Raw genomic sequence first — 55,740 nt, forward strand, 5'->3', positions numbered from 1 at the left:
CCTGTATATTAATATCCTCACCTGTATATTAATATCCTCACCTGTATATTAATATCCTCCCCTGTATATTAATATCCTCACCTGTATATTAATATCCTCACCTGTATATTAATATCCTCACCTGTATATTAATATCCTCCCCTGTATATTAATATCCTCACCTGTATATTAATATCCTCCCCTGTATATTAATATCCTCCCCTGTATATTAATATCCTCCCCTGTATATTAATATCCTCCCCTGTATATTAATATCCTCACCTGTATATTAATATCCTCCCCTGTATATTAATATCCTCCCCTGTATATTAATATCCTCACCTGTATATTAATATCCTCTCCTGTATATTAATATCCTCCCCTGTATATTAATATCCTCACCTGTATATTAATATCCTCCCCTGTATATTAATATCCTCCCCTGTATATTAATATCCTCACCTGTATATTAATATCCTCACCTGTATATTAATATCCTCCCCTGTATATTAATATCCTCACCTGTATATTAATATCCTCCCCTGTATATTAATATCCTCACCTGTATATTAATATCTTCCCCTGTATATTAATATCCTCCCCTGTATATTAATATCCTCCCCTGTATATTAATATCCTCCCCTGTATATTAATATCCTCACCTGTATATTAATATCCTCACCTGTATATTAATATCCTCCCCTGTATATTAATATCCTCACCTGTATATTAATATCCTCACCTGTATATTAATATCCTCCCCTGTATATTAATATCCTCACCTGTATATTAATATCCTCACCTGTATATTAATATCCTCACCTGTATATTAATATCCTCCCCTGTATATTAATATCCTCACCTGTATATTAATATCCTCACCTGTATATTAATATCCTCACCTGTATATTAATATCCTCCCCTGTATATTAATATCCTCCCCTGTATATTAATATCCTCCCCTGTATATTAATATCCTCCCCTGTATATTAATATCCTCCCCTGTATATTAATATCCTCACCTGTATATTAATATCCTCCCCTGTATATTAATATCCTCCCCTGTATATTAATATCCTCCCCTGTATATTAATATCCTCCCCTGTATATTAATATCCTCCCTTGTATATTAATATCCTCCCCTGTATATTAATATCCTCACCTGTATATTAATATCCTCCCCTGTATATTAATATCCTCACCTGTATATTAATATCCTCACCTGTATATTAATATCCTCACCTGTATATTAATATCCTCCCCTGTATATTAATATCCTCCCCTGTATATTAATATTCTCACCTGTATATTAATATCCTCACCTGTATATTAATATCCTCCCCTGTATATTAATATCCTCACCTGTATATTAATATCCTCACCTGTATATTAATATCCTCCCCTGTATATTAATATCCTCACCTGTATATTAATATCCTCCCCTGTATATTAATATCGTCCCCTGTATATTAATATCCTCACCTGTATATTAATATCCTCACCTGTATATTAATTTGCATACCAATTTATGTAAACCAGTGGGGATAAATGTAAACATTTTTTTATTAGCTATCCCCTGTATCCGAAGATGACTTCCGATGAACCATACTTCCCCATTGACTTTGATTTCTGCTGAGAGATTTACTTTTGTAAAATATGTGACTATACGTGTGTACACCGTATGTACGAGGGTGATTCGATAAGTAAAGATAATTTTACAATAAGTCAAGTTGTAGTTGAGTTAGATACTTTTTTTTCAACATAATTGCCAGACAAGTCAACACATTTCTGCCATCTTGGTACCAGTTTCTTGATCCCATTGTTATTGAAAAGGATTACAGTGTAAAGACAACACCTAAAAGAACATAACTCCAAAAAATCATGCATGTATCACAATAATATTCTAACTTATAAGAAAATTATCTTTACTTATCGAATCGCCCTCGTATATACGCTTTTCCTTGGATCAAGCTATTTGTGGATGTACTTGTGAATGTGCATACATAATTAAACACGCAGACTTAGTACGCATTTAGACGTAGCTTTATTGCATGTATATACTTTTCATAATAAGTACATATATGCATATATTATATATGTGTATGTACTAATATTTAACGACATTTATATTTAATATCGGTGCTGCTATAAAGTGCTGTCTATCACATTGTAACGCGTGTCATCTGAAATGGGTTTGTCATCTCTCTAATAGTTTAAAACACCTCATATACAGATCATGCATGAATGATAATTAGTTTTTTAGTAGTACACCTTAATGTATCTTCTAAGATTGTAACGAATAAATCATTGAAATTTGTTCTTTTAACAACAGTTGTCACTATTAGAATGTCCACGACTAACGTCTCACGTTTTTAAGGATTATATTTTTAGCATAGGCCTACACCCATGATCATCCTTTTGCCTGTATAGGGTAATGTTGTTGAATGCTCATAATTTTACTCGTGATTCATTACAGCATGCTGCTACCCTAAAGCCAGGTTTCCATATCGGCTGCGAGACCCCGGAGGTAATCTAGGTAACTGGAGTTACCAACACTAGCAGGTTAAGACGTACCGTAGACCTAATTGTACCCGTCGCTTCATTGGATACACAGAACGGTAAGTAACATGCTATATTAGCACTGATATTTCTATATGCTGCATCTTTGTTTATTTTGTTATAATAGTATGCATCCCCATATATGCTCGCAACTAAAGAAATAAAGATGCATTTATAATATGCAAGAAGAGGTGCATCACTGTGAAACTCCAACTTTTTCTAAATGTTGTAATGACTCAATATTAATGTTTGAAGCTACAGTATATTAAATATTGATGAAACAATTCACCACAATATTTTACAAAGTACACAAATCCAAAACTATAGATATTTGTAAATTTATGCCTTAAGAAAAGCTGATATGATAAATTGTGCACAGCAAAGAAATGCAGGGTGAATTTGCTGTCCATCATTGATAACTGTTACTGCACAAAACAATTAGTTGGGTCTAAGAGCTGCTTCAGATTTGTGCTGCCAGCAACATTTTTTGGATATGCCATGCTGAAATGTTTGACCTATTGGTTGGTATTGGCTACCAATATAATATAAAGGAAGAAAGAGATATCATGCCTATTGGTTGGTATTGGCTACCAATAGAGTATAAAAGAAGAAAGAGATATCATGCCTATTGGTTGGTATTGGCTACCAATATAGTATAAAAGAAGAAAGAGATATCATGCCTATTGGTTGGTATTGGCTACCAATATACATGTAGTATAAAAGAAGAAAGAGATAACATGCCACTTTAGTTTGTAAGTAAATTTACTTTAATCAATATCTACATAGTGTTCAAACAATTTTGCAAATATTTAAGGATAACACATTTGAGGCATATTTTATGAAATGACTTGGTAAAATCACGCATGAAATAGTTGTTTGAGTGTCTGTACAAAACTTTGATGATTCGATATTTGATTTAAAAATAATCCCACGACCAAACGCGAGCGAAGCTATTGGTTTGGGAGATTTATGATAAATGCACATGTGCACACAACTCCCGAAGAATTATCCGTTAACAGCCATCACCAAACCCTTGTAACGAAATCCTATCAACAAATTTAACTATTTTTCAGTAAAGTCGTTTAAGTATAATAATGATACAAAACACATATAAACCTATTTAAATAAGTTACCAAGCCTTTGAAAGGTTACCGCAAATTCCTAAAACTAACCCATCTGATCGGATTATACATAAATAGACAGATTTATTTGGCCAAAAGTCGTTATTAAAACTTGCTAAGCCTCACTTTTATCAAAGTTAAAACCGGAAATTCAAACGCCGAGCGACAGAGAATAGAACGATTAACTCGTGCGCATTTCACGAAAAAAATAACGTGCACGTTTCACCAGTCTATAGCATTGTCGAATTGCCAAAGGTTTCTGTAATTAAGTTAGGAGTACTGAAATCGTTTCATTTTTGCTGATTTAAAAGTAACTGACATTTTAGACAATTTGGAGTACTTTGGTATTCTAACTGATGTCCAACGCAGTGTAAGTAAAGAAAATGACGAGGATATTTTTTTCTAATGGTTTTTATGAGATTATTACAATAACTAATTATAAGTTTGGATGACTACAGAACAATGACTACGTAGTACAGACTTTCTAAAAATCTATATAAATATCACAAATTCGTGATATTGTTAGCTATGAAGTTTTGAAATGTAAACAAAATTATGCATTGGTTTTATATTATTACTATGGTAATAATATTGGTTATTCTAATAATATCAGTGCATTTTACTTCTAATATGGGCCAATATTGCAAATATTGGCCAATTTCTCCTATTGCAGGGGGAGAGATATAAACATATAATCTTTTCCTTTCATTATTGGTGTTTGTTGTACATAATAACACCCAGTACATTACAGCTACCATTGCAGTTATCCTATTGCACTGTAGTGCCATTTGACTGCTAATATTGCATTTTTCAACCATCAGCACCCTTTCTTTTTTTCCAATATCACTTTGGTCGTGGGCTGTATGACAGGGAAATTTGTAGTTGTAAAATTTTATAACTTCAACTGCGGCTTACTTGTTTATTATCAGCTAGCTGCCAATCCATCAATATAATGATATAACCACAGGTGCAAATCAGCTTGCAATCAGGTGCAATGCCTTACCGCTGCCGATTCATATTCAAATGTACAACCACAAACTGCTCGAATTGTTTACCTTAGTGAGATTTACCATTCTTCAACATCTTCCTACCTTTAAAAATAGCTGTTTTCAGTATTGCCCCCAAAGTAAAAGAAATAAATGAAATCACTGCTGCCTTTGTGTTATCACTATTTGCAATACAATGATTCTCCTCCAGTTTTATATAAATAACCAGCCACCGTTTTCTTATTCATTTCATATTATGTTCTTAGAGAGTGTAGACTTCTTTATAACTAGATAAAACTGAAACTTATTGTACACCTAACTTTCTCCTGGAAAGGGGTGAAAAAGGTACATCTGTCTATATGTAAGCTTTTATTTTCTGGATTAATGTAGCTTATCCATGACTTTCAGTTTTTTTGCAATTCTTATCAACACTTCACATTACAGTATATTTTATTATCTATATGTCATGTGTTTTGTTTAAATCATCAAATAAATTGATTGAGATTGCTTTTAAACTTTATAATGATGTTCATCATGTGCCTGACATCATTTTCTACAAGCTGATGTGCAGTTTAAAAGTATTCAGATGGAGAAAAGTGAGTTTAGAAGACAAAAACCTTGAAGACTTGCAGACACGACTGTATTTCACTAACAGTTTACTCTTGTTATTCTTTGGAACATTATATGCTTGGAATTTTGTCAAACAAATAAGATGATGCAGGCTGTGTAAAAAGTTGATTGCCCAAGTCAGCATTATTGTGGTTAACTTATGGCTCAAGCTAGATCAGCATCAGTGAATCATTGTTTGGCCATTGTTGATGTAACCTACAATAAATCATTTATCTGTAAATATCAAATCTGTAAAATCCTAAATCATTAAACTGTAAGCAGTAAGCTTTGTGACACTAGAAGTCTCAGTCACAGAGACTGATGTGACCTCACAATTGTGAGGTCACATCACTCTCTGATGTGAGTCACAATTGATATAGAGCATGGGTTCTTAACCAGTGGGAAATTTCCCACCAGTGGGAAATTTGACAGTACAATTTCACACCAGTGGGAAATTTGAGGATTTGAGGTAGGAAATTCTCAAGCTTCAGATTGAGAATATTGATTACGCGCATTTCAAGGATATAACTGTTGTACTGTATTTTCACTACATACATGATGCAGATACATGCTTTTATTGTGGGTACAACTGTATTAATACGGAAACCAAGCCTCATGATGTATCAAGCAGCTTTTTGGATAATTAAATTACTCTATTGTTGTGTTTGTCTTGAACTTTATTTTTCCATAAATAAAAAGTATATCATGACAAACTATTCATAAAATATGATTTCTATCAGTTCAATTAATAATTGATTCATTTTGACTGTATGGCAAAATGCTATCTGAAAAGCCTTCTCCTGCAATCTGAGAGTGGCAAAAATACCACAATTTTTGGCTGTTAGAGAGGGGGAAATCTCGAAGTGTGGTCTGTCAAATTGGGAAATACACTGAAAAAGGTTAAGAACCACTGATATAGAGTGATATTTGGCTGGTTTATAGTTGATGATCAGCTAGCTGCCTTGTCTGGCTGCATTGTTTCCAGCCATAGCTAGTAAAATCTTGGAATAAAGAATCTGTACCGGAGGAGATTTGATCTCAGTCTCTGCCATTCCCCACTCCGACGCCCTACCCAGTAGACCACAGAAATTGCCAGTATATGGAGCAGATACCCAACGCTTTGCCTACCACACAGGGTGATTGGTAAGTGATTGTCATTAGTTAGCTTACTAAAATTTTCCATTGGCAAACTGCTAGGCTAATAGCAAGTGGCAGGCAACTCTTATTACTTCTCATTGTTTATAAGCTGATTTTTAATACTCGGGCAACGCCGGGTAGCACAGCTAGTCCTGTAATAAAGCAACTCCCCTTGTTCAGTTGCATAACAATCATAATCATACATTGCATTACTAATATAGCTCTGTGTGTGTGCGCGCGCGCGTTTTATTTAATTAATTAGTAGAAATATAACATTAGGCAAGAATAAAATTATAGTGTAAATATTCATTAAATTAAAAAAAATAAATGAAAGCTCAGTTTCTACATTTTAGGCATGATGAGGCCCACATGCGCAGTAACACTGCAACTAGTGGAGGCGCTGGGCCCACAGCAAACTCAAACAGCAGGTTTGAATTAATCTAGGCTCAACAAATGGCTCTAAACATTAACTCTGAAACTAGTAAATACAGAGGTTTTGCGTGTCTATTGGAAGACTGCTTCATTTGGATGGTACTCCATTTGGATATGAGCATGTTGTAAGGCATTTTGCATCACTGGTCCCTACCTCAGTTGGGACAAGAAAGCTTGCTTAGCCACAAAATAGTTCTCAGATTCTTTCATAAATTACCACCATTTATTTTTAGTGATGGCAAAGCGTAACGCGGTGGCGAAACGTAAACGAAGCAATGATGAACCAGTAAGTAAATCCCCAGTAATCACTCACCTTGAGATACAATGTTACTTTGTTTTGCGATTGCCTTCTTATGTCTAACTCATCATATCTTAAAAACTAATATTCTCATAAATACACTGTATTTTATTTAATTCATTCTGCAGCTTAAAAAACTCATGCTAAATACTTGAGATTATTGCATATAAGAAATGAAAGGAAAAATGAATGTAACTAAAATTGTAATTGTAAAAGGAATGAAGTTAACAAGGTAAAGACTACATCGCTAAACTCATAATCATTCAGAGAGTTTTGATGGCCAATTCACATTAAAAACACAAACAGAAGTGTAGATTCAACAATGTGTTCATGTAGTATTGGACTTGGAAGTAATGATAGAAATATAGTGTGACTTATTCTACTTTGGACTGGATAAATGTCAGCTACCGTGAAACCTCGTAAAATAATTTGAGGCGATATTCGCTTTTCGCCTGTAATATGGCCAACTTTATCATCCGAAAATTCTGATGAATCAGTTGAAAAATAGGTTGCCAGCCTCTATTTGAATGCCGCCTCCAATTGACCGCCACTATAAAGGAAAGGTTGAAAAATAGAACCCTATGGCGTTCAATTAGAGGTTTTACGGTATATACTGTATTTATTGGAATTCCACCTCTAATAGAACACCACTATAGAGGAAAGGTTGAAAAATAGAGTGCCGTGGCGTTCAATTAGAGGTTTTATGGTATATACCATAAAACCTTTATTGTTATTGTTTATTGTGTTTGTGTATTAGTTAGTATTAGTCCTATTATGTAGTACGTAGGTTAAGTTGTATGATTGACAATTGATTATGTAAGACTGGTAGTAGGTCAAATTTTAGTGGCGATGTTTATTTCGTTCTTTATTATCTAATTCCTTTATTTTAGGTGATATACTTATTATGCGATAATGTTAAGTGATACTGAGTTACAGCATTGTTAAAAACCATAGTCTGAGACCGTTATAACTTTCTTGATTTGATTTTTGATTCATTTTCATCAACAATAGTAATTGAAAAAAAAGAAGCTGCAAGTGTGATGAAGCCCATAATACACATTAGCATAGCTAGTCGTGGCGTCAGGCTTGTCGTCGTCGTCGTGTAATCAAGATCAATTGCTATGAGTAATTAGGTTTTATTCACTTGTTAAAAGATGTAATTTAAGTTTTTTCTTGAAACTGGCCACCTTCTCTATGCTTTTTTATAGTATTAGGAGTTGATTCCAAAAATGGCCTGTTTCTCAAGTTTTATTCATCAACAACCACACTCCCACCCTCTAGTTAGCACAATCTGCCATAATAAGGTCTCTCATGCCATGATCTGCGTTGTTATCAATTGCTTAGATTAAAAGTTTGAGAAAAACTTAACTGGTTTCCCGTTTCCTGCCTCTGTTTCTGCTAGCATTGTTTTCCTTAGCACCAGAGAAATGCAAGTTTTAATGCCCTTTCTGGCTCTCTTTGCGGAGTTCAAACTGCTACGTTATAGTTGCTCACTAAACTCGTTTGAAGAATGCTGGAAAAGTTTTCTTGCCGTATCATAAGATAACTTTGAGATGAATACATTTAGAATTCAGTAAATGCCTAATTGTGTGTTAGGTTTTCACTCAGCCCAGGTTCTCTATTAGCCCGAGATCCTGAAATTCGGCTTACCGGTGATTGAAATGTTTCATTTTTACCAGCTGCCTTGATGTGTATGTTAGCCAACTGCCAAATGGCTATGATCTAGCCCAGGGAAGGCCAAATGATTTTGGCAATGATCCACTTCAGCCAAATGATTTTGGCAATGATCCACTTCAGCCAAATTGGACAAATTAAAGATCCACAACGAGCTGAAGATGTGCCTTTTTTCTACCAAATAAAAGCATGCAATTATTTGTGTATATCTTTAAACAAGATGTCAAATACAATTTTTAAAAACTTTATTTATATACATAATTTGACTAATACGTAATCAGTGAATGAATGTGCTGTAATAAATATGTCTGATATCAGTGAGAAAAATGATGAGTGGACTTTGACTACACAATACTATCAAAACACGGTTCCCTGCTACTTACAGCAACTCTTAAAGTTTATGAAGAATAGTATTTGTAAATCGTGTTCTATGATTGTTTTTTCACAAAATTCATCAATGAAAACAATGATTCACATATGTAAATTAAGACAAAGCAAGTAAGTAGTCGTCTAGCTAAACTGATAGTTATTAGGTACTTTTATGAGCTTACATATGATGACCAAATAAATGACCGGAACAATTTACAAAAAAGTTATTTAAACTAAATTTTACAATAAATATTTCAAAAGTTTTTTGACAGCCAACCTAAAAGGTCCACTAAAAAGCTAGAAAGATCCGGATCTAGATCCACCATTTGGCCTTAGCTGATCTAGCCAAAACTGCGACACGAGGCTCACTCCACTCGGGGAGGCTAATGAACAATAGCATTTTAACTATTTGCTAACTATCGGTGCTATATTTATAATCAAATGCATTTCGGTCTTGCATAACTTAACAAATAAATTGCACAATATTGTAAGCTGTGCAGCAGTTTTAAAAATGCAACTAAAGTGAAATTTTTGAATTTTAAATGTATTACGCTATAAAAAGTTTTTTTAAGTTATGAAAGGTGTCTTGCCAACTAAGGTGCACACCCATTGCTCTGTGAAAACTCTAACAAGTCCAAGCTGTCGTACCATTTTCTATATATATTGTATATGTAAAGCTAAAACTATCTCTTTTCTGGGGATTTTAGAGAAAGCATTGTATAGAAGTTTAAACATTGATATTACTTTTTTAGTTGTTTTCTTGACACGTTGGAGATTTAGTGAATGCCGTTTGGCCTCCATCTGGTAGATGGTATACTGCCAACATTACAGAACTTCATGCAGGTGCGTTAAAAATTGGGTTGGCTACAGGCTTAATATTCTTGTACGAACAATAAAGGCTAAGTGATTTCGAGATCTGATTTCATCTTTGATAATTTGGCACTTTTGATGGGCACTTTTGGTATTGGTGTGTTATAAATCTTCCTGCTAACTGCTAGTATTATTGCTTCAAAATACTTAGTTATTAATAACTTTTCAATGTTTTTACACCGTCGCTGGTTAGTGACTATGGCTGAAGTAGTTCTCTTATATAGGTACGGGCTAGTTCTTTAGGTATATGAAAGTTAACTTGCAACAAAATTCACATTACAGTTATTTGGTATCAAAAGATTCACCATGTCTTACTCTGCAGTGTTGTAGGTTCCAAATATGTAGAAATGTGATTACAAGCTCTTAAAAGCTCAAAACGAACAGTAAAAAAACGGCCATAAGTTGGAATCCCTTTATTTTCATGACGTATTCAACGCTATGTGGTTATTGTTTTAACATGTGATGTTATCAGGTGAAAGGAAAGGCCAATAAAAGGCTCAATATAAAATGTCTCGTAGTACTAGTTTATGACAAACAATTCGAGTTCTATTGGTAAGCGCTCATCAAATATAGATGCTCGCTCCTTAACAGTTTCATTTCAGCTTGGTCTAATCATCTAGTCATAATCTGATCCTGTGACCCATAATTCCCGTCAATTGGCGCGAAAAATCTTTGCAGCATTTTTCGGCCATCACAGGTGACCAACAGGCTCCTCATTTTCATCAGAGGATAATATGCACCCCCTCGAGCTAAGGTTAAAAAATGATTTTTAGGCTAGGTTTTGGGATATCAGTGCTAAAAGTGACAGCATTACAATGACAATGAAATAGATGCGTAAGGACAATAGACATGGTTTTATTGAATGCCTGAAGCTTATTTGTGAAAATATTTCAACGAATGAGTTTGCATGAACGTGTAAACAGAAGCACATTGTGTTCAGCTACGTCATATTTGATGCCTGCAATTGACTGTTTGTTATTGAGCTTTTAGGAGCTTGTAATCAAATTTCCACATACTTTGCACCTACAACACAACAGAGTAAGACATGACAAACCTTTCGATATCAAATAACTGTAAGGAAAATTTTGTTGCAAGTCAACCTTTAAGAAAACGTAATCATTACTGCTTTAGTATTTCCATTAAAGATTTACCATTCATTGGGTGAAACAACTTTTGTTTTTATTTAAGACGGAGTGACAGTTCAATTCAGGGCTGACAACATGAGCCGGAGGCTTAAAATGCATCCGATTAAGGTAGGAACATTAATTTGCTTTCTGGTGTGATCACACATAGTGTGAAAATCAATGTTGCGCTAGTTAGTTATGGAGTGAAACACTCGATGTGTTAATCTTTAGTAAAACTTCAAACAAAACAAGTAAAATTGTTCATTTAATTGTTGCAGCACCTAGTAGGGGAACCAGGAATACATTGTGTTCAACTGCAGGAAATGCAAATAATTGTTGAACCCATGCACAGTCCCTCTGTATTGATCCATCACACTCTTAAGGAGGAGCTTGAAGGTTTGTGATAATTTACCAGATGCCATGGAAAATAGCGACTGAAATACTGTACAACTGACCAATATGACAGAAGCGTTTCGCATAATTTTGCTTGGCGTCCATTTTTAACAGCAGCTAAACTTTATTCTACCTGTTATATTTTCATAGAAGTCAATATTACTGATGCTACTGGCTTCTAACAAAGCAGCACTCAAAACCATAAAACAAATTTTGATTACCCAACATTCCATGTCAAACTATCAAAAGATCACCATGGAAATTCCAACTATTTGTTACATTCAGAGAGCATGTTTATAAATCAACAGCTATAGTCAATACGCCGTATGTGCTCTATCCTGTATTAAATTATATATATATTGTATATACTGTATATATATGTATATTTCAAGTGCTCCGTTACTGTAATATCCTGTAGATATTTGTACATATTACTTACTGCCAAGAATAACTTATTATTTTATATTCTGTACATATCTGTGTGTATATAACTTGTTGTTACGAATGCTCCATATATGCTATATCCTGTATTTATCTGGCTTATATCACTTATTATTATGAAAGCTCCTCATGTGATTTGTTCTATACACTTCAATATATATCACTTATTATTATGGAAGCCCCACACGTAATTTGTTCTGTTGCTATACATTGGTAGTTTCAAAGTCAGTTCAAGCTTTTCAGGGAGCGGCTATCCATGACAGTGAGGAAACGAAAAGTTTTGATGAAGAATGTAATTTTCTTTATTGTACTTATCACCCTGGTTTTATTTCTAATGTATTGGCAAGATACTTGCTCCTTCTTATGGTGACCCTATGGTCATTAGTTGTTTGTGATGAAGCTCCTAAAATGTACTATGTTCTTTTGGTTTGCCGGTAATACGAGAATCTTTTCACTTGTTTTAGCATCAGATCAGGTCAATGACTCTGATTTGGATGAAAAATATCCTGGCAGAAAAGACAGTAGTGAAAGTAGCGATGGAACTAGTGGGGAGAGTGGCAACAGTGAAGATGATATTGATGGTATGAGGCTTTTACCATTTGATACTATACTGTATTCCTTGTTAAGAGTTTCGCGATTATTCGAGTTCCAGCATTTTCATTTCAAGGTTGACTTGCAACAAAATTCACATTACAGTTATTTGGTATCAAAAGAATCACCATGTCTTACTCTGCCGTGTTGTAGGTGCAAAATATGTGCGAATGTGATTACAAGCTCTTAAAAGCTAAAAACGAACAGTTAATCGCAGCCATCACAAAACCACCGTAGATTAGAATCTCTTTTCAAAATGGCTCAAACGGGACGTAGTTGTACAATATGGCTTCTGTTTACACTTTCACGCAACCTCATTCGTCGAAATATTTTCACAAATATCCTTCACAATGGAAATGGTTTTATAGAATGCGCGAAGTTCACGCATTCAATTAAACCATTTCTATTGTTCTTACGCGCCAATTTCATCATCATTGTAATGCTGTCACTTTCAGCACTGATATTTTATAACTTACCGTGAAAATTTGTTTAGTTTTTTAACCTTAACTCGAAGGAGTATATATCATTGTCTGATAAACATGACGAGCCTGTTGGTCACCTGTGATAATCGAAAAATGCTGCAGAAATTATTCGCAAAGTATGGGTCACATGATCAGATTACGGCTAGATGATTAGACCAAGCCGAAACAAAACTGTAAAGTAGAGAGCGTCTATATTTGATACGGGGTCTTCGGTGAAACCCGTGTTGAATATGTACTAGTTTTAGACTTTGACTACCATCATTATCTTGTATTTATATATAGCTGTTGTCATACTCTTTGTTCATATTGACTTACTCACCTGTTATGTAATTGTTATGTAATAATCCTTTTACTCTCTTGTCTCACTTATGTAGTAAGTCAGTTGCTGTTTAGCTTTCAAATATACAAGACTAACAGGTTATGGGCCCAGGCAGGCAAACAAAGAAGCTGTACATGAGTTTGATACCAGAAAAAGGGTGATCGGCTATTATACTGACTGACCAACGACTGGTGAACCAGGAGTTAAACAATTGATACCATGAACAGTGAAACAAGCACTACTGAACCAGAACATAGATTCTACCTCTCATTCTACAATGGATAGTGATAAATGGACAATAGATAAGTTGGACAGTCAGAACTATCAGACATGGAAGTTCCAGATGAAACACATTTTGATGCTAAAGGATCTATACGATATTGTGGATGGTACTGAGAAAGCACCAGAAGGTTCAGCTGATCAAGCGCTGAAAACTGCTTTTAAATCCAGGTATCGTAAGGCTTTCTCAGTAATTGCTCTATCTGTTAGTACTGAACTTCTCTACTTAATAACAGATACAGAAGCACCTGATGCAGCATGGAAGCGGCTGCAAAACCATTTTGAACGTAAAAATGACAATGGCTGTGTAGGCAATGAATTTACATTTATCACTCATCATAGCAATACATCTTCATTGCACTGTAGCTCATCCTGGCTAATTGACTCGGGAGCATCGTGTCATATGACACCTAACAGGGAAAGTTTTAATAGCTACAAGAAGCTAGAACAAATAGCAATGGTCAGCCTAGGTGATGGTCGAACAGTTGAAGCTGTGGGAGTTGGTGTTGTAAAAGTGATGCTAAAGCTCAATCGTAGAGTTCAATGTGCATCTGCATTTTACAATGTACTTCATGTCCCTCAGCTAACAAGCAGTTTATTTTCAGTTCGAGCTGCCACTCAGAAAGGCTACATTGTTCAGTTCGGCCATACTCGATGTTGGATTAAGGATGCTAGTGGTCGAGTTAGGGCCATGGGATCACTAGCTAATAAGCTGTTCAGTCTAGACTGTGTACAAACTGAAACTCAATATGCAAACACTGCTAGCGCAGAGATTTGGCATCAACGTCTAGTACATGTGAATAGCACTACTCTGAAAAAACTGAGTAAAGGAAATATAGTCTGTGCTACAAGCTTACCTGCAATAGACATTTCTTTTTGTGAAGACTGTGCTGAAGGAAAGATGACTCGTAAACCCTTCAAACCTGTGGGAGATATCAAGGCTACCCAGAAGCTGGAACTAGTGCATTCTGACGTTTGTACAATGGAAACAGAATCAATTGGAGGTAGCAAATACTTTGTTACCTTTATAGACGATTTTTCTAGATGCTGTGCTGTGTATTTTCTTAGAAACAAATCTGAGGTACCTGAGAAGTTCAAAGAGTTTGAAGCACATACAACCAACCAATCTGGAAAAACCATTAAAACACTGAGATCAGATAGAGGTGGTGAATACTTGTCTCAAGCATTTACCGACTACTTGAAATCTAAAGGTATTCATCATGAACTCACATCAGCTTACTCACCGGAACAAAATGGTGTTGCTGAGCGAATGAATAGAACTCTGTGTGAAGCAGCACGTTCAATGTTGTGCCATGCTAAATTGTCAAAGCAATACTGGGCTGAGGCCATTTCTACTGCTGCCTACGTTGGAAATCGGCTTCCTACTTCTTCACACAAGAATGATCTCACACCGTATGAGAAGTGGTATGAACGCAAACCCAACATAGACAATCTAAGGGTGTTTGGATGTATTGCTTATGCTCATGTTCCAGATCAACTGCGACAGAAACTTGACAAGAAGTGCCAGAAGCTAAGGTTTATAGGATACAGCAAACAGTCAAAGGCATACCGCCTGCTTGATGAATCGACTGGTAAAGTCCCTACTAGGCGAGACGTGGTATTTGATGAAACAAACTTTACAAATACCGTTAAACCATCATGTGACCAATATACAAAGCAGAAATCTATTCTTGTTGAACATTCAGTAAATGAACAGACAACTCCAAACCTATCTGGACAATGCACTGGTGAAGGGCAACAGCGACGCATATCTGCTCGCGAACGTAGACCTCCGGTTCGCTATGGAATTGATGAGTATGTAAGCCAGGCTCAACACGTTGCTCATCAAGCTGGTCACATAATTGAACCAGAGACATTCTCAGAGGCAAAACAAAGCTCTCAACATAAGGAATGGATAGAAGCTGCTAGGTGTGAGTATCAGTCACTGATAGATAATAATACCTGGAATCTTACAGAGTTACCTCAAGGACGTAGTGCTGTTGGATGCAAGTGGGTGTTTAAAGCTAAACATCGAGGTGACGGAACTGTAGAGCGATTCAAAGGTCGTCTAGTGGCTAAGGGTTATTCACAGCAGCATGGAATAGACTATCATGAGACATTCTCACCTGTTGTTGGTTTTGCAACAATTCGTACGCTACTGGCATATGGTCTTAGTCGCAACATGTACATTCATCAAATGGACGTTGTAACTGCTTTTTTGAATGGCAGACTTGATGAAGAAGTCTACATGTCTCAACCAGAAGGTTTTATTAAACCTGGATCTGAACATCTTGTGTGTAAACTCAACAAGTCTATTTATGGACTGAAGCAATCCCCTAGATGCTGGAATCTTGCTCTAGATAGTTTTCTGAAGTCTATAGATTTTTGTCAGTCCACTACTGACCCATGTGTATATGTTAGGGATAGCAATTCAGGCATCAAAACTATAATGGCTGTATACGTTGACGATCTCATTATAATGAGTGATGACGATGCATCATTAATGCAAGTGAAGCATGCTCTCTCAAATCAGTTTAAAATGAAAGACTTAGGACCACTGCACTATTGCTTGGGAGTTAATATTGATCAACACGAATCTTCAATATCCCTAGATCAACAGTACTATCTTCAGCAAGTCATCAATCGCTTTGGTATGCAAGACTCAAACCCTGTATCCACACCTGCAGACATAAATGTTAAACTCATAAAAAATGATGGAATCAGTAAGCCTGTAGATTCAAAAAAGTATCAAGCAATGGTTGGTTCACTTTTATATGCTTCAGTTGCAACACGTCCAGATATAGCACAAGCAGTAAGTGAAGTGTCAAAGTACAACTCATGTCCAACAGAAGCTCATCTTACTGCTGTAAAGCGAATCATACGCTATATCAAAGGAACACTGACAACTAAACTTTGCTACAACAAGTCAGATGAAACTAAAGTCATCGGTTATTCTGATGCAAACTGGGCTGGAGACTTAGATAATCGATGTTCTACTTCAGGTAATGTGTTTCTAATGTCAGGTGGAGCTGTAAGCTGGCAAAGCAAACGTCAAAATACTGTAGCCGTCTCAACGGCAGAAGCTGAATACGTCTCGTTATTTCATGCAACACAAGAAGCAATGTGGTTACATAAGTTACTCAATGACATTGATGGCAAGGATGCTCATATGCCTACAACATGCATGGTTGACAATCAAGCAGCAATCGCTATAGCTAAGAACACCGCAACAAAATCCCGAACAAAACATATTGACATCAAATATCACTTTCTGATAGAAGCTGTTGCAAATGGACACATTCTTATTAAATACTGTCCATCCGCTGATATGACTGCCGATATCTTAACTAAACCCCTATGCAGAGACCGCTTTGTAGTACATCGGCAGAACATGGGGCTAACAGATTAATAAGTGTGCATGTCAAAACTATGTGGGAGTGTTGAATATGTACTAGTTTTAGACTTTGACTACCGTCATTATCTTGTATTTATATATAGCTGTTGTCATACTCTTTGTTCATATTGACTTACTCACCTGTTATGTAATTGTTATGTAATAATCCTTTTACTCTCTTGTCTCACTTATGTAGTAAGTCAGTTGCTGTTTAGCTTTCAAATATACAAGACTAACAACCCGAAGTGTTAAACTAGTGCTACGAGAAGTTTTATATTGAGCTTTTTATTGGCCTTTCAATTTACGTGAGAACATCACGTGACAAAACAATAACCAAATGTAATGACTACGTCAGAGAAATAAACTGATTCCGATCTACGGCGGTTTCGTAATGGCTGCGACCAACTGTTCGTTTTTGAGCTTTTAAGAGCTTGTAATCACATTTCCACATATTTGGCACCTACAACACAGCAAAGTAAGACATGGTGAATCTTTTGATACCAAGTAACTGTAATGTGAATTTTGTTGCAAGTCAACCTTTAATAAAGATGAATTAAAATATGTAATCATTTGCTTGCTTTGAAATCAATAAAGCTTTGAGTAGGTACAGTTCACAGCAGTACATTATATTTTAATGTGATTCTATAATATTTTGTCTACTGGCGGTGTCCTTCATATAGATACATATAACAAAATACTGTCAGCGCTGTCACTAAGGCGCAAATTGATGGCGCAGTCGATAGATACAAAATTTCCTTAGCAACAAACTGGTTGATGCCAGGGATAAAATTTAATCTGTTACTAAAAGTGCTCGAGACTGCTTTTCAACTAATTATTTGAATCTGTACTCCCTACTTCAGCTACAGAGAATCACCAATAAACGCTTTTATCATTTTGCTACCTTGACTCTGATTGGCTCAGGAATATTTAGATTTGACTTTGCCTCTTTGATTCTCGCTGCAGTCATGATTTGCTATACAATTCTCATTTATCTTTCACAGACTTCGGTTTTGTATATACGATGTAATATGGTTTTCTAGAGTGTTAAAATTATGGCTTATATTTCAAAACAATCTTGTATGTTTTGCGGAAGTTCCTGTTTTTAGGGGTGTGCCAGTAATGCAACCGTACTAATATCTCTAAAATTTGCTGATCCGCAATCTTTTACTTCTATTACAATATATTTTACTCCCAAAGTTGATTTTTAGTTAGACAGACCTAATCCTATTATTTGTTATCAACTGTGTAATACATTTGTCTTTAAGTCATTTACGCATTCCATAAGCGATTTTGGATGGTCTCGCATGTCAGTTACAGCTGCTCGCAGAGTTGCCGATACAGACACAAGCAGAAGTTTGAAGGAAGTGCCAAAGGAGCCTGATGCAAAACTACTAGATACCAAAATAGCAAAATATTTGGGCTTGAAAGAGAAGCTGGTTGATGGTACGAAAATTATACTATTTAAATGTGTACATAAGTTATCAATAGATAAGCTAAATATAAATAGAAATATATATTAAATATATTATTATAAATATATAAATATATTCATGCTACAGACAGCAGTACTGTTTCGGCTATTGAAGCCTCATCAGTGCAGCTCAGAGCTTAGGTAAGGGACATAAATCCCATTACCAATGAAAGTTGATTTCCTGCCATGAAACAACTAAGCTGCCTCACAGACTCTAAGAAAGTCAATGTGCTGACACCAGAGTGCTCAAATCCCAAAAGTGATGAGCTTTGCACAAAGGCTAATAGTGCCACACCTCTCACAGAGTGCTCAACCAAACCGAAGTGAGGGAGCATATACTCATATATACTACTTTATATATATAAATATATTTATGTTTATATATAATATATATAAGTGTATATATATATTTAATATATCCATATATATAAATGTATATATATATAAATATATATAATATATATAAATGTATATATATATTTAATATATTTATACATATATTTAATATACTTGTATATATTTATATAAATATATATATTTGCATTTCTTGAAAGCTTAGGAAGAGGTGAAGCTAGACATCTGTAGTCAAAAAGTAAACTTTTCAGTTCAACGTGTTTATGACTTTGTATATTTATAGTTAGAGTACCTTTCGTGAGCAACAATAAAAATGGAGCAAGCCAGATAACTGCTATTATTGTGAGAAAAAGTTTACAAGCAAAATCAGTCGACATATTCAAAATATGCATGCGACTGAAAAGTGGGTGGAGGAATTGCTGGTGAGATCAAAAGGCGAGGAGGAAAAGTCTTACTACAGAAGAAGAGACATTGAGCTGAGGCGAATTCAAAATGCTGGAAATTACAAACACAACATCAAGGTATCATAGCAAATTGAGCACCAGCCTTTTGTATTTATCTCCTTTTAGTCTGCAGTCTGTATTATTACACCTCAAGTCTGCATGTAGCCTGTCTTGATAAACTGTTGTTTTTGCGGAGTTGTCCCCCGTTGAGCGGGCAAGCAACACAACAGCTTGTCACAAGACGTACTGCACCTGATGCATCAGCTGCACTTATAGGGAGTTGTTCTCTTCCGTCTATGCGGCTCGGTTGCGATGTTATGTCAGTCGCTCCATTGGTAATCATAACGAATTTTGTGCCAAGATTTATGTAGAAAAAAAGATTACAACGTTTAACCAAAAACCAGTCTCTGCGGTAAACTTTAGTAGAACTGGTGGAGCGACCGACATAACATCGCAACCAAGCCGCGTAGACGGAAGAGAACAACTCCCTATAAGTGCAGCTGATGGATCAGGTGCCGTACGTCTTGAGACAAGCAAGCTGTTGTGTTTGCTCGCCCGGTCAACGGGGGAGGGGGGGGGGTTGGGTTGTTTGGTACACAACTTCACAAAAACAACAGTTTGTCAAGACAGGCTACATGCATGCTGTTATTTGACATTGATGATGAATGAATGACATTGAAGGGAAGATTTACTGTATGAAAAATTAGTTTTTCTATTTCGTTTCCAAAATACTAATCAGTTGATCAAGAGCAAAAACTATGTCTATCATTGTTGTTAGCCAGCAACATTATGCTAAAAATCGCATCGCTTTCCCAACTCTGGACCATGCTGTGATGAAAATCGAAAGAAACTTGTGGTAAACTTTGGCGAAGCTCCCAATATTACGTTTTAGAACATATTCTCCATATCATTCTAACATCTTGTAGAATTGAACAACTTTTACTTCATGATTTTATTAACGAACCTGAATCGTATGAGTTTCATGTGGTTGGAAAATTTTTCACTTTCTCTTCTATAAAATGTAATCCTTTCACTTTTCACACCAAATCATAAACACTGCGACCATAATGTATTTGTGCGTAAGTATCCAATAAATTTTGTATAATCAATTTTAGTTGAATTTTGAGTAAGCGTTTTAAGTACGTGGCACTTCCGTGAACAAGGACATACATTAGTTTTTTATCATGGGAGTTAATCTGGTAATCCTCTTTCATGAAAGTAGTTATAGAGTTATAGGACTTTAGTAATTAACGTAATTATAGTAATTAATGAGCTCTAATGTAAATATAAGTATTTTGAATCTCTATTTTTCTTCATACTAGATAAACTAAAAATCTGCTTCTTAAAACCATCTGAACCAAATACCAGTGCGCTAAGTCGTATCACCCAATCACTATTTTAAATGAGTTCACTCTATGATTTCGCAATGCCACTGCTACTGTGTAAAAACCAGAAAAAAGTTCATCATAGTGGAAAATATGAGAATTTGAGTTGCTGTGTTTTGTCAGATCTGGGCATTCATTGTTACTGGCCCCATGATAGGCCACATGATAGGCCAGTTCATTGTTACTGGCCCCATGATAGGCCAGTAACAATGAATGGTTACAGGAGAACTAGCCTTAATGAACTAATGGATGCTTTTGAATATTTCTTTTTTAACCATAGTTTGTCTTCCAATCTGCATCTAAATAGCATTATTGTAAAAAGTTTGGAGTTCGACAGATTTCAATATGACGCTGAAGTTTATCTAACTGAACTACATTTTTAGGTTATCGAAAGTGGCAGCGGAGAATTAGCTGTTGCCAGAAGGCCTGAAAGCGCTTTTCCGGCACACAAATATCTGTCATGTCGACATTGTTATGGCTTCTATGCAAGGAAAACACTCACTAGACATATCAGAGAATGTAAGCTAAGGCCATCGGCTAGCAAAAAACATGCAGGTAATTTACTTGACAATCTGTTTAGCAAATTACCATTATGACAACCTGGTGATGTTTTGCATGTGATTACTAAAAGTAGACTGTATTATACTTTTAGGAGAAGTTGGTTACCTTCTTCATTGCTGTTGCTAAGTGATGAAGAAAGTAACAAACTACCTACTGGTTTTAAGCTCCATTTTAAATTGAATACACAAGTTTTAAGGCAAAAAATGATATCTAGTACGCCGGGCATTTACATATACTTAAAAAGTGAAAGCTAGGCAATGAACAATTTTTCTAGTATCATACTTCTGAAGATGTTATGCAATTGTTGGTTTTTTAGAAGCATTACTCTCTGTTGTCACTGATATTACTATTACAATAATTTGCTAAATGTGGACAAGATTAGAAGTAATGGAACTTATTCAATTTTTGCCATTTAACCAGTTTGAGAAAAATGAAATAAATTATTGTGGGTTTGTTGCTAACCAATTAGTAAACTTGACTGTTATCAAACCTTATTTCAGCAGTAAGTTGAAAATTTTTAAAATTTTCAAGTTGAAAATTTTTGAATTTAAATATTTAAACAGGTCGAGGATTCAATCGTGCTGCACCAGTATTTTTTAGCAAAATTACCGCCTGCAAAATCGGTTGATTACTGGTCACCACTGTATGTGCCAACAAAAATCTCAGGTAAATAAGAATGAATCAAGTATATTAAAAAACTCATAGCATTTATTGCCAACCAAACTCAACGCTGCTTGTGATGCTGATAATTATTTTTTGGTAAATATTTTTAGGTGATAACTATGTATCAATAAAATTGTCTAATGTGGGTGAAACACGTTGGGGTGATAAAGAGGTACCCATCACCCATCTTGTTGAAGAAGAGGAGGGTGAGAACGATGCAGACTGCATTGCTACAATGAGTGTATCAGATACACAAGGTGTGACAGAAAGACAAGGTAGCATTATGATTTATATTCTTTTGCATAAACATCGATAATTTAATTTGCATGTTGGACATGTGTAACTATCTACAGTATGTTGTGTCATCAGTTCAAACATATCTACAATAAAAGGCTGTGAAATTCAAATTTTAACTTATTTTTCATGTCGTGTTAGAAAAAGTTAGTGTCATGGAACTAAATATTAAACCACTGATTATAGCCTCAAAATTAGTAGGGAAAACTTAAGAATTGGTGTTTTATTGTATGATGTTCTTTTATGTTTGTAAACTATATGAATTGGTTAAAAAAGCTTGAAAACCATAGTAGGATGTTCTGTTTGCCTACCAATGCTAAGTGGTATAATACTAATAACAACTGCACGAATAATTGTTCACATCAAGAACCAGATATTCTAGCTTAGATATTATGTAAACACGTATGCAAAGTACGAAGTCTATATTATTTACTGGTGACTTTGCTAGAATAGGGCAAAACAACACATTTTACTCAATACGTTAAAAAAATAATTTTGTTTTTGCAAATTTTTCTTTCGTAGAAATACAACTCTAAAAACCAGGGAAAACTATTTCAAGCAGTGTAAACATTGGTTTCGTAGAGTTCTGACAGTCTCAGCTGCTCAATGCTGTTTGGTCTAATTATTTGAGTATTCACATGGGCTGCTGAAAGTAAACTGTCATCAGTTTGTGTGAGCAAATTGAACTGGAAACATTGTTATGCGATGTTGTTGTAAATCCCTCAAGATGATAATGCATTTTTCTGGTATTCTTTAGCAAATTTTTGAATTTTACAAAATGCATAGTATGCTGCCTTAAACTTGTTCATTATTGTAATGAGCTATATTGTAGAAAAACTGCATAATAATAATATTGTGCAGCTTTGTACTTTGTACTTCCAGCAACTCCAACTTTTGTGACGTACAATCAACTGAATGACTCATCTATTTTTCAGGGACCAAAAACCAAGATGGACCCAGTGGGAAAAAACACACTCAACAGGCTATGGCAACGCAAGACAACTGTACCACCCAAAACGATTTTGCTGAAAATTAAAAAGGCTCTCCCGCACTGATCGTTGGCGGTATTGCGCGCGAGAGCTCACAACTTATTTAAAAGCAGTACAGCATCTAACACCTCTAAGCAAGACTATTAGGAATTTGTTTCTTCTACTTTGCCACAGTCACTTTGATCTGAATTTGTGGTCAATTACAGCTATTGTATATATCTTTAATTCTCAGTTTTCTTCCTTATTTTGGTTAACAGTAAACTTTGATTAAAGTGGTTAATAAAGTATTTGTCAAGGTTTGAGGTATTTTATTACGCCTGGTCTAGAAGTTAAATTGGGCAGCGAATGAACACGTAGCTTTCGGTAAGCTTAATTGTATTGTATTAATTACACCAGATTTTTCCTCGAGATAACTGATAACTGACAACTATCTTGGCTGCAGCGATCTGACTTCTAGAAGAAATTTATTATATTTACATTTTATTATATTAATTTTTTTATTGTGGCAAAAACCTAAGGATATCAATACGCTTAGCAATTACCTCCAATCTGAGCGTATTACCTTACCCCTAGATTCGAGGTCTTCATGTGCATGATGCACTGGACACCGCAACTTATAATTTATTTTAAAAACAATTAAAAATTTTGGAGTTGTTTGCCGCAGAAAGCAACTCCAAAATTCATTCAGGAATTGTTATAAAGTGCAAATTTGCTAGGAATGATTTTGACACATTCTACACTGGTTTAGATTGTGTTTAGATAACCAATCACATGGGGCGCTCCATATGTAGTCAAATGCCCCATAACAGTACCAGATTTTTGATTCATGCCCCATGTGTTCATATATATAAATATATACTATATATCTACTAGTTGTAGAAATAGTTGTGCTTATCTTTGCAGTTATAGTCAGTTTCATGAGTTGTCTTGTCAATTATCATGCTGCTACTAAATTTCAAGTTGGTGTCTGATTTCTCTTCCTTTTTTCTGATTTGCTGGTGTTCTACCTGGTTGGCTGGTGTTACTCTTGTAGAGCTCTTTGTAGAGCTTTTTGTAGAGCTCTTTGTAGAGCTCTCTGTTGTTCTTGTAGAGCTCTTTGATTTTAGAATTATTTTACTGTATTAGCTTATGATATAGTAAAACCCTAGTTGTAATTATATATATCTATATATAAACCGGTAATAAAATTAAATCTCTATAAACCGGTATATATAAAATTGTTACAGCTGTGTACTGAGAATAGAATGTATAAACCTCTATTACTCTACAAAGTGTATACTCATACCATCAAATAGCGTGTTCATATAGAAATCGTGCAAGTGTAACATCTAGAACATTCTAGAACATCTAGAAGAATGATATGAAATGAGTTCTTCCACCTAAACCCAGAAGTCTCAGCAACAGACGTGGAAACACTAATTTAAGACCTCAACCACTTTAGCAAACATTAGAAAATTAACCAAGTTCGAAGAGAGATTACATACAGTGATTATCAACATTACATTTAGAAACGTGAACAGCAATTCTATATAGTAATTTAGATAGCAATTCTGAACAGCATTTCTAGCAATTCAAAAAAGCTAGATGACATTCTAAAGTGTAACACAGACAATATATATATATATATATAGACAATATAACACAGACAATATATATAACACAGACAACATATATATGTAAGTGTATATATATATATAAATATAATATAAATATATATACACATATAATATATATATATATATATACACAGACAACATATATATATATATATATATATATATATATATATATATATATATATATATATATATATGTTGTCTGTGATTATATATGTGTATATATATTTATATATTTATATTATATTTATATATATATATAAATATATATATATATATGTTGTCTGTGTATATATATATGTGTATATATATTTGTGTATATATATGTGTATTATGTGTATATATATAATATATGTAATATATATATAAGTGTAACACAGACAGCACAAAACTGCTTATAGAAGCAGACAAAACAACGAACTTCTAGAAAATGGAGTCTGACACCTACAAGCAGCTCCAACACAAAAATATAACAAAATACTATAAAAGGGTGACAAAAAAAACAAAGCGGTCAAAATAAAAGGTGAAACTGAGTCTATCATCACCGAGGTCATCTAGTACTGGTATTCAGTGAGCTAGTACTGACTACTACTGCTGAACAGAATGCCTTTATAACGCTGAAAGATCACAAAGCCAAATTCTAAAACAACCCAACATGCTGACCCATATAAGCCAGTGCTAAAAAAATCAGCAAGAGACTTCAGTACAAGAGCAATAAAAGTACAGGAGCACTAGAAAACATACATTTAAATCTTTCGCGAAATAGTACCATGGTGGTATTTCAATTTCAACACGGCAATTTTTTACACAGACCTCAAAATATATGATTTTTCTAAAAACACAAACCAAAATCTGGTTGCAGGTGCAAAACCTATCAAAATTGGAGCTACATGTGCAAAGTGTGTGCAAATTTAGGTAAGGCTTGTGCTTTGACTTGCGCTTTAAATGGGTTATATTTTAAAATAATGGGTTATATTATAAATATAACCCAAAATAAATAATGGGTTATATTATTTAATAGGTTATATTATAAAATTACTAGAACCATCTTGCAATGAATTTTCTTTCTTTTCTTTCAAATGGTGTATAATAAAACATTCAATATTAAAACTAATGCAAATGTTAGCTACTTTTGTATTGTATTTCAGTATCTTTCCATTATAGATTTTATAAAAACAGTAGGTGTTGCCTGTTTGTTTGGAAACTAGCAAAGTCAATATACACTTCCATTGGTCGCGCAACTTTCTCATGCGCGGCACTGGTTTGCCTGATAGTTGTTGCTCTATGAATGATAAATAGTCCGAGTTAAAGCGTTAACAGACAAAGAAACATTGTAAAAAAACCTTTTAAGAAACATTGTATCGCGATTCTTTAACGTGTAAGCTGATTCGAATGGCTAGTTCTAAGATTCCTGGCAAAATTCTTAAAGCCGATTGTCGCAGCTGATGGGATTAAAACCCCTCCGTAAACAATCCAATGACCGTTGCCGGGCGCACTTTTGATACATTGAGGGGTCTAAGAACCGACTCTCCATATCAAAAGTTTGCTAGTTACGATTTAGGGCTAATGAACTGTTGATAAACTGGTCAACCGGAGTTAGCAATTGTCATTCGGTAGGCTGGTGTTAGTGGTAAGGTATAAGTTGGAAATCTTTAGATATTTTGTCACTGTGTTGTTTATCCACAGTATACCTGTGCTTTGATGTTTTTGATAAACTATGTTGGCAAAAGCGTAAACTTTAAAAATCTATTGATTTGTGTAATAAAATTTAGATAACTCAATTTGAAATAGAGTAAGCTAAATTCGCCTTCTAATTCACTTTTTTGACAATTCAGCTCATTTTCTTTATTTAATCTATTCACTTTCTTAAGGCTTAAAATGTACTTCATCTAGTGTCGATAACAAGGAATATATGAAGAACAAATCATGGTTACTTACTCAGAGTTTGCTCACTCATTGGCGTGGTACATTCATGCTTTTTATTTAATTATTTTAGTATTTATTTCATCTGCCCTTTGCCGATTTCATATTTGGCTCATAGACTGATTTTAATGTAGCTTTACTAGGCTAAAGTTAAGCAAGTAATGAGAGGGAGAATTTGGCAATGGTTATTGGGTTAGCTTTGATGTGCTGGACATGCAATAAATCTTCTTCATTGGCCTTGCCACGCAAATAAAACTGCAGCTGATTATAAGTTAGTTTTGCTATGTACTGGTATGTTTGATTTTTCCCGTTGAATGTGATATAGCGTGCAACAAGGTCATTCTGATGAATCGCTCTGTAATATGCTATGGAAATCTATCATTATCAATGTGTTGTCATTGTCGCTGTGGTTTTTTCTTTCAAATCGTTAAAAGCTCTCATTACCTCACAAAGCAGTAAAAACATAATAATAATAAAAATTGGCTGTTGGTTTTTAACATATGACAGGTGATCAGCTGATCTTTGGTCAGCTCTATTTAAAGTTAACCCATTCTTAAGACTTATTAGAATTATCTTGGAAAATCTCAGAATGAGGAAACATGCAAAACCCCTGACCATGATATCGATATTGAGAAAATACTCAACAATAAGCTAGAGGGGTCTACGATTATAGTTAGCGCTTTGGCTGACTCTCACAGGCATTAATAGCTAGACATACCCCTCTTACAGGCTGCAACTTGAAGCTGATATAGCTAGTAAACTGATCTCAGCATGGACATGAACCATGGAGGCATGGATCATGCAGGCATGGGCCACGGCGAGTCGAGGTGAGTGAGATCATGTATACTTAATCCGTTGATAGTGACTTGCTTGACGAATCAACAAGTTAGGCTGGTCTATGGTCTCGACTGGCTCAACCCTGTTTCACCTGTAGAATTGCTGCTGACTCAATTATCAGTTTTCATCAGCGCAGAATCCTGATCAGTGAGTTCACATATCTGCTACTAGCAGAGTTGCCAGTTGCGATACAGAGCTGTGCTTTGTGTCTGCTTTTTTATGCCTTTCATCATGCTATGTGTTAACAAACACAAACCGGTGAGAATTCACCATATATACCCTATATATGCGCTAGCTTATGGCTACGGCAGCTGTGATGTTTTTGCAAGACTAAATTCATAAACAAGGCGTATAAAGGTTTAGAGATAACATTTTAGTATGCCATCAGTAGATAATAGGAGTTAAGTAGTGAGTAGGGGGCTGTTATGCATGGCTGTTGTACATGAGACAACAATATGAGACTGCATAAAAATATATATTATAGTTTAAATGTACATAGATTTTGATACAGGCATTGCGGGTGCAATGACCAAGAACTTGGTAACCCCAAACTCACCAGCTGTTTAACTTCTTAGTCAGCAACATACTGCGATATCGAGCTATACTGTCACTTTTAGCTATATTGTAGCATTTAGATATACTGTCACTTTTAGCTATACTGTCACATCTAGATAATATGCTAGCTAGCAAAGAAATCTTCATGTCCTACTCGGTAGTTGATATCAGATACATTAGCTCATACAAAAATGTTTGATTTATCACAAGGTTGTTCTTTTTTTAGCACTATGATGATGGATATGAATGGCACTACGCCCATGGGAGGGGTGAGTATCCTTTAGCTATCCTCAAATCTACCCATAAGAATTGCCATCATGCGTCCCTATCAGCGAGTGCATCAGCGAAATGTAGCCCAGCTAGAGTATTACTTAGTGAGATGAAAACATAAGATTAGACTAAATACCTAACGGATAATAGCTTAAAAATGGGAAAAACAAATGTGTTGGAGCTCATGCTACACGCCGACACCATAGAGCAACTTACTCTAGCTATTCACTGCTGACTATCTGATAGAGGTAACATTAGCCTTAGGAACTAGTGCCAAGTTTCCTTCAGTTGTAGTTATAAGAATATTAGTGATCTTTTAACGTAAAAAGTTATAGAAACCGTGGCTTTCTTCTACATATCTACCTTTTAACTTTAGTAATCACTCGCTGGTAATCGCACAAGTCTAGTATTTTTTATGAAAAGTGGATTGCAAGAAACTGTTATGGTGAAAACACACTAGGCGATATTTAGAGCTATACCGCCCTGCATGGCTCTAATCTGCGCTAGAACTCGCTCAGTGAGCTCATGTAGAGCGATAACGCTAGACATTCTCTATCACAACTTTATCGCTAGCGAGACGTATTTCTATTGGTTGGTTTTTCCCAACATGCATTTTTATGGCGGGTAGTTATTTCTTATCGATGTTCACCAACATACAACAGCAACATTTTGCTATTTTGTTACAATTGAAATATCATCAGAACGAACACTGAATTGGCTCATAAATTCAATAAAAGCACTTCCGGTCCTGTATGACATAACACACAAAAATTACAAAAAATTCCAGTTGAAAACCAACATTTGAAGCCATTCGTTTTTTATGTCTTCTTGTAGTGTACAATCCGTGAAAGTGAGATAGGCCTAATAACAAAAGCGGATGTTGTTTATGTCGTTGCCTAGGCGGCGTCATATTGACTTACCTAAATTATTAACAGCTCCGAAGAAACTAATGATATGGAATTTTATTGGCAGTTTGTGAGCGTGCCCATGTTATCGTTTGTTGGTGAATCGTTCAAGTGTGTTTAGGCACACGCCAGCGATATCTTCACGCTCCTCATGATGCACACGATAAAATCGCCTCCTGTGTTTGGACCTTAACTGATTCCATCCAGTTCCAACTTTCCAACCAGTTCCAACCAGTTCTAACTTGCGGCACTATGAAAATTACCTTGTTCTATGGAAATAACCTTTCAATTTAAATAGGATTCTATGAAAATTACCTTTCAATGTACTTATGGCTCTATCAAAATTGCTTTCTCACCATTAAATCTTTGAAAATCATGTTTCAATTAGATACCCAGGAAAACCCATAGAAACTACTTATCAAGAGCACTAAAGCATAAACACAAGTATGCATTAGCAGGGGCAGACAACTCAGTGACAATATGCTGATATAATTTCTCGGCAATCACTAGTCAAATTTGAATACAAAAGGAGTTGTTTCCATAGAGTTGTGTGTATAACTGAAAATTGATTTCCATATAGTTGCGTATACAACTAAAAGGTGATTTCTATAGAGCTGTACATAAAGCTGGAAGGTGATTTCCATAGAGCTGTGTATATAGCTGGAAGGTGGTTTCCATAAAGCTGTGTATATAATTGAAATGTGATTTCCATAGAGTTGTGTGTATAACTGAAAATTGATTTCCATATAGTTGCGTATACAACTAAAAGGTGATTTCTGTAGAGCTGTACATAAAGCTGGAAGGTGATTTCCATAGAGCTGTGTATATAATTGAAAGGTGATTTCCATAGAGTTGTGTATGTAATTAGAATGTAGAGTGAGTTATAACATAATTTAACTAATCGAAAGCTCCTTAGCTTTAACCTTGACTGAATATATGACCATTTATCAGCAAAATGCCATGATCTGTCTGCTACTAGATAAAAGACTTTGGAATGTTAGTTGTATTGCCAATTTCTCATATCTTCTAGTTGCTGCTTGTTTTGTTTTCAGTTTTCATACCATTAAAAAAGGGCGGACTTATCTACTTAATCCTTGGCTAAAAATCGACTCTAACATTTTGCTGAGCAAAATTAAGTGAGCGTAGAAAATCATTGGTGCATCACTATGAATATTAAATCTGTGTTTCTCTGTTGCAGCACGGCATGATGGGAATGAACGTAAGTTGAAATTTTAAATTTATTACTTGTTTAGCTTGAAGTTTCACTTGAGTCATCTCTCCAAGAACATGATGTATATAGCTCGTCATAGCACACTACAGTGTATGCATACGAATGGTCCTGTTTATACACCATGTCTCTTATGACTACACTATAGCTGTCGTGAACACACTATGGGTGTCGTGAACACACTGTGGGTGTTGGAACACACTATGGATATCATGACTACACTATGAGTGTCATGAGCACACTATGGGTGTCATGAGCGCACTATGGGTGTCATGAACACACTATAGGTGTCATGACTACACTATGAGTGTCATGACTACACTATGAGTGTCATGAGCACACTATGGTTGTCATGAGCACACTATGGGTGTCATGAGCACACTATGGGTGTCATGAACACACTGGATGTCATGACTACCCTATGAGTGTCATGAGCACACTATGGGTGTCGTGAACACACTATGGGTGTCGTGAACACACTATGGATGTCATGACTACACTATGAGTGTCATGAGCACACTATGGGTGTCATGAGCACACTATGGGTGTCATGAACACACTATAGGTGTCATGGACTACACTATGGGTGTTGTGAACACACTATGGGTGTTGTGAACACACTATGGATATCATGACTACACTATGAGTGTCATGAGCACACTATGGGTGTCATGAGCACACTATGGGTGTCATGAACACACTATAGGTGGTGTCATGAACACACTGGATGTCATGACTACACTATGAGTGTCATGAGCACACTATGGGTGTCGTGAACACACCATGGGTGTCGTGAACACACTATGGATGTCATGACTACACTATGAGTGTCATGAGCACACTATGGGTGTCATGAGCACACTATGGGTGTCATGAACACACTATAGGTGTCATGGACTACACTATGAGTGTCATGAGCACACTATGGGTGTTGTGAACACATTATGGGTGTCGTGAGCACATTATGGGTGTTGTTAACACACTATAGGTGTCGTGAACACACTCATTACTTTCACACTAAGAGGATGTAAAACTGTCCTGTCAACACCCAGTATGTTAGCCATGCTGAAACACTTTTGCGTAAACCATCTAATTTATGACTGTCTGTATATTTGTCAACCTTTTGCAACACTTTCCTTAACTTTTTTGGCATCTGGTTCGTTTCGCAATGTCATAAACACGAGTCTGCATATAATAGATTATGCATACATGATGATACAGCATTGTGGGTGCACTGACAAGTACCTTAGTGGCTCCAAAGATGAAGGTCAAGTATGTGGACTCAATTTCATGCAGCAAATTTAACAAAACATTTCAATGTGCACAAATTTTACGTTGAAGTACAGGGAAAACGATATTTGAAATGTGTTTTTTACACAGGCATAGGTCATGTCAGAGTAAAGTGCAGAGATAGAGAGAGTTAGATCACAGGAAGTATGAGGGGCCATATTAGGCCCATTACTGTAGCATTACTGTCTCTATAAATAGCTAAATGTATTTTAAGATATACAGGTATATGAGTATAATTAGTTGGTTATCTTATGTTTATGTTCAAAATTAATTCTATGACTAAACATAAATAAACATAAATAAAGTGTTTTTAATTTTATGCTATTGTAAAGACTTGGTTTGGTTTTAAACTATTTGAATGTAAATACAAGATTTGATTTTAAATAATTTTTATCTAGACTCAATAACTTTTGTAGATTGATTCAGTTTTATTTTGTAATTGACTGTAAAGTACGAATTGGGAAAATGTGAGAAACAAAGATTACTCATGGATTTGTGCACCTCGAGTGTGTTTCTGTCTATGCAGACGATGCACTCACTTGGCAACGGGTTGAAAAATTCACTTAGAATTGGCTGCTTGACAATAACATGACCACTTCCTGTTTACAAACACTGATCACAGTAGTGCTGATGCTGTCGGTAGTGCTGACGCATCAAGGCAGTGAAACTGTTCAGATATTCTTTATAATCTCGACGTTAATGCCGCAATACTTCAGTGATGGTCGATGATAACAATAATCGCGCTATCAAAAGCCTATCCGCGTTTGCATCAGCGAATACTCCGGGATGTGGTGTTCTCATTTTTCTTTGTAATTTTTGTGTGAAGCAACTTCTTTGTTTGCGCATGCTCGAGTCACATTCTAGTCTCTCAGCTACTATCATAAACAGAAATAAATAAATCACGCTATCCGGGACCACGAATTACTGTCACCGAAATGGTTCACATTGTTCAGGCTGTCGGCGATATATCGGCAAAGTTTGATAGCTGCAAACTTTGCTGACGTGTCCGCATTGCTTCGTCGATGCTATCGGTCCCCGGTGCACATAGTCGATGACGAACGCTAACAGGACAACACGGACATACAGCGATATAGTGTGCAACAGGCCTTAGTCAGCCTCAAAATGAAACAATCCTAGGTATGGGTGTGTCATTCTTTCCTTCAACAAACACTAACTAGAAGGAACTAGATTCCATAAATGGATTAGTAGTGTAAAAATGACAGTATGAACAGGCAATAACATTTACAATAATGCTTATCCCCTATACAATCAGATTGAGTTGCAGGCACGGCTTCCACTTGTCGATAAATGACTTATGGTCCCTGACTAGCACTTTTGTGTGATAAACTATGCGTATCCTCTTTATCTCGTTACCCCGGCAACCATTTGTGTCAACATGTCCTCACCATATGCCAGCCGCAGAGTAATTTTTCTCAGTAATATTACGCAAGTACATTAAAGAAGATATTTGAGGTCTGTTATTTGTTTGCTTACCAATGTGGCCTGATCGTTATTCGATGTTGTCATCGTGAGATTCAGTGAATAAGTCATTAATTCCTGAACCAAGCGTTTGATGAGATGAATTATTCAATTACTATTGCTATGTGAACCATTCAAGGGGCACCCCCACCCCAGTGTTAGATTCCTGATGATTCACAACATTAATAAAATGTTACACTATGAATTTTTGGAGTTGCCCATAGGTTGTGCATGTTTTAGAGTGGTTTTTATATACAAATCAAATGCCAGGCGCTTTCCTATGTGACGCAACCACCAGCGCTCTCTTATTAATTTATCGTAAAACATTTATTTGAATGCCATGTAGCTGTATTTTTCGACCCTTCTATAGTGGCATTCTATTAGAGGTGACAGTTTGAAATAAAGGTGGCGTTCAAATAGAGGTTTCACGGTAAATTGTTTCACTCCGAGATTTGATGTTGAAACTTTATGTTCCAGTTTTGTGCAGTTGTAATAAAAACTAACAATTGTAACATATAACGTACTAAAAATTACTTAAAATATATGTAACAATTGATTGTTATATATCTGATTGGGTTTGTGCTGCGTTATTCAACTTTTGTTCCTGCTATCGATCCTGTTCTCTGCTATACACAATTCTGTGGCCTCTCAATTTGATTTTTAAGGCTTCGTGTGTGGTGAGTAAAGATGGAAGAAGTTAACAGGAGAATCTGGGTTTTTCTTAAGAAAAGTTTATGCCAAATGCCACCCATATAATATCATCTCATCTCATCACCCATATCATATAATCAATGCAATTGGCAGTTGTCCACTGAATTACTAAATATTTTATTAACACAAAATATTACGAATGCATTAGCTATACGCAATGAGTTTTTCCGTAGTTAGGTGTATGGCATTGGTAACTCTTTCACTGCTGTAGACTCATTTATGCGTTTTCTATGGTCGACTGCCGTAGACGTATTTTTGCGACTTTCCCAGCAATTGCGTAGTAACTGAATTTTGTTATTCGTTGACAACATAACCCGCAGCTTTTAAGATTTTTATGGTATATTATATTGACAGTGTTGTCCAATAACCAAAAACAAGCAGTTTTTGTGTAAGTTATGTTAAGTACAGCGCGAGTCAGAAAACAGGTAATTACTTATGTTGATGACAATATATCCAATTCAGATTTAGATTTTCGTGATTATACATTAAAGTAGCAGCACTGACTCTGATAGTGGTGAAAGTAATAGTTTTGTAAGAGTAAGGAACATTGTGTAGGATTGTTTTAGCTTCGAAGCGATTGTAGCTTCACATAGCTTTATCATCGCACAAAATATAGATACATTGAATTTTTTGCATAGCAGTGTTGGTGAAAATGTTGGCAAAATAAAATGTGTAACAAAAATGTTCTAGATAAAGTTTGAAATTAAAAAAATATTGTATACATATCATGACACAATATCGGCAATTTTCGGTAAAATGGCTGGCAGTAGGCCGATAGCTAAATTTGTACGTGGATGGCAGTGAAAGGATTAATAACTTGAAACGAATAGCATTTGTATCTGAATACAATAGTCTATTGGAAAGAAGAGATATCCTAAGCTCTGTTGATTACGAAAAACTGCCTTTGAAACGAATGAACAGTGATACACTCCATTGTCTTGTTCAAGCGTCTCACTAGTTTGGATCCAGCGCGTCGCTTGCTTGCGCAGTGCTTTTTTCAATCTGGGTCACCTTACCACCTCTTGAGAGATCGTTGTAACAGTGCTAAATATTGCTGGCCCTAAGCAATGCAGGCAGAGAATATCACTGTATCGCTCTCCGTAATGGCAGGAACTGCAGGAAGCAGGAACCAAATACAGCCCTCGCATTCTCCACAGTGATTAATGACCAAACTGAAACCAGTGAGAGTTCTGGCTTCTAATAGAGGAATGAGGATGTATTTTTAGGACCGACTTACTTGCACATCTACTTACTACTATTATAAGTGGCTCCAGCTGACCTTCAATGACTGCACCAATTTAGCTATAGATATTCACCTATTTCATTACCGGTTGGGGCGTTGACGACCCACTTATTAACTGCTCAAGTAGTGGGCAGCTAGAAACTGCCTTGAATAGAGGTCATTTGGTACACTATTAATTCTGGTCTAATGGAAGGTGTACGTCATAGTACCAATTCTTGACACTGCATATGTAGTTCAACAAACAAGTTGGGACCGCATGAGTCACGTGATGTATTGAAACCATCGTACCATGGTCGAAGTCCTTTTCATAAGTTAATAGGATCATAGGCAGGAAGTTGACACTAACTAAAGGCTAACTTTCCCTCATTAAAATGTTCCTGATTCGGACATAACATGGATGTTTGCACGTTAATAGCTAACAGTTAATAGCTATTAACTGTAGCAGTTGATAGGCAGACACCGGTACTTTTTAAAGTAAAATTTCTTTTTGAAGTTCACTTCGTAGCTACTGTTTGGCAGACTTATCTGAGAGTTGTTTTATCCTGTCATCAACCTTTTGTGCAAACGCACTGAAATGCCACGAGACGCCATAATTGTGAGGGATTCTCTCATTTCACTGCACTGTATCTCTTTTCTAAGGGGCCCCGATTATTTTCAAAACCACCAACAACATTATAAACAGTTGGGCACCACTCGAATCAGTCAGAGGTAACGTCTTCTCTCACTATTCATCACATAAGCTTGCTAGGCTGAGGAGGTCTCTTTCGTAACATTTAGAGGGAGTTCTGTGAATATTCAAGAGTAGGCACGATGGCAGATCTGTTCCTAATTCATCCAGTAAGCCTGTGAACATAAGAATATACATATATATGATGAATAGACTTTATCTCCTGTTTTTGGATAAACGCTAGACCACTGATTGCTATCTCTTATAGGTGTTGCTTGGCAATACTTGTGCTATATATATGCATCTTGCATAAGTGCGGTTATCGCTAAGTTGATCGGTTATCCGCTAACTTGATCGGCTCCTCATATTAACTCTGTTTTCATGCTTCAAAGATAGGAATGTTTGTGGAACCTGCTCGAGTGAACCGACCATCTTGGCTGCCATTGAATAGGGCTCCACCGATGGACCACTCTATGTATGAAAAGAAGTTACTGTGTGTCATTCATGATCATGATTAAAGTATCGCATCGCTGCTCGGCTAAAATTTGCAAAAATATAACAAAAAACAAACGCAGGGTATCATTCCACAGTATTTAGCCTTTATATTGTTATGTCATGATGCGCTGGAAATAAATACAGTCGACCCCTGTTTCTTTGGCCTTCACTGCCCCAAACTTTCAACAGTTTAGACGATTGTCCGGTAAGGACTGATCTGTCCAAAGAATGACAACTTTGACCGATAGGTGGCTCTCACGAAAACGACGCAGACGACACGTGTGCGCAAGTTTCTCGCCAGAGTGATGTACTGTAATTGTCATTTGTTATTGTTACTGTTATTAATATTATATATAATATATAATTATATATTATATTATATATAATATATAATATAATATATAATTAATATTATTCTGTATCCTATTGCTGATATAACCGTATCTTATTCTCTAGTGTATTCTGTATATGCATATTGTACCATATTGTAGTCTAGGAGTGCGTGAGACAATATCGGCTGGTTAATGCACAGAACAATACTTAGTTTTCAGTACTTGATTTGCAGGTACGGTGCTCCCTGTTACATGATTTTTTTGTTCTGCGATGTAAAACACGATGGAGATTTTTACCCTCTTTATATAAAAAATTTTTTTTGCCGGTCAATATCAACAAAAAATTCATTCTGTGGTGATTACGTTGAAATAACCAATAGGCTGATCCGCTATTTGTCGAAATCCCTCCCACAACGCATGGAAGAGGTACGATGCTTGCTCTCTCAGTTCAACATTCTTCGTAATTCATAAATGCTTGATATTGTGCGTGAAATGAAAATTGGTGCAAAGCGAGAGTGAAAATTTATTGTGCATTTTAGCATTTAGTATAATATTTACTATGAGCCATATTATATATATGTGACTACATAACTATATATAACGTTAATGCCTTAGCCCTGGGTCCTAAGTTTGATAGGGACGTTAATGAATAAGAAAGAAAATGATTACCATTGCAATGAAGCTTGAAATGAGTTCCTGGGTTAACTATAAGTTAACTATAGTTACTGAGGTTAATGTACTATTTTGTTACTAATTTTTAATATGTATGTACAGTACGTATATAAAAATTTGATGTTTGTTGTCAAGGAGTGTTTGCATTAGATAATTTCTATACGTTTCTATACCCCTCTATACGACATTTTCGCCTTGCGATGCCGACACTAATTAATGTCGTATTGCGGAGGTGCACAGTAGTTGTGAGAAACTATCAGGTGAATTGTCCCCAACTCTCCTCTTCATTGCCAGACGAGCTGGGTGAAATAAGAGTTTTGCATCATTTGATCATTATCTTTTGTCCTTGACATTTACACAGGCCAATTTTTATTTCGGAACTTAGAATAAAATATGGTACATTTCCTTATTACCCATTTTTAAATATTTTGTTTATCAAACAGTTTTTATTCAGATTGGATTTAGATTTTTCGAGCCACCAAATTTTTTTATAAGTTGAAGTACTTTCTTTTGATGCATTTTTGGTTTTACTTTTCAAATATGCTGAATTTTGCTGAATATAACTTTTCAAACATTTGAAAAATATTTTTCAAATATGCTCACTGCCAATCAGTTAATTAATAAGGTGTTAGGTATAAATGTCGAGCACTCCTAATACACACGAATTTACGACCTCCATGCTAGCATCAGCCGGTGTGTCAATGCCCATGGGTTTGCACATGAAACTGTTCCATATTCTTTTTTTGAGTTTCTTAGATGTTCAACTCCCTACCAAATCTACTTGCTAGTAACCAGGAATAATATAAAACATTTATTTTAGAATAAAGAATAATATATTATAGTAATATATAAAGTTAATATATAATTTAATAAACAGTTGCCTTTTTTTCTTTTTTTGTATTATTATTTTGTTGTATGGTATAATTTGAAAAACCTTTCTATTTGAAATAGGATTGTTGCCTATAAAGTAATATATAAATTAATATATATATAATATACAATAATAAACTTATCATATATAACAATATAATATATAATTATAATATAATAATGTATCATAGTAGTATATAAATGTAATATAATATATAATTATTATATAACAATATAATATTGTATTATATAACAATATAATATATAACTAATATTATAATGTCATAATATATATTTATAATATAATAATAAGTCTAGTAATATCTACGATCTTATGTAGTTGCTTATTGCAGACTCTTGGTGATTAATTTAACGTAACACCCCTTTATAAAAAATACATAAAATACCTAAATAAAAAAACACCCCTTTATATAAAGAATAAAATCTTTTCATTATTAGTTGGGAGCAAATGAAAGCTGCTGCCATTGTTGACCTTTAACCTCCAGGGAACTGCTAAGGTACAGATTTAATTGAATGCACTGCAGACAATGAGATGTTAATTAGTAAAATACAAGATATATCCAGGAGGAGACTTCTGTACTGCATCAACATTACCTGCCTGCTATCAATCCCTCTTTCACTGAAACTGGTATACAGTATGTCAGTAGAGGCCGGGACGTCTAACAGCTTTATCTAGGATAAGAAGATCCTAAGGCTACAAACAGTCTCGATTGGCTACAAATATTCTTGCAAAACTTGCTTTTGATGTTTTAAGAAACAGTTTTATGATAAAATACATCATACATGTGTCATGATAGAATACATCATACATATTTACATGTGTCATGATAGAATACATCATACATGTGTCATGTGTCAAGCCATTTATTAGCAGTAGGGCTGCCATACTAGGACTGACATCAGCATTACTACTAGTGCTGATGTCAGCTGCACTACTAGTTCTGCCATCAGGAGTAGTATGAATTCTAAAAGGTTGATAGTTCTCAAGCTATATATACAAGAGTAACAACAATAAAAACACTTATTACGAATGGGTGCATTATAATATATTATATTATTTATGGCGAGTTGCTAAGGTGCAACCTTCATGCATTTTTAATAAAACAATAAACTCAAAAATAAGCGACTGTCTTTGAGTAAAGTTTAATATATTCGCTGCCATTATCACAGAAAATAGGCCCTTACATCCCGGCTGTTGGGAAGCCTTGAAGATGGACTCACACAAAATTTTGGTAAATTTTATCAGAAAGTACCATTATTTTGCTATCATTTGTGATTGTTTTTGATGTTTGAGGTGATCTGACTGCCAGGATGTTTCAAGATTGAAATTGATAAAACATAATTGCAGTTCAAACGATCAGATTGAAATGAAAGTGATTATGACGTCTATAGTTGCACTTCGTCAAAGAGACTGACAGAATAGAGACGCGTAACGCTGTAACTTGAAAGCAATAGCCAATATTAATAATGAGACAGGCAGCTGCAATACAAGTGACATCATTTTGGCACGTATTTTTTTCTGAGCGATTTAACCGCGATCAAGTTTTGTTAAATTTAATTTCTAAAACATCCTGGTAGTCAGATTACCTCAAACATCTAAAACAATCACAAATGGTAGGAAAATATCGATACTTTCTGATAAAATCTCTTAAAATTTTGTGTAAGTCCATCTTTAGCCAGGTTAGTAATAGCAGAGAGAGACCTTGCTTCATTTTTCTCCATTTATTTATGTTTTAAGCTTTGCATAAAAATTGTTTAAAAAACAAAACATGGAAAGTATGCAGCGAAAATTGGTTTACCACTAGGAAAATTATTAATATGTCTGTTGTTGGTACAGACCAGTATTTAGGGTCTTATCGTAAAACCTCTATTTGAATGCCATCTCGCTCTATTTTTCAACCCTTCCTATATAGTGGGGATCAATTGGAAGTGGCATTCAAATAGAGGTTTTAGAGTAATTAGGTGTTTTATTACATCAATTATATCTATTTCTGTTTTATTTCTCATTTTAAAGTTTTTTACAAGCCTTTACAATTATTGTTCAATAGTACTTGTTATATTTTATTTTAAATTGTGTTAAGTAAATGCTAATTTACTTAACCGATATAACGGAAAACCATGTTTAAATAAAAAACATGAACTTTTTCCTTTTATCATATTTTAATTTATGTTAAAACCAATTTTATCAATGATGTAAGGTACAAAAGTGCATTACTGTCTGCAATGCACTTATGCGGCCTCCTGTGCAATACTTGATGAGCATATGTAGAAAATACTTGGACTATTTTTCCAGGTGCAACTGAACATGAGAGACTTTGTCTGCCAAGTGTTTGCAAAATTTATATGAGTCATAAAAACTAAGGCTAAGATTAGAATTTTCTGATTTTCGTGCTTTAGCAATTCTGACGTGACTTAACTCATATTTGTAGATGATGGTATGTCTTGGACTAAAGAATAACTAATAGATTACCTAAGATTAGCTAATAAATTACATATAACAATATGATCATGATATTTGCTTTTTTCAGCGATGATTTTGATGTTTCAAGGAGAAAAAGTCAGTTTTTGAGTCCAAAAATTCATGACGCAAGCTCAAAGCTGTGACATGAGGTCATTTTTTCTCCACAAAGCATAGACATAAGAATTACAATGTTAACGCCTGTAAACATTGTTAATCTTAATGTTAACGCCATTGATTAACTAAAGCATGAGCATGAGATGGAAGCACTTGGCGGCCATTCTTATGAAAACACTGCATGTCTTTCGCGAATAGTAAACAACAACGAAGACCTTGGAACATGACACATGAAAAATGACACTGACGTCGGGAACAAAAGTTTATGGTTTAAGGTGACATGGAATTTATGGCAAACATGCCGCTTAACTGCACCCTAAGGCTGAATTTGTCAATGGGTCTGGCCAATAGACAACTTCAAGGGATGCACTGAAATGGCAAGATCGGTAGGAGTTATGTTAGGCTGGCATACTTTCTATACCAAACTCAGTAACTTTCCTAGATGTTTAAAAAAAACTTCAAAATTGTATATGAAATACTTAGTAAAATCTGTTTTTTGAATAATAATTAATTCTTTAATTATTATTAAAATTTAAACTTCTTTGTTAGTTTAGACTAATATAAAAGTCCTCCAGTCAATATTTATTTTTTTAGCACTAGTGCTAACCTTCAAAACATGTAAAAAAATTCAGCTCAATGTAAGTGTATGCAAATTTTCTTATTGCGCGCCGCCACCGGAAGTGAGGCTTTATATGAAACAATGTTTACAAGATTGTCTATACTCTTCTATGTTCTACTAAGGGCAGGTCCCTCCGCCACGATCTTCTCTGATTGCATGGATTGGTTTCCTGGAATTGTGTAAATTGTAGGCTTGTTGATATATTGACTATTGTCAAAGGTAACTACATGTGTCTCACCTTTGAGCAGTAGTTGTTTGTTCTTGCAGCCTTACATACTAGTAAACATGCCTGACTTGTAGCACTTTTTGCTCGACTAGAGGAAGACTTGTTTATGTACTGAGCTTTGGATGCTATTCAAAATCTACGACAAAATATGAGATGGTTGTTTACGTAAACCTAAGGCTAAGCTTGTGGATAAACTTGGTGATCCAAAACGTAAATTTGATCAGTGAAAAGTTGATTGATTGGAAGATCGGAAACACAGGTTAACATTATGCCAGCAAATATCGATAATCATTTGGGTTGATGCAGTTATTGCTATAGAATTTAGAGATCAATCCTGACAGGCAAATATCACCTATGGAGAAAAGTCGATGCTGAATGACCGATCTTTTGGGTGCCGAAAAGTAGTAAATATGGTAGACAAACTGAAATAGAATTTCAAATAACAAAATATTTTTAAACTTGATAATGCTTAACATCTAAATGAACAAAATAAAAGTTGTACAGTGTCGGAATTCTGTGATTCACGCAGCTGACCTTGACCTAGTTCTAGTCTGGCTACCATAGTTATTACTCAATTTTTAGCTGTTTTTTTCTAGATGTACTTTACGACCGACTGGAAGGGGAGCTACCTTCTATTCCAATCTTGGCAGCTCAATGAGACGTGGCAGCTAGCCTTGGCTTGTGTATTTCTGGCCATAGCCACAGCTCTATATGAAGGCCTAAAAGTCCTACGGTACGCACCATTAATACTTACTTAGCCTGGGCACCCGGTCTCTAAAGTCTAGAATTTTACACAGCTTACAATTTCCCCTTCAGATTGCTGATACTGCCCTGCCATGAGAATTCATGCTTTGGTTTTCCTACCACCACAGAGTTCAGATCTTGAGGCCACCATTCTAAGACACGGATAGTAATCTGTATAAAATAATTTTATAATTCCTTGTGAACAATCTCTGAGGTTCTCGGTGTGAACTCTATCATTGAAAGTTGGTGTACATTGAGCAATGGTTAAGACCACAAACTTGGAGTTATCTTGTACATGTCACTTGCAACGATTTCTGGTTTACACAATATAAAACCATTTTGTCGGTATTGAACTGTCAAGGTTTGACTGTAGAGGTTTGACTGTTGAGGTTTTGTCTGTAGAGGTTTTGTCTGTAGAGGTTTTGTCTGTAGAGGTTTGACTGTAGAGGATTGACTGTAGAGTTTTGTCTGTAAAGTTTTTACTGTAGAGGTTTGACTGTACAGGTTTGACTGTACAGGTTTGACTGTACAGGTTTGACTGTACAGGTTTGACTGTACAGGTTTGACTGTACAGGTTTGACTGTACAAGTTCGACTGTACAGGTTTTACTGTACAGGTTTGACTGTACAGGTTCGACTGTACAGGTTTGACTGTACAGGTTTTACTGTACTGTACTGGAGTGATTACTCAACAGCAGAAGGTCAGGCATGTATTTCCCTAAATATTCCTTGTTGATGACATCATCTAGTATCATAATGAAGAGACCATGAAGTCTGCCTGGTAATTCTTACTTTTTATTATTCTGAACCTCAATCTTCAATTCAGATATTGACTTTTACATCAGCGACTCAAATCTAGCCATTTTTAAGCAAAAACTGGTTTCATTCCAATCAGCAAACTGCATCATATTAGAGATGATATGATCTCTAATAGGTGCATTAAAGCAATGATGCACTAAGGAAGCAGCGTTTTCAGTCTCACTTGCAAAATTAGTTTTATGAAATTTTGCAAGTGAGAATGTTTTGCAAGTTTTTAAAATTTTTAGGTTGACAACATTTTTGTTTCGGGGATCAAAATTCCTTGTGTAAGCATTTTGTTAGGGAATTCTTGACCCGATCAGGCAGTATTCTGTTAGCATTCATACAAGATTCTCATGAGCTCAACAAATTAAGATAGAAGTAGTTGTCTTCTTCTTAACTACTGTTAGTTGCAATAAAAGAAGACAATCCAAAGTTTTATGCTTTGTAAATAATCAAGTACAACTATTCATAGCATTTGAGCTACATATTCGCTGAAGTATTTATTTGTAATGATATGACATATAGGGATTTATTTATAAAATAGTAAAATAGTAGTAATCCTACTAAACATGAGATGGATCAAACACAAAGTCTCATTCTTCACCATTCACATCATCGCTAGGATTCTCTTCTTGAATAAAGTGTTTTTTCGAATTCAACTCTTTTTTTGTAGTATCTGCCCACAAGCTCACTTTTCGGTGATCCATTTGGCATATGACTATCGTGCATCATCCTTTTTCTTGTGCATGAATCACGAATCCTGACAGAAATCTGTCTTGCGATCTGGCTTTTCTGCTAAAAACGTGCGAATTGTCAAAGGTGGCAGTTTCGTTCTGTTGGCAAGGCGGGCCAATATGATGATTAAGTATTGTTTTTTATGCCTTGTGGTCTTCACTAGAACTGTCATCTCTCATTCTTTTGTTAGTTGTTGTACGTATTGCCAATGTCACAAAAACAAAATGTTATTGAATGCTATTTTTTCAGCTACACATCACCCGCCTTTGACGCCGACTGAACTATTAGCGATCGAACGATTTCTGCCAAAGGGGTCGACTTATATGCAGGTACATGTTCAAACCAGGATTTTTAAACCAAACTTTAGATCTCGACTAATACGCCGGGTCGACTTGTCTGCCAGAATTTGCGGTATATAAATGTGAGTGTCTGTCTTATGTCCCAATATAGCGATGAAGTATTGGGAATGGAAAAACCACTTTGTACTGGAATTACGAATTAAAAACACCGGTTTTGCAGACAGGCGTGCTAACCACTGAGCCACGCGACTGCCTTGCCATACCATGGAATAATTGTTTATTCTAGCATGCTTGAAGATCATGATTGCGTGAGAGATCATGACGCTTAATGATTATAAGTATACTATTCCAAGCCATGGCAAGGTGGCTGCATGGTTTAGGGGTAGTTCGCTTGGCTCTACATCCATGCATCCGCCGAATGTATGGATTCAATTCTTAAGAGGTGCAAGTCTTTCCTAACGCTCTTAGCTGACTTCGGACAGACATGGCTTTTATTGTAGCAAAGATTTAGACTAGCTTAAGTTGTACTCAATTTCATTGGGTAAAAACCTTAGCCATTGGCAACTACTAATATTACCTGTCGCTGATCATAAGCTGTTTTAAATCTTTAACGAATGTGTTGCATAAGAAGTAAGAAATGGTTTTCAATAATCTGTTTTAGCTATACCTTGAGCTTTCTAATACTTGAAGTATGCGTTGACTAGATACAGACATAAACAAACACCTTCATTTAAAATTTAGAATGGTAAATGTTGTATATGTTGATCAAAAATAAATTTTCTGTGCAAAAACTTTTTTTATGACACGCGCAACATTGGGCATTCAGCTAGAGTATATATATATATATATATATACATATATATATATATATACGTATATATATATATACACGTATATATATATACATGTATATATATATATAAACACGTATATATATATATACGTGTATATATATAAACACGTATATATATATATATATACATATATATATATACACGTATATATATATATATATATACGTATATATATACACGTATATATATATATATATACACTACTTGTATTGGACAGTCCATACTAGTTTTTATTATTGCTATTATTATTATTTTATTATTTATTATTTTTATTATTTATTGGTGTTATAAACCCAAAAACAAATATTCATACAAGGAAGACTTGAAACTATTAAGATTATGTATGCATCTAATTTATTTGGTCAAAAGATTAGAAGAATTAGACATACAATTGTTGAGTACATCTTTTAGTGAGTACAAAATAAAGACATCATGCCGCGAATATCTGGTACTTGTGAAATGAAACATATCAGTGATGTATGGAGCAGTTAAACCATTCAGTATTGTGAATCCAACAATCTTAGCAAAATAAGCTAACATATCTGTCAGTGAGAGAACATCCACTGTTCTAAACAAACAGTAGATGGTACAAACAAGGTGGTACCATTTGTAAATTACACACAGTCATAATGCAGGGTCTTCTTTAAGATATATAATCTATCTAATAGTAAATTTGTTCAAAGATTCAGGTATAAATGAGCCTCATAATTGAGATGACAATGAATGACTTCGAAATAAAACCATCTGAAGTTTTATTCAAAAATCGGTGACACTACCAGATTCTCTTGGCGATACCTTTTATATTTTTGTCTAGTGTACGCTGGTTGCATTATTTTCTTTTCTTCACCTCACTTACAGTTTGCTCTGTCACACTCTGTTTGTCACTCTGTCTACATATTACTTCCGTTTATTAATGCCACCTTCATGTCATGTCACTTCCATGTCACCTTTATGTCCTCTATGTCATGTCACCTGTTTGTCATGTCATTTATATATTACTATTGTTTATATATGTCACTTCTATGTCATCTCACCTCTATGACATGTCACATCTATGTCATGCCACTTATATGTCATGTCACCTCTATGTCGTTGTCACCTCTATGTCGTTGTCACCTCAATGTCTTGCCACCTGTTTGTCATGTCATCTATATATTGGCCCTTTGTATGTCAGGGCATCATCACGTTCAATCTTCTATACGCCATATCTTCAGTTGCTTTGTTTCGAATACATGACTGGTTGCTATGGATGGCATTAGGAAGCGAAACCGAGATATTTCACATTACTGTGTGACTGATTTCTTTTTGATGAGCTTTTAATTTGTTTTCCATCTCATAAACCCTTTCAGTTGTGTCACTCTCCCATCTAGGATCTGTTCTGTAAACCCGGATTTGCACACCATATACTATGCTTTAGATTTAGCTAAGTAACCTTGTACCACAATAAATAGTACAGCTCATTCCTGCATATTGGTAGTCTTTGAAAAGCCTGAGAGTTGGGCACTATGAAAAAGCATAGAGTTATTACTCATCCATTCAGGGTGCTTTGAAATTCCCTACGTGTTGGGGTTAGGAGATGGGTAAGGCCTACCGCTTACAATTATAAAATAATTACAGTAGTTGTTACTTTTATTAGTGTAGACAAGGGTAAACAATAACTGCATGAGGTAGGGTATGTTGACAGTGGATAAGTGGCCATAAGTATGTACATGGTAATACATTACTAGCAGCTGTAGCTCAAGATTTCCTTGTATAGCTTAATGATATAGGCTATGATAACTGAACACTTGCCTTATAAAAAATGCACTTAGTGTAGGCTAAATATGTTTTGTAGAGTAATTACCATGTCGGCCATATAACGCCGGAAGTGGCATGAAAAAAGTGTAACTCCAAGTATATATGTATATCTTATATATAGATATACATATATACTTAGATATATATATATATATAAATCTCAAAGTCTGTCATTCTGTGTGTCCAGCTATAGCTATTAAAATTTAGGAATGAAATAACCGCTTCCCCCTGGATTTGATCTCGGAATTTCCATTCACCAGGTGATAATCTTACCAATTGAGCCACGCGAGATGCAATGAATTCATTAGGTGATATGAGTCGTTACGTTCGTTAAAATCCACATAGCAGTCTGTGTTAGTTACCCAATGTCACTAAAGCTTGCTCTCACGGCTTTTATTAGTAAGTTTACCAATGCGGAACTAGCTTACTCAAATTAGTCATTGACAATGTGCCAGGCTAATGGTAAGTGGCAGGCAACGACATTACTTGCCACTGTTTATAAGCAGTATTTTAATGCCAATGCAAAGCCGGATATTTGCTGGTATATATATGTAGTACTAAATGATTGCTTATCGTGTTCTTCCTTCTCTGACAGATTTTTTTAATTTTCACATGTTATCTACTCAGTACATATCATCAAAACTTGTATGTAGGGAATATCCAAGTTTCTGGCTACATAGGACTTAAACAAATGCTTATCACCTGCCCCCGTACCACAGTATATATTTTTAAAGCTTTGTTATCTGTACCTTTCTAGGGTGTGTGTAGAAAAATCTGAGAGTAGTACACACCCCTACCTGAAGGTACGGGTGTGTACTTCTTGAGTGCTGTAATGTTACTGAACATGCAAGGCCTACCAAAACAATTAGTAACTAACACAAATAGGGAAGTATGGTCAAATATAGCTCTCACTGAGTAGCTTCATGGTCTAACGTCATACGAGCAGCGTTAGTATTATTGAAGAACAGCAACGTACACACTCGACTTGTCTGGCCACTATAATGTGTCTTCTGTCCTACATAAGGTCTACATAAAATCCATATTAAGTCTACATAAAGTCTACATAGGGTCTACATAGATTCTACATAGGGTCTACATAGATTCTACATAGGGTCTACATAAAGTCTACATAGGGTCTACATAGGGTCTACATGGGTCTACAGGAGATTTTTATCAAGCCTACTATGTTATCTGATCCTTCAATACATATTCTGTGTTAACAATATCATAGTTGGCATTGCCTGGGCAGTTTCTTGGTTCTCACACGATTAGTGTTGCTTGTTATCACGGACAACTTTAGTATTGCTTGTTATCACCAACAACTTCAGAGTGTCATTTCATGGTGATAGCATTCTGATTGATTGCCCCCTCGTGTTGGTGCTTTATCTTCTGGAGATGAACCAACAAGTCTCTGCTGATGCGAAAAAATTGGCACAAGGACGTCAGTGATTTATTTATGACCTGGAGTTATGGGAGCCATTAATATCCATGTCTCATTTCCTACTACATAGGATGTGATATCTCCTGTAACAGTCACTTCTCTATAATGATCGTGTCTGGAAGGACAAGGTTTATGTCTTGTTGAATTCTTCATTCTCTCCTTATTATGTGTGATAAATATATTTATAACTGACAGGGGTACGAGATGAGCATTTTTCAAGAGTTGGAACTTATAGTTGTCCTCTCTATGCCACCAACACAAGAAGTATTCTATCAAGTGATGATAGGGTGTAGGTGATTAGGGTAAATGAATTCACTAGAACGCTTTTCGCATTCACAAAAAATGGCGGTCACACGGCAAGGGTGAAGTTATCCTACTCTGCCAACTAACCATTTACAAATACCTCGGGCCACGGTTTCAATGATACATCACATGGTATGCAGTGTTTGCTTGGTCTACTTGCCCCAGTGTATGCTAGGCCTATTTGGCTGTAGGTCACCATTGTTTACCCTAAACATCGCAAAAAATTATTTCGTAATTCTACAATTGTTAGTGAATTAAAAGTCTAAATGTCAGTTGTATAGCCCATATGCAAACCTCTATGGGTAGAGAATCTAAATGAGCCCTTTGTTTTTGATTAGCAATGCTATCAGTTAATCACATGCAGGAATCATAGTCCTGTTACAGTAGTCTGTCTACCTGTTGGATTTTATCAGTGGATAGTGTACTTTAGATTTATCTTCTCCTGTTTCACTGAGTAGCTAACTCCAAGATTCACATAGTTCTGCTAAGCTATATTACACAAAGTGGCTATTCTTTTTACTCATTTTGCCTTTGTTTTCATTTGTTTTGTTGATTGTAGTTCTACACATTTTCAATTTTCTAACACTTGTTAAAGTTTTTAACTTACATAAAGAATTTTTGAATATTTTTATTTTAGAATCGTTGTGTTAGTTTTTTGCTACCATAGATCTATCATGAGATTTATAAAGCAAACCAAACAGCGATGAATTACTAATCGCTGGTGTAAAGAAGTGATTGCCTTTCATTCCAAATATCTCCAAAACTTCATCTATGGCATTTATTAAGGTTCGCTGCTCGTCATGGCAGTCTGTCATTTCTTTTTTGTTTAAAAATGGATAATTTTATTTTCTCTCTTTAGCAGGCTGTTGATGCATTCTTTTTATAACTCTCTAAATTCTTTGTTATAGAGAGACACTCCTTGTTTGGTCCATGAAGTCGGGAGCGTCGGGCAGCAGTTATAATACTTCTAAAACAAGAGGTTCTTCCATACGGTGAGTTCACTCTTGCAGTTGAGAATTTCATAGGGTGAGTTCACTCTTGCAGGTGAGAATTCCATAGGGTGAGTTCACTCTTGCAGTTGAGAATTCCATAGGGTGCGTTCACTCTTGCAGTTGAGAATTCCGTAGGGCGAGTTCACTCTTACAGTCGAGAATTCCATAGGGTGAGTTCACTCTTGCAGTTGAGAATTCCATAGGGTGAGTTCACTCGTGCTGTTCAGAATTCCATAGGGCGAGTTCACTCTTGCAGTCGAGAATTCCATAGGGTGAGTTCACTCTTGCAGGTGAGAATTCCATAGGGTGAGTTTACTCTTGCAGTTGAGAATTCCATAGGGTGAGTTCACTCTTGCAGTCGAGAATTCCATAGGGTGAGTTCACTCTTGCAGGTGAGAATTCCATAGGGCGAATTCACTCTTGCAGTCGAGAATTCCATTGGGTGAGTTCACTCTTGCAGTCAAGAATTCCATAGGGTGAGTTCACTCTTGCAGGGCAGAATTCCATAGGGTGAGTTCACTCTTGCAGGGGAGAATTCCATAGGGTGAGTTCACTCTTGCAGTCGAGATTTCTACTTGGTAAACAAACTAAAATCAAGCATAAGTTTTGTGACAGTGCGAGCAAGTCCTGTGTATTACACCGCTACGGTATGTTCTGTGATATGTGCTGCAGCATTGTGTATGACATGCCACGTGATGTCACATTCTCTTTGACACGCCATATGACATGTGCTGTCACATTGTCTATGACATGCCATAGGACCTGTGCTATCACATTCTCTTGACACGCCTTGTTATATGGGCTGTCACATTGTTTATGACAGGCCTTGTGATGAATGCTTTCACATCACCTATGACATGCCATATGACATTTGTTGCGACATTCTCTATAACAGACCTTGTGACACTGCGCCGTCACATCATCAATGACCTCTTGTGACATGTGCTGTCACCAACTCTTTAGCATGCCATGTGCTGTTACATTATCTGTAACATGTTCTCACACATTCTCAATGATTGCATAGGTTGTTAGAATTTGCCAGGTTTCCTATATCGAGGCTGTGTCATTGTACTCATTGAAGCCCCACCCACCTCTGTCATTCTCCTTTCTGTTACTAAAGGTTTTCGCTATTTATTTTGCACTAATTCAAGGTCTCATGTGATCCATGGCTCGCTCGCCTCTTTCACTATTTGAAATGTTTTACCTTTTAGCAATTTTGCTTCCTATTTATACAAAGATGTTGTCTGAGCACTGGCACATGTTTTAATGAAATTTAATTTTTAATTAAAAATCACAACCGGTTTGTTTATTTTTACAATAACTCTTTTGTAGGCTCAAAACTATAGAATATAATCATATTAATGTAAAATATTTTTATATTTCTCGCATGTACTGTAGTTTCTTGGGTTTCCCTTCCTTTGCCGTATAATTGTGTTTTTAACCTGTTTTAGTGAAGACTGCAGTATTTTGATAAACTGCATGGTTTGAGTTTCAACCTTTCAGTATTCAAATGTTTCAAGTGATTAACTGGAATATTAACCTATCCATGTCATGAAATGATTGTTTATACAACAGGGAGATAACTCTCATTTAATCTCTCCATGTCATAAAATGATTGTTTATACATTGGGGAGATAACCCTCATTTAATCTCTCCAAGTCATGAAATAATTGTTTATACATTGGGGAGATAACTTTCATTCGTTGATTAGTATTTTTTCATGAGCTACTCACTGGTTTATTGACCTATGAAGTGTTGTTATGCAGGGCAAGGATGTGCACCTGTCATCACCTGCTTCAGAGTGTCCTTCACGTCATACAAGTTACTCTCAGCTATTTCCTTATGCTTGCGGTCATGACCTTCAACGTATATATTGGCCTCTCAATCGTGCTCGGTGCCGGAGTAGGATATTTTCTGTTTGGTTGGAAACGGGCAATTGTGAATGATGTAAACGAACACTGTCACTAGTGGTAAGGGTTATATGGAGTTGTGTTCTCATTTCTGTGTAGTTTATTTAAAGCAAATCTAATGTCCATGAACATTCTCAATGATATTAAGGACTATATGGAGTTATGCTCTCATTTCTGTGTAGTTTATTTAGATCAGATCTGCTTTGAATGAACATTGTTACTGATGATAACATCTATAAAGAGTTACCATAAAGCTTGTAATTAAATGCCACCGTTATTTGAATGCCACCTTTATTTGAACGCCACATCTATTTGAGTGTCACTGTGGGAGAAGAGTTGAAAATTAGAGTGCCACCCTTTAATTGAATGTCACTTCTATTTGACCTATATTATTGGACATTTTTTATCTTTACGAACCCGTAATAGCAGATGATCAGTAGAAAAGTGTCCAAAAAACCAGACAAATAATGATTCAATTACATCAATAACAATTAATTCGTTTGTTGTTTCTGTTCGTATCGAAGTCCGTTTTCTAACTCTATATCTTTACAGTTTTTTTATAAAAACTTTGAATGCGCCCGCAACTTGAAAACGTTGCAACACCATAGAAACAATTAGTAACTGTATCAGGCTAATAGTAGCTCCTTATTTAACACGGTCTTGATACTTCGATGTAATGTGGGAAAAGCTTTCACATTTATGGTGAAAAATGTGCTACTACGTATTTTGAGGCTAAGATTTTGAGGCTATTTTGATTACAAGCGGTTTCGCTTTATTTGCGCAAGAATTATATTTTCTAAATTGCATCGCACGGAAATTCTGCTCTGATAAAAGTTGTTTGGATGCTAATATCGACTAGTTCAGCTGTGCAGAAGAAGTGAGGTCACAAGACGCTGTGGAAGATATTGCAACAGCCAGAAGAATATGAAATGGTTCCAAACAAAAACAACAAATAGAACGCAACCGGCTGAGCAAGCGTTGCTAATGTTTTTGTTTAAAAAATGTTAACTTTTGTTTTTGAATGTATAATAAATACGATTTGTTTATGTCACTTGTTCTTGAATATATATTTGTAGGATTTGACAGATTATTATTATATAACTTATAAATTAGCAGATTATAGCATATTACTTGATAATATCATTGTGGTAGTCTGAACTCGGCTTATAATGGATCGACGCTCGTAACTCCTATTCATAAAAAACATAAACATATAAAACACAAACACATAAACAGCCAGTTTTGGCTGCGAACTGTAGCACCCATATCTATGAGTACAATGGGCTTTTATGCAACCTTGTTAAATATAGTTATAAAATGAAAATATGCTTTTAAATTTAGAATAAAATGAAAAACTTTAAAGCTCCAACAAATTGCAACGCTAGCTATAAGATCATCGTAGGTTAATTGCAAGCAATATGTATCAACCGGTAGCAACATGCATCAGCTTTTCCGTGCATAATTATTTAGAGATCTACAAGTTGGAGGTAAGTTAGCAAATTTTTTGCATCCAAAGGAGTTAATGTTGAACTGACTGAAGAGTAAATGTCGCATCGCCAAAGAAAAGCGCAAAATGTAAGCAACATTCATTTCACCAGTGAAAGGATTAAACTTATCTTCCTAAAATTCTGACAAGGTGTTTGAAAAATACAACGTCGCCCTTCATTTGAATGTCACCTCTAATAAAGCACCACTATAGTGGACGAGTTGAAAAATATAGCTCCATGGCATTCAAATAAAGGTCTTACGCTCCCATGCTATACGGAGTTGTGCTACTATTTCTAAGCCAGACGAAAGTATTGTCAAGAAACCAATAATAAGAATGTTTTAGATTTAGTTTCTATTCTTCTGCTTTGCTAGATGATTCTACTCATTCATTTGGCAGCGTTTATGGAATATGAATAACATTGTAATATCTATGATCAACTACACAAATGATTTGTACTTGTTACTTCTTCTCTAGCTTGTGTCTGGTTGGTTGATTATTATACGATTCCATTTTTAGTCTTTCTGATGTGTTTCTTTACAAAACTGAGGCATTTCAAACAAGGATTGTTAAAATCACAAGGTTTATCTCTACTAATGCTTGAAATTTAAAGCCTAAATAATTATGTATATGGAAATATCATAGCTTAACAAGAAAGATTATTGATTGTATCAAAAATATATTATTTAAACGAATAAAGTTCTGCAGCAGTGCGATAAACGGTATATGGCTTTCTCTTACATTTGAGGTGATTGTCAGAGGCTTGGCTTTTGTTAAAAAACTCGATATGATAGCTACTGATCTAGTTATATAATAGTATAGCTAGCTACTGTTATATGTGTATATTATAGCTAGCTACTGTTATATGTGTATAGTATAGCTAGCTACTGTTGTATGCGTATAGTATAGATAGCTACTGTTGTATGTGTATAGTATAGCTAGCTACTGTTATATGTGTATAGTATAGCTAGCTACTGTTATGTGTATAATATAGCTAGCTACTGTTATGTGTATAATATAGCTAGCTACTGTTATATGTGTATAGTATAGCTAGCTACTGTTGTATGTGTATAGTATAGATAGCTACTGTTGTATGTGTATAGTATAGCTAGCTACTGTTATATGTGTATAGTATAGCTAGCTACTGTTATGTGTATAATATAGCTAGCTACTGTTGTATGTGTATAGTATAGATAGCTACTGTTGTATGTGTATAGTATAGCTAGCTACTGTTATATGTGTATAGTATAGCTAGCTACTGTTATGTGTATAATATAGCTAGCTAATGTTATAGGTGTATAGTATAGCTAGCTACTGTTGTATGTGTATAGTATAGCTAGCTACTGTTATGTGTATAATATAGCTAACTACTGTTATAGGTGTATAGTATAGCTAGCTACTGTTGTATGTGTATAGTTAGCTACTTGAGACCTGAAAGTAGCACCTAAGCTAAGCTATGATTGGCTATATCTTAGCAATCTTTAATTTTCTTGTTTTATGATTTTTTAAATTTTCCCTTAGGATTTCATCTTACCATTGTTAAGCAGCTATCTGCTTGTAAAGGGTACACCTGCACATGTTCACCTTGACAAATGCTATTGATTGTCCAGGATATCCAGAATGCAATGTCCGTTGACCCATTTATTCAGGGAACAGCTAGACATTTTAATTTTTTTTGTAGAATGCTTTCCAAACCATTCGTCTGATGAGGTCTTCAAAAGACTTGACCACGGCGCTATGCAACTGGTTTCTATGTCACATAAAAATGATAATATAGTATTTGTATTATTAGTGTTATTATTATTATTATTCTCTATCTCCTCATTCTTTTGCATGAATTCATTGTGCTCTGCATTCAGGTCTATACTTGATGTCCAATTTTTATGGATTTATCACCGATATTTGACTTTTTATGTTGTGAGCGTCCCAACTTAAATCTTTCTTAGTTGCTTTTTATCAACTTTCAATCACGACTAAAATTCAAGGGTTTGTACGGTTTTTTTAATCAATAAATTTGGTGAAACAAAAAGCCTCAAAAAGTTGTGTTATTTATAGAAAATCTTTTATTGCTCATAATCTAACTTTCCGTTGCCTGTTTACACATTGAAGAGACCAAATATTTTTAGGAAATAATTTTATGTCGGAGCCCACACTCATATATAAATATAGAATAAAAGCAACAAATTTTGATGCATCGTTTTGTGACGTGCATATTTGTAAATCATGCAGAACAAAGTATAAACTGCAATGTAGCCTGTTTCTAAGGTATTACTGTTTTAACTTGCCTAATTTTAAAGTTTGGAATTATTACCGTCAGCAGAAATACCTAACAGCACAGAACAAAGGAATGCGTTGTTACAGCAAACGTACAATTTAAGCATATGTTTGGTTGCAAAGTGAATGTAAACAATGATATAAAACCCACAGGATTGGTAACGGCCATCATGTGGGCGTGGTTTAATGATCGAGCTCTGTTGGGTTTGTGCTAGCCGCAGCTTCGGTGCTAACACAATTCTCGCGGGGTGGTCACATTGCCTTGTTAGGTTATTGGGTGTAAGTTTTATTGAAGATATGCATCGATCTCGGAAGCAAACATTGAATTACGATGGTGTGGGGGTAATACCTAAT

General features: G+C 35.4%; 1 protein-coding gene across 4 annotated transcripts; it reads left to right on the plus strand.

Annotated features, from left to right (window-relative positions):
- The first annotated feature begins 26,405 nt into the window (after nucleotides 1–26,405).
- On the plus strand, nucleotides 26,406–54,901 carry LOC137398648 (high affinity copper uptake protein 1-like). 4 transcript variants are annotated; one of them, XM_068084828.1, is made up of 8 exons: nucleotides 26,406–26,468; nucleotides 27,486–27,583; nucleotides 28,375–28,417; nucleotides 30,522–30,542; nucleotides 42,348–42,484; nucleotides 49,633–49,716; nucleotides 51,483–51,686; nucleotides 54,794–54,901. In XM_068084828.1, exons 2-7 carry the CDS (start codon nucleotides 27,528–27,530, stop codon nucleotides 51,682–51,684), a joined length of 543 nt encoding a protein of 180 aa, XP_067940929.1. In that variant the 5' UTR covers nucleotides 26,406–26,468; nucleotides 27,486–27,527; the 3' UTR covers nucleotides 51,685–51,686; nucleotides 54,794–54,901. The 4 variants fall into 4 exon arrangements, with proteins under 4 accessions (XP_067940929.1, XP_067940931.1, XP_067940932.1 ...); XM_068084830.1 differs by having other exon boundaries at nucleotides 26,409–26,463; XM_068084831.1 differs by having other exon boundaries at nucleotides 26,414–26,446.
- The last annotated feature ends 839 nt before the right edge of the window (nucleotides 54,902–55,740 follow it).

Source organism: Watersipora subatra, chromosome 6, assembly GCF_963576615.1.
Source record: "Watersipora subatra chromosome 6, tzWatSuba1.1, whole genome shotgun sequence".
NCBI lineage: Eukaryota > Metazoa > Bryozoa > Gymnolaemata > Cheilostomatida > Watersiporidae > Watersipora > Watersipora subatra.

Excerpts from the sequence above, each read along its gene's own strand:
- LOC137398648 (XM_068084828.1), top strand. The coding sequence starts at position 27,528 with ATGGACATGAACCATGGAGGCATGGATCATGCAGGCATGGGCCACGGC. Across the intron at positions 27,584-28,374 it reads ATGGGCCACGGCGAGTCGAG|CACTATGATGATGGATATGA; the intron begins GTGAGTGAGATC and ends TTCTTTTTTTAG. Across the intron at positions 49,717-51,482 it reads ACAAGAGGTTCTTCCATACG|GGCAAGGATGTGCACCTGTC; the intron begins GTGAGTTCACTC and ends GTTGTTATGCAG.